The following is a 72,089-nucleotide window of genomic DNA, read 5'->3' as shown; positions in this document are numbered from 1 at the left end:
CAGTTGAATGCACATATCATCAGTAGATTACAACATTTCAACTAAAAGCAATGGAAAAACTCTGTAAATCATGCTTAATTTACCATCCTTGATTCACGAGGTCTTGAGCTACAAACTCCCCAACGAAACCCATGCCGAGTATAAACATCCGATTCTGAGTTCCCTGATTATCTCCATTCCCGAAGAGACGCAGTTCTGCAGATGCTGAAGAACAAAATCGCAAATTTGAAGGTCTTCCGATTGACCATTTTTCAGAGACAGGATCGAATGGGAACCGGAGAGGACCCGCGGCCGGAAAACGACACGCCTCCATGTCCAATGTCCGATCTCCGGTTAGTTTTTTAGATCTAAAATTCATATGATCAGATGTGATATTGGGCCGGCCCATCTATAATTTCTTCATAACGTATTTTTCAAAATTAAATGATTTGCAAGATAAATATATGATTAGTTCAGATATAAATAAGTTTATTCGATTATATTTAAAGTTGATTTTGTCTTTTTGAAATTAAAAACAAATGAAATATATTTCTTTTACGTGTAGTTTATTCCCGTATGTTATAAGTAAATATTTGCGGTTGACACTTAATACACAACTATTTAGATTGTCATTTATGTTAATGATACTAATATAATAAATTACAAAAATGGTTTGTAAGGTACATAGAAAATTATATTATAGGTTCATTTGAAGTTTATTTCAGTTCCAGAGAAGAATTAAAAGAAGAAGTATTTATTTATTGGATGTATATTTTCGAAGACTATTGTATTTAATCGGAAATATCTTTCATAGTTTGAGTACTTACACTAGAAATAATATAATTTTTATTTTATGATATAAATACTTATATGTAAAATACTTGGTTATGCAGAGACCTAGATATTATATTATGCAGTAGGCCTGTCGAAAAAACCTGAAACCCGTTCTACCCACCCGACCCGTTCCGAATTCGGGTAGAACGGGTAATGGGTATGAACATTCGGGTAATATATTAACCCGATAATAATATAGGTCGGATTTTAGGTATGAATATTTATTTTCGGGTATACCCGAATTCGTTTTTTAAGTAATACTAAATATACAATACAGTCACGTACGCACATTTCAAATAAAACAAAACCATTCATTTCTTTCTTATGAAAGACGACTCGACAGTCGACGCAAACTTGCAAAGGGAATATGACGTTGAAGTTGAAGTCCTGAACCGTCATCACAATTCTCAGTTTCTCACTATCGCATGGAATGAAATTAAAAAAGTACATAACATATTATAATGATTTGTATTGTTATTATATATGTACTTGTTAATTGTATGGAATATTTTCCTACACGATTCTTTATTAAACCAACCAACATATAAAATAAAAAATTATCAATAAGTGTCATTTAATAAATTTTCGGGTATACCTGATAATTACCCGACCCGACCTCAAACCCGAATACCTGAAACCCGAAAACCCGAATTACAATATAGATCGGGTATCGGGTATTATTTTATTAAGAAAATACCCGTTCTACCCGAAACCCAAAAATTTTACCCGTTCGACACCCCTAATATGCAGGGACATGAATAATAAACTTTTTATATTTTGGGCGTGTTCGGTAAAATTAGTTGTTGGCGGGTATCTTGTAACTTATAGCGTTTTGTTAAACGCTACATGAAGTAACATTTCGATTTGGAACATTTTGTTTAAACTAAACGCTAGAAGCTTACAATGTCAAACACGACTTTTTTTTCAAAATGAAACGTTTTGTCAAATGTTAGAAGTTAGAAGCTCTCAAACGCTCCATGTCGAACACGCCCTATATAGGTGGGTATAAATTCTTATTATATTTTATTTTTTGTCTGCAACATCATCATGTAACACCCTATTCCGAATCGTTTCCTAATTCGAGGTTGTGACCCGAAGATAGGTTATCATAAGGCTTAGGGCCTTTGGGAAAGAGATATTTAGACCCATTTGGGTATGAGTAATTTAAGTTAGTTGATCTAGGAGTCTAGTTTGTGATTTGGAGCCCAAGAGTGCAACCGTAAATTGGCAGTTCGGACCTTTTAGGAATTTAGGATTTTTGTTCGGGAAGTTTTAAGGAAATGATGAGTTGATAGAAATTTAGAGCTTCTCGTTACCTTTTTGTGGATATTAGGATCGTCGGAATCGGACTTAAAACGAAGAAAATATGGCATTCGGAAGTTTGAAGGTTTAAGGGTTAAGCCTAGTACGTTGGGCGTACTAGGCTCAGAAGTCGTGGGGTGCTCTTTGGAGCACGCTGGGCATACCAGAATTACACATGGAGTACTCCAGTCAGACTCAAACCCTAATTTAGGGTCTTGGACCATATTTAAGGCCCGTAACTCAACATCAATGGCTATTATCTTCAACCTCCATCCCTTTAAGACCTAGAAACGAAACCCAAGTCTCCATTGGTGTGGCTTTGAGCTTTTGGAGTGTTTTCATGCATTTTGGTGCTTATTGAAGAAGAATGAGTTTCTTGGAGAAGTGTGGGATTGCTTGAAGCATTTGGATCCACGCTTTATGCATCTTGATCTACCTTCTAAAGGTATAAAGTTTCTAACTTGATGACTTTAGGTGTTAGATCTAGTCTAAGGAATTTTTTTGGGTTCATTTTGGTCCTTAGGGTCATCCTTGTGAGGATGAGCTACTCCAAGAGCTTAGAATGTTGGATCTTGGCATTCGAGAGGTCCCTTGTTCATAAAAATGTCATCTTGATGAGTTATTTTGGACCATGCATGTGTTTTGGGTGTTTATTATGGATCTTATTGAGGATTTGGTCCCATTAAGCCATGCAAAGGAGTAAAGTTGCCAACTTTACGTGTTAAGACGTCTCATTATGGTCATATCTGAGTTTGGAAGGCATTATCTTAACCATTAAGAGATTTTATGGGATTTTTAGCCTTCTGCTAATTACGTTGGGCGTATATAGGTGCACGCTCAGTGTAATTCGTGGTTTGTGTATTAGTAGCTTGTACTTTATGCTTCGGGGGTGTGTACGCAGGGCGTACCCTTCTGGTATGCGAGGTGTACTTCCCAGTATGTCAATTTTGGGCCTTCTTGAGCCATTGGACTTCTGACTTTGGGCCAAGGTTAGACTAAGGGTTTTCTTGGAATTAGGTCCATGGTGGTTTTTGGGCCCAATTAGGAAGATGGGTCATATTGGACTTTGGGATGCCATTTAGGGATTTAGGCTTTTTGTCCAAATGGGTTGGGCCTTGGTTTTGGACCAAGTAAGAAAAGGGTAAAATTGTCTTTCACCCTTTAGGAATTTGGATTATAGAGTGAGCCTCAGATTTTGGGTTATCGGGTTAATTATTAATTACGGTTGTATTTATTGTTAGTTCGGTTCAGCGACCCGAGCAGTTATTTGATTATCAGTGGATTAAGGTAAGTCTCCTCACTGTACTTGTGGGTCTAAGGCACCAATGCCGACCCACTAAGTTATGTTATATTAGATGTCTTTGTAACTCTTGCATGGTATGTCAGACTATGCCCATTTGTATGTTGGGCTAGGCCTATTTGTATGTTGAGCTAGGCCCATGGATCAGGAATGGCTAGGCCCATTGAATGTTATGTAGGTGCTAACTGTCTTTGTGACTTTTGAATTTGTATGATCAGGTTGGTCCCATTGGTTTGGCAGGGCTAGGACCATTATGGTGGGTTGGGCCCAATATGCGAGTTGGGCCCAATATGAGGGCTAGGCCCAATGATATGTATGATATAAGGTATTTTTGGGAACTTGCTAAGCTTTTTGCTTACGGTTCTTCTGGTTATGGTTTCAGGTACTTCCGGTTCGAAAGGGAAGGACTCGACATGATCGCAACACATCCACCCATGTTTCCGCATTGTGATGATTTTAGGATTGTACTCCGATGACTGTTTTACTATGAAATACTTTCGGATGTTTGAATAAGAGATAATTAGTGTTTTGATTAAATTAAAAATGAAATTCTTACCTCATAATTTTTTGGACGTTATAAGTTGGTATCAAAGCCTTGGTTTGAGGGATTCAGGCACACTCTCGGGTATGTCTGAACTCAAACTGAGGAATTGATAATCTTTTGAAAGAAAATGAGTTTCTAATAAGATTTTGTAAAGGGAATAAATTTCTAAAAGAATTTTATAAAGACAAAAAGGTGTAATGCGTACAATCGGCCAAGCTCAAGTAAGTGATTCTCAGAATACCTATACATGTTGATATTTTATATGATATGAATGTTTGCATGCTAGGATAAGGCTAGGGTTATTTTCAGGAAATGCATGATATATTGGCCTGATATGCGATGCCTTGTAGCCTAGGAATCATTGGATGCTAGATTGGGAATATGCAATGGTATCAGTAATTGCTAAGTGTATGCTTTAAAAATTATATGCGATCAGGATCATATAGCCCTATAATGAATGATCTGGCTTTATTTCTTGTTCCTTGTCTGGTTGTGTTCCTAGGGTAGAGTCTTTTATTCGATAGTCTATTTGATCATGTATTGTGTATAATTTGCATGCATAAGGCAACCATTAGTAAGAGTTGGAGTTCCTAGCATGAGTTGTGGTATGTGAGCTTGGATGTTCTTCGGTTATTCTATGGCTTAGAGTGTCATTGCTCGAATGTTGCTTGCTTTGTGCTTTGTGGAAGTCTTAGTAATACGAGTTAACTAATAAGTGAATATGTCAAGTCACATGTTGCAAAGGTTAAATAATCTTACAGTGATGGATTTGACTCTATTGCGCAACTCTTGTTTGAGTCTCACGGTTGTAGGGTTGAGTCTGTTACTCGAAGGATTATCTAAGCTCTGTAGCATGTGATTATATTCATGAGATAGTTAACTGGTGTTAGTGGGAGTTCTTCAGCAGCTGATGGAAGGGTGAGGTCAGAAACCTAGGAAAGCCTAGGAAGTGCTTCAGTAGGTTTAGTTGCGTTGTTTAGCGAGTACTTGGAGTATCAGTTTGAGAAGGTGATTTAGAGGATTCTGGATGATTCTTGAGAAAAGTATGGATAGGTGTGGAAGGTAGTATTGGACACATACTACTAAAAGCACATGATGCATACTCGAATTGAGGAGAGTCACGGAGAGTCTAGGAAGCATGTTGGATAAGGATTCATGGTTATGTTCTGATCATTTTCATGGTTGTTATTTTTCAAAATGGTAATGAGCACTCAGAAAGGGGGTTTGGGTTCTGGTTCCAGATTAGGTGTAGGTACTGAGACGATTGATGAGCAGATGCGGGAGTTCGTCTCGTTGGAGATTACCCGCGGTATTGTGGAGAAGACTTTAGTGATCTTTGGTACGGTCAAGGAGGGGATTATGGAGATTTTGGATGAGCGTCTAGGCGCGTTCTGTATTGAGATTATCGCTATTGTTGAAGATCGCACTCTTTCCTTCCGTGAGTTACGTGCTTGTGGAGCTCCCGAGTTATTTGGGGAAAAGGACCCCATTGCCAGTAGAAGATGGTTAGTGGATAAGGATAATGCTTTTCAGACGAGTTTCTGTCCCGAGGGGTTAAAGGTCATATTTGCCTCCTGTCTTCTGAAAGACAGAGCCCGAGATTGGTGGGAGGAGGTAGACTTCGCTTTGGGAGGCGAAGCCCTGGAGACGATGACTTGGGATGAGTTTGTGACCCGGTTTAGGGTCGAGTTTGCACCACCTATTTAGGTGTGACAGTTAGCAATGGAGTTCCAAGACCTTCGCCAAACGACATGAGACTGTGTCAGAGATCACTGTCAAGTTCCGAGAGAGAGCTTTGTTGGTTCCGCAGTATGCAACGAACGAGGAGATGAAGAAGGTAAGGTATCATGACATGCTGAGGGATGACATCAGGGAGTTTGTGAGTTTGTTAGGGTGTAAGACCCTGAATTATACGACTGTGAGAGCCTGGGAGCATGAGATCGATTTGGAGCACCTCGGGAAGAAGAAGTCATATTACGGTGGGCCATGTGAAGAGGCCCAAAACTCAGTACTCACGTTTGGGAGGCCATCAGGGTCGGGGTCGTTGTGCCAAGTGTGGGAGGAACCATGAGGGAGGATGTCAAGAGACAGGTCGAGGATGTTTTAGTTGTGGTCAGATGAGTCATTTTAGTAGGGATTGTCCCTGTGGGTCGGTTCCGATGTGTTTTCACTACAACCGGATGGGCCACAAGAAGGCCGACTATCCGATGTTGAGGGGTGGAGCAGTGAGGGCACCTGCTCCAGTTACTTTGAGGATCACTGACGGTCATGAGGGTAGGATAGGAACCCCAATAACGAGGAGTCGAACATTGCAATGTCAGTCAAGGGAGGCCAGAGTTTCATCAGATGTTGTCGCGGGTATGTTATCTCTTATATCTTTTCCATGCTTTATTCTCGGTATTTATATTTGCTTTGGAATCTTGTGTCGGTATGCGTAAGCGTCGTCTTTGGTTTAATTCTCAGTATTACCTAGGATATATCATCGAGAATTGTTATATGCCATTTTTGCATTCCAAGAGTTATTAGTGGGTCATATCTTGTTGAGCGAGATTCATTTTATTCGGTTGTTGCTCATGTTCTTTGATGGGGGTCAATTCAGGGGTATCGTTTGGACGGATAGGATCTGATTGGATTGAATTATGATGAACCTTAGAAACACACACACACACATAGAGAGAGAGAGAGAGAAAGATGATTTAATTTTTTTTAATTAACTAAAAGCCACATGAAATATGAAACTGACTACTAAAGGTAGAAGGCCTAAAAAGATAGGTCACTAATAATTTTGTTCCCTTAAAAAGACATGAAAATAATTTAAGGAGCTGAATGGACAAATGTGCAAAACATTGTATAATGGTGATTTGTTATCATCAATGTTATTTAAGTGTAATGAGATTACTTTGTTGACCAAAAGTGTTCTTGATAAATATTAAACAAGTAAGAAAGATGCAGAGTACACACTTGTTTGAGTTTCAACAAGTATCAAAGTACACCGTCATTTAGGGGCGAAGCCCCTGAACGAACGGGGGTCCGGGGGAGGGGGGGGGGTCCAAGGGGCAGAGCCCCTGGCTGGGATCGTGCTGCCAAGTCAGCGCAAAATTTTTTTATATATAGGTTATGTTACTATATAAAAAATGCATTAGAAATCCGGTTTTTTTAAATAATTGACCCAATTTTGACTTTTATTCAGTTGACCCGTTTTATGACCGTTTTGGTGGTTTTGTGACATTTTTAAACTGTCATATGACAATTTTCAGACAAAGATCTAAATTCAGTTTTTGGTCTCATTTCTGGTACTCACAAAATCATATCCTCTCATTCTGTTTATTTCTCTCTGATTTAATCTAAGTCTTATCCAATTGAGGATTTGGGAGTACCACTCAAATACTTCGATTAGAAAGTGATTATCATGATTCTCAGATTTTCAAGTGCCACTAAACCATATTTCAACATTGTATGACTACTTTGTCATTGTCCCTAAATTTTATTATCAACTAAAACCAAAATCAAGTTTTTTTTTTTTTTTTTTTTTTTTTTTTTTTTTTTTTTTTGGTTAAATTAGAACCAAGTTGAGATCAAATTGTGCTTAACTCTGGTCGACGCATAGATCGAAATACTTGAAGTCAAATTGTCAATAACTCTAAAGTCTTTGTCTGTTTTCAAAGTCAATTATTCGTACGTCTATATTCCAATTAGTCCAATCAAAATCTACCACATAATCAATTTTAACTTTGTTGTCTACATCATTCATTCTATAACTATATAAAATATTAAAAAAAAAACTAATAAAGAAACTGTGTTTATGTACAAATACAAATGTTACTATTATATATATATATATATATATATATATATATATATATATATATATATATATATATATATATATATATAGGGTTAGGTTATTTTGTTTTCACTAATCTATTGTGTGCATGTATGATTGATTCTTGACCAATCATTTTAGTTATTTTAAGAAAGTAATTAATGCATATTAGATGTTGAAGATATAATGAATATTAATTACATCTTCAACATTTAATATGCATCAATTACTTTCTTAAAATAACTAAAATGATTGGTCCAGAATCAATCATACATGCACACAATAGATAGTGAAAACATTTGAACCTAACTCTCTCTCTCTCTCTCTCTCTCTCTCTATATATATATATATATATATATATATATATATATATATATATATATATATATATATATATATAGGTTCAGGTTCATTTGAGACAATTCTAATTTTGTGAGATCGTGAGACCAAATCTAAAAATAATTTTAAAATGCAAAATAAATGGAAAAATCCAAAACTTCTTTTTTTAAATATTATTTTCGGAACTTGAATTAACTAAAAGAATAAAAAAAATCCGTTTTTTTTTTTTAAATACGTGAAATATTCTAAATAGAATATTACACCGACATATTTTAAAAAATAATTTTAAAATGCAAAATAAATGGAAAAATCTAAAAAAAAAAATTTAAATATTATTTTCGGAACTTGAATTAACTAAAAAAAATAAAAAAAAAATTCTATTTTTTTTGAAAAATACGTGAAATATTTTAAATAGAATATTACACTATACATATTCTAAAAATAATTTTAAAATGCAAAATAAATGGAAAAATCAAAAAATTCTTTTTTTTAATATTATTTTCGGAACTTGAATTAACTAAAAAAAATAAAAAAAATAAAAAAATGCGTCTCACGGTCTCACAAAAAGTAGGTGGTCTTAAATGAACCTAACTCTCTCTCTCTCTCTCTCTCTCTCTCTCTCTCTCTTTATATATATATATATATATATATATATATATATATATATATATATATATATATATATATATATATATATATACTCTGTAGACAAAATACTTAGGGTACAACCTTGTCTGTTAAAGAACTAGGATTTGGAACTTTGTCTATAGAAATTAAAATAACGTCTATCAAAAGTCTAGGATTTAATCCACTACAGAAGGGCGTTGAATTGTCAATAGAAATTAAAATAGTGTAAAAAAATTTCTGTGAAATAACGAAGTAGGGTTAGAAAAATGCAATAACACTTATCTGCTGCTTCTTGATTAGGTGGTGGTGATCGTTGGTCTTAGTCGCAGACTAGAGGACGAAAAACGGCCTTCTCATCGACATGGAAGGTCTCGATTCTTGTTGAAATTTAAGGCGGCTTAACTTTTAGGTATAATTTAGAAATGGAGGGCCTCGACTTTTGACTCTCTTTTTTGCACCATATAGTTACAAGTGATCAATTTAAAATAGTATTTCATAATCATTTTCTCATAAAACATATAATATTACATAAAGTTTATATTTTTATTTTTATTTTTGTTACTTGCTAGTTGCTAGCAGTGATAGTAATTACTAAATATTGTATAGAAGTTGTTTACAAAAAATTATATATTTTTTGGTACAAAAATATTTGACGTGATAAAAAACTGGCCTTAAACTGGATTAACTGTCTCGAGAAAACTTAAAAGCTTACAAAAAATGAAAAAACAAAAAAACAAAAAACAAAAAATGGATTGTTTAAAATTGGAATCAAATTCATTTGTGTACATCTCTACACCCCAAGTTAGCGATTAGCGAACCCATCACCTCTATTTGCCGAGCATCTACTAGGCTATATATATTGTACTTGAAAATGAAAATTATGTAAGAGGAAGATAAATGTGTAATTTATAAAAATCATGAAAGTAAATCAAGTTAGAAGTTAAATTATAAGAACATTGGACAATTAGAATATATTATATGATACAAAATGACGTAGTATAATGAGTATGAGTACCTAAGCTTATATACCCTTAAGGGTATATTCACTTTTCTCATATATATATATATATATATATATATATATATATATATATATATATATATATATATTAAAACATAAACAAATTAAAGCTCTATTTGCATGCATGTTTCTCTCAAACTTTTTTTTTACGGTGGAAATATATTAAATGAGCTAACAAGATACTAGAAAATTACATAGTACAAATACATATAGGAGAGATACACCAATCGAATCAACATAATGAATCTAAACTAGCTCTATATTAATCGAGTTATAAGAAGAGATCTGAATATCATCCGCGGTTATCATAGGGTTGTCCTTCCCCTTCTTGAAAATTCTATCGATTCTAGCTTTTCAGAGAGACCACAACAACGTGTGTGAAAGGGCAGCAATCAACTTAAATTTCTTTTTATCAACATCTGTAGACTTAAAAGCCGAATCAAGGAGGAGAAATTTTGAGGAGACATATTGCTTATACCTGACCAAACACCAAACCAGTTCCACACCACAGTAGCATAACCACATCTAAAAAAACGTGATCGGTATCTTCATCTTCCTTTAGACATAGTCGACATAAGAAAAAATCCATATTCACACCCCTCCTAGTAAGATTACAAGAAACAGGTAACATGTTAATCATTTCTTCATCTTTCTAAGTAACGCATGTCTTTCCAAGTAGAGTTTTTGTAACACTGTAATTTTCAAACAAAATTTTCATTTAAAATCACATAATTCTCATAAAACATTTCACAAAAATCTCATTTATTTACTATAATCTAGGATCCTCAAAACATAACTCTTGCTCTGGTGTGTACAATCAAGTTGGTGCCTTCCCGTGATCCTGAGAAAAACCTGAAACACAAATCACATAACACGGTAAACACGAAACTTAGTGAGTTCCCCAAAATACCACATGCACATATAATAAGTCTCTCATGGCTATGACTCGGCATGGACCCTCCAGTCTCATGCATCTCCGTGAGGACCCTCCGGTCTCACAGCTCGGATTGGACCCTCCGGTCCTGTGTCTCAGTGAGGACGCTCCGGTCTCACAGCTTGGTTTGGACCCTCCGGTCCTGTCTCAGTGGAACCCTCCAGTCCCACAACTCGGTTTGGACCCTCCGGTCCTATCTCAATAAAACATAGAATATAGCATATATATCATGATGGGTTTTGGGCATAAGACATCCTATGTGCTCATACAAACCCTAAAGCTTGGATCTAGGTTTCTCTATTGTACATACTTTGAATCCAAGACTATAAACCCTAATTCTAGCATATGGAAATCAGAATTCACATGTAAATAGGTTTAAGAACATACCTTGATTGTTATATAGCAATAACAATCCAATTCCTCCTTGAATTGACCTTGGAAAGCAGAGAGTCACAAGTGTCACTCCTCTAATGGCTTACAAACACCATAAGCAAGTGGAGAAGGTATAAGGAGAGAGGAGGGAGGTTAGAATTCGTATTTGGGACCTCTTGGGAAGGGATACCCGAATTCATGACCCTAGGGGTGTTTATATAGGTGTAGAGATAGGGTTTCAGTCATTATCCTTATCTAGTTGCTTATCCACCAAGCAACCAATAAGATAATCCTTGAATCCTTATCATACTCGAATTCTAAGGCTCTTTATCCTTAAATTCGTCCAACCTATCAATAAGATAACCCTTACCTTATTTTGTAACTATCACATAATTACAAATCAGCCCCTCTAGTTTAATTAATTACATTTGATCACAAAACTAATACCTAATTAATTATTGACCAATATTAATTAAACAAATATGATTTCTCCTTTAATATATTATTCTTATAACATATTAATAAATCATATTATCCTCTCTCTCTATATATTTCTCCAATCAAGTTGCTTTGGTGAAGGCAACCCAAAAGGACCATGCACCATCGGGTCAAGTACATACCAAAATAGTTATGGACTTAGACACTAATCCAACATATCACACATACAAAATGCATAATATGATGTAACTCAAATAAGCACAAAAAGACCCTCCGGTCACTCATGGTAAGTATAGTGAGAAGACTCACATAGGATAATGAACAACCCTTAAAAGCGTTGCAGCTGCGCACCAGCCTCTATCTTTGAGCCAAACCCACAATTAAATATATTAGGAACTAAGTCCAAACTCTCACTCATTAGGTCTAAAGGTAGTCCACTAAACAACCCATCAATAACCTAAAACCCATTGGGCCCACCAAGGCCCAACTCTCAAATCTAAATGGCAAGCCCAACTCAAGGGCCCAAAGCACACACACACACACACATATATATATATATATATATATATATATATATATATATATATATATATATATTCCTTTGGTCCAAAACTTTATTGCAACAAGCCCAAATTCCAGGCCTAACACTCAAGGCCCAAAATGAAACTTAGCCCAAAAGTCGACAGTGAGGTTACGCGGGACGTACCTCCCTTGGTACGCTCAACGTACTCACGAATCCAGATTGGTCATCGGGGACACTGGGTTAGTACGCGGGCAGTGTTCTAAAAGGTGCGCCATGGCGGGCGGCAAGGCACGCCATGGTGTGAGGCGCAACGTCGCCGTTACGAAAAGCTTCATAACGTTGCTGTTAGGCGTGGCGCGTGGCAAGGCGTGATATGGCGTGCCATGGCGCGTTATGGCGTGTTATGGCGCGTGTTTTTTCATTTGAGACACGTTTTTTTTGCTCTTTTTTATACCTTTTCTAATCGGACATACAAGTATTGTGTTTTTATTAACTTTCTGTTATTAGTTGTTGATATAACACTTCTAAAAACTAGGTATATTTGATATAAATTTATATTTATGCGGTAATATAATTATAAATGAATACAAAATCGTCGCCTTACATCACGCCTTGAAAAACGTCATGGCTCACCATAACTCGTTAAGCTTGAGGCTTGGCCTTGCCGCAACGACACGCCTCACGCCTTTTAGAACCTTGTACGCGGGGCGTACTGGAATTACGCTCAACGTACTTCCCAGATTCACTCTTTCTACTTATTTGGTCTTAATCAGTTAAGACCCTTGCTCGTATCACAGATCTAGACTCCATAATAGCTCTTACTCCATAAAGTAAGTGATTTTAAGCCTTTGCATGGCCTATAAGGCCACAAACACACAAAACTCTCACTTTCTTAGCTCAAAATGTGATGGGATGTCAAGTCCACCAAGCAAATTACACCATTTGTTTGCAAATAAAACGTAATATAATGGTAAAAAGGGATATCGATCCTCAGGGAAATGGTTGTATTCAATCACCAATGCAATCCAAAAGAGCTAGTACTGTAAATAAGCTAATTATCTACAATTAAACTAAAAGGGGGGGTGTTATGATTGCTTGAAAACTAAAAGACTCGAATAACTAGAAAACTTGCAATTAAGCAAGGTGATGAGATGCTCAAATATTTGAGATAATTGGTTAACCAAGGCAATTCAACACAATGAACATTTGTGTGTTTATCATTAGGATTCAATATGAAGCTTATCATTCATCCCAAATTGGTTATAACAATCATGAAGCATGATATGCCAAGATTCCTCATAAGTTGTATGAAGGCTGGGGAAGCCTACAACACATCTTCTTAATCAAAATCAAGGATCCAATTAAAGCAATTGAACCCAAAAAGTTGATTAGCCTTAAGAATGAAGGAATCCCCAATTCCTAGAGGATGTCAATGCTTACACATCCATAAAGGAGTTATGATTCATAAGCTAGAGATGATTTCTACCATCATAAAACCCTTGTTCTAAGTAAATTTAATGATTCAATGCTAAACCAAAGAAATAAACCAACAATTGCTTATTCAAGTACCAAGCTCATGATCAAAGTATTAAACAAGCATAGGAAATATGAACTAGAATCATAGACATAAGATAAATCATAAATAAGCATAAATCCTTCAAAAACCAACAAACATTCAAAGGTTTTAGCCAAGGTTGACCAAAATAGAGAAATTAGCCACCCATGGCAATAGAATAACAATCACAAAAGTCTAATTGCATCAACAAACTAACAATTACTTTGGAAGATAAGAAGAATGTGTATCCAAGCTCCCAAAATCGCCTCCTCTGGTCTCTAATGGTGGAAAATCTAAGTGATAGTTAAAAGATCCAACCTCAAGGTAAATGGTAAGCCAAATGACCAAAATGCCCAAAACTGGTGATAGTTTCGTTTTTATTACTTCTTTTCATAGTTTATTTTTAGTTAAAACCATCTCATTTTAGTTAATCTTCATGCATATTTTCTCTTTTTGTTATTTTTCTCCTTTACCGGGTACTTTCTAGTCTTTTGAGCTTATTTGCAGGATTTACCGAAAACTATTTGTTATTGGAGGTTTGGAAGGAGTGTGGGACTATTGGAGGCTTGCAATTTGTTCATGGACTTGAAGTGGTGCAATTGGGCTTGGTGTCAATATAAGCAAGAAGCGCGTCATACTTAAATTTCGGGCGGGACGACGAGAATTCGAGCTATAGAAGATTAAAGGAGCATTGGAGCATCTTGGAAGAGTTTGGAAGACATAATTGGGCTATCAAGAACTTGCACAAACGGGCTGGACCATAGATGAGAAGAGTAATCTAGAAGTGCCAATTAAATGGGCCAAAAAGCCCATTCAACAGAATCCACGCGGTCCGCGTGGATTTACAAATGGTCCGCGTGGATCGCACTGTGAAGAACCCGAATTTTAGCCTTTTGTCTCTATATGGGGAAAGTTGGTGGAATACTTTTGGGCAACTTTTGGATCCGATTTTTGACCACTTTTACTGAAGTTTTGAGAGGATTTTTCATTATGAAGACTTGAAGAAACAAACACTTTCTCTCTAGAAGATTAGAAGATTTGTGGATTTCTTTCATCTTTCATCTTGAACAATGTTTGGTATCTCTAATCTCTCTTGTTTTTGTTTAATTTTGGTCATGCTTGGCTAGATTTTCATTTGGTTGACTTGGATATAATTGCTTGAATGTTTTGGTTATTTTGAAGAATTCCATGAACTTGTGTTGAATATCTATGATTATATTTTTTATGAAAACTTCCTTCATGTTTATATATCTCTAGTCATGAATATTGATATGTGAATGTTATTTTTGTTGGTTAAATTCTTGGCTAAGTATTGGGTCTTCAATTTAACAAGCAACAATTAGTTTAAATCTTTGTTTTCATTTCATTTAGACTAAGAAAATGTTTTCTCCATAGTGGTAATGAAAGCAATAAATTACTCTTTGGATTTGGTGACTCTTAAAACCTAATGCTAATTGATTTTCACAAAATTACATGTTTCATTAGTTTTGTGACTTTGATTTAGGAAATGTGCTATGAGCTTCTCTAGTCATTTTAATACAAAAGAAGAGTTGAGGCAAGTTATGCTTATAAATTTCTATAGCCAAGTTAGATTTTAAACACAAATATTGCACCTTGGTATTCTCATGATTATTTAACCAAATGTTCAAGTGATGAAAGTCCAAAGTCAACCATCTTTCTTTTATTGATTTTACATCAAACTTTTCTTTTGTTGATTTGTGTTTTTAAATCTTAGTGCAATTCTAGTTTTCTTTTAAACATCTCAAAAGATCAAAATCCCCTATTTTACTTTTACTTTTGTTTTACGAGTACTTAAACAAGTGATTTACATTGAGATTTAAATTGAACCAATCTCCGTGGATACGATCCCTTTACCACTATACACTATTTTAGTGTGTAATATTTAGGGTATTTATTTTGTTGGCCTCGACAACCACCAAATTTTGGCGCCGTTGCCGGGGATTGGTTTATATTTAATCAATTTGTTTCTCTATGCCTAGATCTCATTGTGCAGGTACTCTAGTTTAAAACTCAAAAATTGAAAAAAAATATGGTTTGGAAATGAACAATCCTTGCATTAAAGACCAACTTTCCGAGCTAGCTCAGTTAGTTATGATGATTGGAAGTGACCAAAGTGTGCAGCCCACAACTCTTCCTCGCGATAATTGCGCCCAAAATGGACATCATTCTGATATGTTTCCATATTTACAAGGAGAGTTGGAAGAAGTACAAGAAAAAGGAAGCTACTTTTGGTCAAACCAATGGAACTATGATCAACCTCAACATGATCAATGGTAGGACAACAACCAAGCTTGGGGATACAACCAATACGAAAGCCCGTACGAAGCTTGGAGAAATGACCAATACCAACCAACTCCACAATTCCAACATCTATATCCTCCACCTCCTCAACAACCTGAACCGCCAAGCATGTCCTTAGAGGAGATTGTAAAGAGCATTGCCACTTCTACCCAAAATTTTCAAGAAACAACGCAAGCTAGCCTCAAGAGCTTGGAGAGACAAATAACACAACTTGCTCAAAAAATATGTATAATGGAAGCTCAAGAAAAAACTACCATCTGAAGAGATCCAATCGCATAGCACATGTACCATTCCTTTGAAAGATGAGAAAAGTTTTGATGGCGCAAGAGTTTCATATGAAGAAGTGGAAGAAGAAGTAGAAGTGGAAGAGGTTGTCAAGGAGAAAGAAGAAACTGAGAAAGAAACCAATGGAACTATAGAGGAAGTGTTGGGTGTTAAGGAAATAGAGGTTGAGCCACCCACTACGATTGAGAAACTAAATCCAGGGGTAGAACAACCACAAGAGCCAGAAATGATAAATTTGTCGGACTCTTCAAATTATGCGTATCCCAAGAAAGAAGGCGCCCAACCGGTCACCTACTCAACCACCTGTCAAAGAGGGAAGAGTTGGTCACCTTAATAAACAAGTACAAGAAAGAATACGGTTGGATGATTTCTATTATCAAAGGTCTAAGTCCGATATGGTTCTCCCGTAAAAAGAAAGTCAAATACAAGAAACGAGTCATAATGGAGGTGTGGGAATTAAAAAATGACGACACGGGGAAAATATTCAAAGTCAATGGGCATCGTTTGAAACCTTTCTATGAAGGTTTTAATGCAAATGTCCTAGATGTCATCCATTTGGATGCCCCGGTATACTGAAATTGAGAGGGAAGTACGTCTCGCCAAAGACATTAAAGAAGGGCATTTTTGGAAAACATTATGTTTTCATCTTTTCTAATTATGAATAAATGTTTTTAGATATATCCTTTTTGCATTTCACATTTCTTCTTCTTCCTTCTTGCAGTAAAAGAGTGTTGGATTTTAAGCCTCGGTATTCGTTTTGGTTAAAGGGTGAAATCAAGAAGTTGCAGCAGGACACACACGGTCCGCGTGTAATCGGGGATAAGTCCGCGTTAATAAACAAATGGTCCGCGTGTGGTCCCCAAAAATGTCCGCGTCCAACTTCAAATTTCGGGGTTTACAGAACATTTTACGCGGTCCGAGTGTACTCGAGGGGTCGTCCGCGTGTTTATACAAATGGTCCGCGTGTACCCGATGCCTTGTCCGCGTGTACTACAAATGGTCCGCGTGTACTCCAGAAACTGTCCGCGTGAATTCGTTAACCAACTTTGACTTCCATTAACTTTTGACCAAATAACTTAAGTGACATGCAACCCTTCTCCTTCATTAGCATGCCGGTTGTTTCCTTCTTTCTATGCATTCTTTCTCCCTCAAGATACCATTAACCCATACCCATATCCTCCTCCCGATCCCCCGGTTTAGGTACTTTCGCCTCGCTCCAAGCATTGAGGACAATGCTTATTTCTAAGCTTGGGGTGGGGTATTCCTTTTTCTTTTTAATTTATCATGCATTTTAATTAGGTTGCATAGCATTTTAGTATAAATTGCATTCATTTTTTTTATACAAAACCCCAAAAAGATTTTATTTTCTTCTTTTTCATCTTTTATTTTTGCATAGCATTTAGCTTAGGGCATTCATGCATTTTTGTTTTCTGTTTATTCTCACCTCTCTTGGATGCCATGGAACTGGTTCATAGTTATCGTATCATTATTGGTCCAGGATCTTGTTGCTATCTCACCCATCGAACCGGGACCACTAGCTGCAGCTTGGGATTTCATACTTGGGATCAGATGCTGGTAGCTTAAAGGGGTAAGTGATCATGGCCAGGTAGTTTTCATGAAGAATTATGCATACAATACTAACGACTGTAGGATATACTATAGCACTGGATGTCTTACCCTTGCGGTCACTACCGCCGAGAGGATCACACTTGATCATGTTAGAACCGTTAGGATGAAGCACTGGTGCTTGTCCCTGAGTAGAATCCATATCCGGCCTCTTTACATCACCATATCTTTTTGCGATTTCCTTAGGATTTTAGAGAGTCTTTTAGTCCACATTTGGACATTTTCATCATTTTTGAAAAAAAAAAAAACTTAATTACAAGTTTACAAAGGAGCTTACATTACATCTTTATGCACCACACATGGTCATTTTCACACTTAGACCATTCGGATTATATTACTACCCTTTCGGTTCCACTTACACACTTTTGGGAACCAAATTTTGAGTAAAAGGGTTTTCTTGATTTCGATTGTTAATACATTACCTTCAACTATGGTGTTTTCTAGTTTAAAAAAAAAAATCAGCTGCAACTATCTTAGACAGGTGGCCGGTTCAATTATTGAACAAATTTTCCAACATCTCGGTCATCCGGCGTTGATATTCATTTATTTATGGTTGTATATTTGTATATAGATTGAGTTGTTTCTTTTCGCAAATTGGTGATGTTAGAGAGGCTGTTGAGTCGGATACTACGGGAGGTTCGGGTCAACGCTAAGTGAGTCGAATCCTACAACGGTGTTCGAGCGATTAAACCTAGTTACACATGAGACAAGCCGGCAGACGTGAGATCAAAGTGTGCACTTAAAGAAGAGCTCCACCCAAGCCCATCCAGTCGCTTTCTCCTTACTACAGATGTTATTCATTGCATGCATGTTCCATTGAGGCTGCGACTGACCATCCCTCCTTACTCACCTAGAGGAGTTGTTAGGCTATGGTTTATGGTCCCATTTTCATCGGATGAAAAAGTTGTGAGATAGCAGCGAGATCAATTCTGACCATGTTGACTAACATTGAACAGGTTCCATGGTTCTGTCCATTCTTTTTATTTTTATGGTAGTACGTCCCAAGTTCATTTTAGTCTTGTCTTACTTGAGGACAAGTAAGGTTTAAGCTTGGGGTGATTTGATAGTTTCGTTTTTATTACTTCTTTTCATAGTTTATTTTTAGTTAAAATCAACTCATTTTAGTTAATCTTTCACGCATATTTTCTCTTTTTGTTATTTTTCTCCTTTACCGGGTGTTTTCTAGTCTTTTGAGATTATTTGCAGGATTTACCGAAAACTATTTGTTATTGGAGGTTTGGAAGGAGTGTGGGACTATTGGAGGCTTGCAATTTGTTCATGGACTTGAAGTGGTGCAATTGGGCTTGGTGTCAATATAAGCAAGAAGCGCGTCATACTTAAATTTCGGGCGGGACGACGAGAATTCGAGCTATAGAAGATTAAAGGAGCATTGGAGCATCTTGGAAGAGTTTGGAAAACATAATTGGGCTATCAAGAACTTGCACAAACAGGCTGGACCATAGATGAGAAGAGTAATCTAGAAGTGTCAATTAAATGGGCCAAAAAGCCCATTCAACAGAATCCACGCGGTCCGCGTGGATTTACAAATGGTCCGCGTGGATCGCATTGTGAAGAACCCGAATTTTAGCCTTTTGTCTCTATATGGGGAAAGTTGGTGGAATACTTTTGGGCAACTTTTGGATCCAATTTTTGATATTTTTTCTTATAAATTTTTCTAATACAATGTTTTAAACTTTGTTTATAACTTTTTTTATACTTTCATATAATTTTAATACAAATGATTTCAATCAAATATTTTATAAATGTTTTAAATTTTTCTTACAAGTTTTTAACTTCTTTTTTTTTTTTTTTTTTTTTTTTTTACCTTTTCATACAGTTTTTTTAATAACTTTCATAAATTTATTTCTAAACTTTCTTTTATGACATTTTTAAAGTGTTTCACATATTTTGTATGACAATTTAATATTTTTTATAACATTTTAAAATAATTTCATTAAATACTAATTTAAAACGTTATATTAAAAAAATTAAAAGTTTATAAACTTCTAATTCAAAAGTTAGAATAATTTACATTATATAGATTTTTTTTGTTTTTTATTTGCTAAGTAATATATTATTTTTATTTTTTTAAAAGACCCTCCATACTTTTTGTTACATATTTAATTTATTTAATTTTATTTTTAGATATTTGCTTTAAAAATATTGTATATGCTTAAAAACAAATGAAAAAAAAATTATGAGTGGCTATATAAAATATTTCATAAAACAAAAACATATTTATTAATTAAAAAATAAAGTTTTAAATTGATCAGTATTTAATTAATATTTAGAAAATTATAGATATTTTAAAAATAACGTTTGGAAAAAGATAATACAAACAAATATGAAAAATAAAATCACTATTAAAAGTAAGGAATACGACTTATCAGAATAATTAATTTTTTGTTTTGTTCACATTTAGAAAACTTTTTTTACATATTTAACAATTTAACTTGTTAATTTGTTCATATATTATCATTGTGACCTGCTATAGACGGTGACAATGACAATACGTGAACACATATAATAAGTTAAATGATCAAATGTGTACAAATTAAAGAAGTTATCTGAATGTGAACAAAACGACAAAGATGATTACCGTGGTAAATCATTTTCCCTAATAAAAATGAGGTTTAGCGGGGTGCGAACCCATACTTTTCATTATAAAGTGCAAGCCTCTTACCCAGTTGATCTGTTCAAACCAAGGGTGAGCGCGGTGGGGTTCGGTGCGGTTATTGGTCAAAACCTCACCACTAACCGCAAATGAGGTTAATCAATTTTAAAAACTGCTTGGTGTGGTTATTTTGCGGTGCGGTTATCGTTTTTTTTATGTTTCGGTTATTTACCACATGTATTTTGTATGGTTATTTTATATGGTTTTTAACCACAGTTTAGAGTTCAAACGGTTTTAAGATTTCAAACATATTACTTGTAATAATAGTAAAAATCATAAAGTATAAGACAATTAACTTAAATTATAAGCAACTAATATCTTTAAAATTTCAAAAGTTAAACATAACAAAAAAAAAACAAATATTTTTGATTTTTTTTTTCTAGAATTTTATCATTCTTTTATCCATGAAACATGTCTTGTTTTTAATATTTAATATATTAATAATTAATAAAAAAAATTGTATATAATATACATGGTGCGGTGCGGTCTTTTTGCAGCTTTTGAAAACTAATAACCGCACCACACCGCAAATTTATAGTTTTTGAAAAACAGAATACCTCACTGTTGGTTTTTATTGCAGTTGCGGTTTATCGATTTTTACGGTTAATTTTAGTTGCGGCGCGATTTTTACGCACCCTTAGTTCAAACAAAATATAGCTTTTACGAATATTAATAAATTCACGGTATATTGTATAGGAAAAAGTAAAAAGAAAAAAAAAAAAGTTAACTGCGGGCTACATCTTTTCACAATTTATTGAGCCTAGTTAAATTATCTATATAAGTTATCTCTTTTTTTATTTGAAAAATATTTATTTGTCTTCGTGAAATATGAGTTTTAAATGAGATCTTTTAGTGAATATTAAACATGAATCATGATTGTTCATAAATAATCTATGCAAATAAGGGATATTAAATAAATAAAATTGGTTATACCTTAATCCATTCAATCAATAGTTGACAATTTCAAGTCAAATATATACCTAATTCTAGGTCTCCGTATAAATTAAAATATATAGTGTCAATAATTTTGATTTTCAAGCAATCTTTGTCTTATTTTAAAGGATAATGAACCCTCTTCCTCATGTTGTTGATATCGAAATTTTATATGGGTTCGTTATTTGCTTTGTAAGATCATTGATCGTGACATCCTACAAAAAACAATTTAAAACTTAAAAAAATAAATTTTCATCAACCAATTAACTATTCAAATAAGAATAACTAGTTTAAAATATGAAAATGCATTTTCAATGCATCATTTAACAATAAATAATTCAAAAAAAGTTTTATAGAGTTTACATGCGATTTACTTAGTTGACTGATAATATATATATATATATATATATATATATATATATATATAATAGAGCTTTTACGGACGATCATACCTCATTCTTATCCTAAAACATTCCAAATACGATTAAAATCGATTTACCTATTTAGATTGTAGAACCGCACAATCAATATTATAATTGTAACAACTTTACCTTATTTTCAACACCCCTTCAATAGGGGGTGAGCGCGGTGCGGTTCGGTGCGGTTATTAACCAAAACCTTACCACTAACCGCAAATGTGGTTAATCCATTTTCAAAAACCGCTTGGTCCGGTTATTTTTGCGGTGCAGTTTTTTTTTCCTGTATTGCGATTTTTAACCGCAAGGATTTGGTGCGGTTATTTTATGTGGTTTTTAACCATAGTTTAGAGATAAAACGGTTTTAAGAGTTCAAACATATATTACTTGTAATAATAATAATAATAATAATAAAAAACCTTAATGTATTAGACAATTAACTTAAATCACAAAAAATTAATATCTTAAAAACGTTAAATCAATAGTAATTAACAATAAATTTCATAAAATTATCTAATTTCAACATTTTTCAAAGTTTAACATAACAAAAATGTAACACCCAAGATTTTGAAAGCCAATAAAGTAAAGGAAACCCTAAATTTAGGAGGGACTCGGCGAGTCCGAGCGGGATCCGAGTCGAGGAATAAGTGACCAACTCGGCGACTCGGCCAAGGCAACTCGGCGAGTAGGGTCTGTGCGAGGAAAACCCTAAATTCGGGGCTTGGAGCCTATTTAATCGCCTCATTCTTCTTCCTAGTGCTCCTTTACTGTCTCTCACACCCAGAACGCCGCACCCTAAGCCTCCATTGTGCTCATTCATGCTTTTGGCCATTTTTGAGTGATTTAAAGGAAGAAGAAGAAGTGGGAATCTTTGAAGCATCAAGGAGTGGCATTGGATCCGAAGTTTGGGGATCATTTCAGAGCATTTGAAGGTATTAAGTCGTTTATCTCCTCCAGATTTTCCTTGGTTATGAGTTTTGGGGCTTTTAAGCCATGTTTAAGATCAATCTCGAGCTTGAGGTCCAGATCTGAGGTTGCTACCTCAGATCCATGCTTGTTTTGGTTTAGAATCCCGTAAAGTATCAATCATGGAGTGGATTATGGAGCCTCTTGGTCTTAAGCCTTAGTTTATGGTGCATTTTGCCTAGATCTCCTTCTCTACACGTAAAGTTTGCAACTTTACGTGAGGAGTAGGCTTGGGAAGGGTAGATCTACGGTTTGGAGTCCCTGCATGACTCGAAAGTCCTCTGCATGTATGTGGAACCGAATAGACTCGGCGAGTCCTTCGAGTGGACTCGGCGAGTAGCTTGAAGATGAGGAGGAACTCGACGAGTGGGATGAACAGCTCGTCGAGTCGGATGAAGATGGGCATGAACTCGGCGAGTTGGATGAACAACTCGGCGAGTTGGTTGGAGATTTCCTTGTGCTCGGCGAGTCTGTTCTTGGACTCGACGAGTCAGGTCGCGTGGTCCCAAACCCTTCGAGTTAAGACTCGAGTCAGCGAGTCGAGCCAGGACTCCGTGAGTTGATCAGGTCGGATTCGAGAGTCAGTAGACTCGGCGAGTCAGGGGCTGACTCGGTGAGTCAAGTCGCGATTAGAAGGACTTTGAGCATAAGAACTCGGCGAGTCAGTAGGTGGACTCGGCGAGTAGGGTTGACCTGGAAGGTTGACTTTGACCAGGATTTTGACCTGGACTAGGGTTGACTTGGTTGACTGTCATGGGTCAATTATACTAAGTGAGTGGTCAGGCAGCAGCTAGTGGGATCATCAGCAAGTTCAGCCAGTGCAGGTGAGTTTCCCTTTGTATGAATGGGTCTACGGCCACAATGCCGGCCCATGTAGTTATGAATAGAAGACCTGGGGGTTAGCCCTAGGCACAGTATGCTAGTATGATATTCGGACGAGGTCCAATGATAGAGGGTGGGTGCCCAAGAGATGGTTTATGTGATAATTTATACTTGTTGTCTGTGTGATACTTGTATGTGCCTGGTAGGGAGGTGAGTGTGGGCGATGTCCCGTATCTCACCAATAGTAGAGTGTGGATGGTGTTCCACATCTCAGTAGCAGCAGCCCAGGGGCGAGGCCCAAGTTAGGAAAGGAGTGAGAGTGGGCTGGGCCCGTATCTCACTATCAGCAGGAGTATGGACGAGGTTTCATGACTCATCAGTAGCAGGACATGGGCGGGGCCCAGAGATAGGCGAGGCCTTAGAGCAAGAGTTGTTAGCATACGTTTAGCTTATGTGATGTTATGTGATATGTGTAATTGCTGTTATATGTTAGTGGGCGGGGCCCTGTGACAGGCGAGGCCTAAGTGAAACAGATGTGTATCCGAGCGGGGCTCGAAGCCAGGCGGGGCCTGGAGCGGCGGGGCCGTTGTAGCGGGTGAGGCCCGAAGTAGGGGGCGAGGCCCCGGATAACGGGCGTGGCCCAATATGTGCAGTATGTGGTTATGTATGGTATGTGGTAAAGTGGGGAACTCACTAAGCTTCGTGCTTACGGTTTTCAGTTTTGTTTTCAGGTACTTCCGGTAGCGGAGGGAGAAGCTCGGGGTGATCGCATGGCACACACCATAGATTAGTCAGCCTGGGAATGTTTACTCTGATAATGAGCATGTGTTTTGAAAACTTATACTCAGATTATGTTTTGGAATGATGTCTTTGCTTAAAGTAATGTTTTATTAAAAGAAATTTTTGGTCTTGAATTTTGGGACGTTACAAAAAAACCATACTTTTGTCTTCTAGTATTTTATTCATCTTTCATTCATGAAACTTGTCTTCAACTGTTTACATAAAAAATAGAAACGATATAAAACCTATTTAATAATTATAAATAATAACAAAATTTGTTAAAAAAGTATAAAATAGACTAAACTACACAAATGGTCCCTGTGGTTTGTCGAAAATTGCTACTTTGGTCCAAAAATGTTTCGACTAGTACCAGTGGTCCAAAAGTTTGATTTTGTTGCGAGTTTGGTCCAAATTACTTTGAATTTTTTTTAAATGACAGATTTGCCCTTTTTTAATTTCATTTTCTATTTTTTTAATTTTGTTATATTTTTTATTTAAATTAAACAAAAAAGAAAAAAAAAAGAAATTTGTTTTCAATCCTCCCTCCTGTAAACACCACCACCACCACCGATCACCATTCCCCCCCCCCCTCTCTCTCTCTCTCTCGTTGGAACACTCCGATCTCAACCCTCACCGACATGCTCTTTGTTTCTTCTCCGACAATGGAAATAGATTTGTAAATAAGGGTTTGCTTCGAGCTAGGTTTTGCTAAGGAACAATCAAGTCAGAGGAGAAGATGAAAGGCGGCGAGAGGCAATATGTTTGCTTCTGACGTTGGTATCCCACAAACTGGCTTCCAGATCTGGACGGAGGAGGATCTGAATCGTCGCCACCAGATCTATCGATTCAAGCTTTGTAAGGATGCATTTCAGATTCTTGGAGGTGGCTTCGTCTAGAAACCCTCAAGATCGACGACGTTCCTGATCTGTAAACGTCGTTGTCTTCACAAATCGATGACGTCCTTCTTCTTCGTTCAAAACCCTAATCCATATGAGATAAGGTGGCGGTGCTAGGGTTTCAGAAGTTGGTGATGGTTTTTGTCAAAAATCGGGGTTATGGATATGGTTTCCGGTGGAGAAGACGAACAAAGAAAGTGACAAAAGGGTCTCCGATGGTGGGAATCGATTAGGATTTGTTACAGGTGATGATGACTTTCAGATTTGTTGGAGGTTGCTAGTGATAGATACGATGGGAGCTGAAGGCGGTGGCGCCAATGATGAAGATGGTGGTGGCGTCGACAATGATTTTGGATGACGGTGGCTTTCGTCGGTGACACCAGTTTCCGGCGATGGCACCGGTTTCTGGGCTTTATGAAGTGTTCTTTAGAGCCATAAAGAACAAACAAAGAGGAAATGAGAAATATTGGGGAAGAAGAACGAGAGAGAGAGAGAGAGAGAGAGAGAGAGAGAGAGAGAGAGAGAGAGAGAGAGAGAGAGAGAGAGTGTTAAAGAGAGAGATTTATTTTTATTTTCTTGTTTTTTTAGAGAGAGATAGAGAGATTTTATTTTATTGTTTTTTTAATCTGAAAATAAAGAAAACAAATAAGAAAAAAGATAAAATATATTAGCAGGGGCAGATCCATCATTTTGAAAAAAAATAGAACAGATTTGACTAAAGACGCAACAAAATGAATGTTTTAGACCATTGATGCTAGTCCAAACCTTTTTGGACCAAAATGAGTCTTTGACATACCTCAGGGACCATTTGTGCAGTTTTGTCTATAAAATACCACAGTGTCACCATCTTTGAAATTGATATTGAGATGAAATGATATAGAAATTATTATACAAGTAGGACAATAGTTTGGTGTGGATGGTTCCGCTCTCGTTGACTCAACCAACATCCAATCATGGATCACCACGACCATTTCATATCCATTTTTTTACGCACTCCAGTCACTTTACCCATTCATTCTATAATCTATCTCCTTTCCTTCCATATGACTCTTTCAATTCAACACTTTGCCTCGAACAAAAACCCTCCAGACAATATCTTTTAAAATCTTTACTATCATGCCTACGCGTTCTTCATCCAGCTTCGTCAACTACATATATATGCGACTCAAATCCACCTTTTTTCTTCCCATTTAATCAACTTCTTCTGTTTTCTGAGCTTAATTCTGCTTAATTTGAGCTGAAGCATGGCGTCCGTGCGTCTTTTCTTAATTTTCTCCCTCCTTTTAATTTTTCCACTGATTTCAATTAAAGCCCAGCAGCCATACATCAAGAAGCTGAACACAAACTGCAGGGTCAGAAATGCCTCAACTTCTGTTCTTGGTTATGCCTGTAATGGCGTTAATCGTACCTGCGAAGCTTATCTCACCTTTCGATCCCGACCCCCGTATAACACTGTTACTTCCATCTCCAATCTATTAAACGCAAACGCCACTCAGCTTTCTCAACTCAATTCCGTTTCTGAAACCGCTACTTTTGGAACCGGTGAGACAGTTCTCGTGCCCACCAGGTGTTCGTGTCTTGGTCAGTTCTATCAAGCCAATGCAACGTATGTTATCCAAGCCGGAGACACCCCTTTCACAATCGCAAACAATACTTTTGAAGGGCTATCGACTTGTCATGCTGTTCAGGTTGAAAGGAGCAATCTTACCATTGATATATATCCTGGTTCAAGACTCACAGTGCCTTTAAGATGTGCTTGTCCAACCGAAAAGCAAGCTGCTGATGGTATCAGGTATTTATTATCTTACTTGATCACTTGGGGACAAAGTGTTTCATCCATAAGTGCGATCTTTGGGGTTGATACTGGGGTGACTCTTGCAGCCAATCAATTATCAGAACAAGATTTTACCATTTACCCCTTCACCACCCTTTTAGTTCCCCTCTCCGACCAACCTTCAAGATCTCAAACCATAGCACCACCACCCCCACCAACAACATCGCCGCCACCATCATCACCACCACCACCCACTTCCTCCGTTGATAATAAATGGATATACATGCTCATAGGAGTCCTTGGAGGGGTTGCTCTCACATCTTCAATTGGGTTCGCTGTTTTTTGGTTTTGCTTTCTTCAGAAGAGAAAGCAGATTCCTCCGCCTATGGTTTCTTCTGCTTCTCAGAGCTTTGAAGCAATCGTGAAACCAGGGGATAAGAAGTTGGATGTTGATGAAGACTCGGACTTCATGGAAAGTTTGAACAGCATAGCTCAATCCCTCAAAGTATACAAATTTGAAGAACTTAAATCAGCTACACAAGATTTTAGCCCCAATTGTTTAATCAAAGGATCTGTTTACAAAGGCACCATCAATGGAGACCTTGCTGCAATCAAGAAAATGCATGGAGACGTCTCGAAGGAGATTCAATTGCTTAACACTATTCACCATCATAATCTCATTCGCCTATCAGGTGTTTGTTTTAATGACAGCCATTGGTACCTTGTTTTTGAGTTTGCTGTCAACGGACCCTTAAGTGACTGGATCTATCAGGATGAACATGAACAAACCACCAACAAATCCTTGAATTGGATTCAGAGAATACAAATCGCTTTGGATGTAGCAAACGCGCTTGATTATCTTCATAGCTATACCACTCCTCCATACGTCTACAAGAATCTAGAGAGCAGCAACATCCTTCTCGATGATGAATTCAGAGCCAAGATAATAAATTTTGATCTCGCAAGATCAGCCGAAGGGCAAGCAGGTCAATTCGCACTGACTAGACACATAGTTGGTACTCGAGGTTACATGTCTCCAGAGTATTTAGAGAACGGTTTGGTTTCCACAAAGCTTGATGTTTATGGATTAGGCGTTCTAATGCTTGAAATAGTGACAGGGAAACATGTGTATGAGCTTTATGAGAAAGTGAAGAAGAATTTATCTGAGGTTTTGGATGATGTTCTTGAGGAAGAAGATACAGACGAAAATCAAAAGTTGACCGATTTCGTTGACCCTTTTCTCCAAGGGGATTATCCTCCGCATCTCGCCATGTCAGTAATCCGATTGATCGATGGTTGCCTGGATAAAGATCCATCCGCTCGACCTGATATGAATGAAGTTTCACAATCTCTTTCCAGGGTTTTGACCACCTCACAGGCTGTAGATGTTTCGGTAACGATTTCGGTTCAAGGGAGATGATTTTGTAATAGTTAGTTATGTATTTTATATTATCTCAATAGAATGTTATGAATCAATATTCATGGTGTAAAGCTTCGAGATTTATTGTATCAAAACCTTCTTCTATGTTATATGTAAATAGACGAAAAGTATATTCAAGAAACACGATGAGAATGGAGTTTTACAGATATATTACATATATCACACAGTGAGATATACTTTTTTTTTTGGCATGTTTCAACGAGCTACAACTGGACTAATGAGGTGAGGATCTTCTGTTTCAGGAGAAGTCCAACATCTTTCATACATATCAGAAGAAGATTGAGCAAGAACAGATAGATTGAAGACGATCTCTGACATTCCTGGTCTATTTGCAGACTTTTCCGATGTACAAGCTCTAGCTAATACTGCCATGTTTAAAGCACCTTCAATAGGGTAAAAGCTTCCAAGATTTGGATCCATCCACAACCTTAGATTCTCCTCTCTTCTCTCTTCTTCAACTTCTAGAATCTTCTTTATTTCCTTCCATGACATACAAATCTCTCCATCTTCTCTAGTTTCCATGGCTTTCTTTCCTGAAAGCAACTCCATGAGAATAACCCCGAAAGCAAAAACATCAACTTTTAACATGATGGAGCTTATGGCAGGTCTAGCTGCAGAAAAGTTTCCAATTTTGGCCTTGAAAGTGGAATCAAGAAGTATATTACTTGTCCTGAGGTCTCTATGAGCAATACTAGGTTGACTATGTTCATGCATGTATTGCAAAGCATTAGCAATATCTAATGCTAGATTCAACCTCTGAGACCATGAAAGAAAAACAACAGAACCCGAAGAAGAAGATGAAGATAAAGGAAACAACCACTTGTCAAGTGATCCATTTTCAGCATACTCATACACTAAATAGCAATTCCCATCAAAATCAGATGAAATCCCCATCAACTTCACAAGATTTGTATGGTTTACTCTCTGTAGTATCTTCAATTCCTCTGTTGCATCTCTAAATTTCTTCACAGCCACAATCTGACCTTGAATTACAGCCTTGTAAACAGACCCTCCAATTCTATACCTTTCACTGAAGTTCATAGTTGCTTCCATGATCTCCTTTCTATCATACATAATCGGTTTGCTTAAGTACCCTGAAACCCCTGGAAGCAACTTATCTTGATTGTTCTTCGTGGGTTCAAAACCTTCAAGTTTTGAACCTTTCTTCATATGTAAAAGATCAGTAAACTCAAAAGAAGACTCGTTACGTGCTATGATTCTTTTAATCTTACGCAAACGATATTTATAAACCAAAAACCACAACAGAATGAAAAGAAAGAAAGTTCCGATAGTTCCCAAAGCTATAAACACTATCCGAAGCTTCTTTGACTTTTGACTTTTTACATCAGAGAGGTGATTATCAAGGTGAGGTGGAGGAGGAAAGATTGGCAATTCAGAGACTGGTATAAGAACTGGAAGACAAACAGCAGCAGTGAAGTTACGAAAATTGTTCTCTTTATCAATATCATAAGAACTTGTGTTAAAAATAGAGCTCACAGGTGATAGTTTATCTTCTGGTTGCCATATGTAAGTGATAAGATATTTATCTTGAGTTTTTTGTAACTTTGTAGGACACTTACATAGCAAAGGGAACACCACTTGATCACCAACTGTCAAATTGGTTGGATTTAGAGAAGGGTTCATGTCTTGAACATAATGATAATCAGTCAGATTCTGGAACACTGAAGTTGCAGCAACATAAAAGCTATCACCTTTCTTGATTGAATACGTGACTTTAGAGAAATAAATACTCCCATTGCATGAACAGGTGATGGGTATTAACAAAAGCTGATTAAAAACTATTTCTTGATTTTCTGATGTGAGATTGCTAGCTTCTGCAATACTTAGGCGACTGACATCAAAGAGATCAGATATGTTACCAAGATCCATGTATGGTGACCTGGCACGATACGTGAGGTAGGTTTGACAGGTAGGAGGTGAGTCAGCAGAACACGAGAAGTTTGTGTCTGCAGATGTTGCAGAGACAATGTATGGATTAAAAATGAAGAAGACAGAAAAAGCTAGGAATGGAAGAAATGAGAATGCCATGGTAATGAGCTTCATTGGCAGGTGAATTTTGATCTTACTAAATCTCTGTTATTATGTGCCAAGAATAGGGAAGTTGCTATCCTGTTGTTTTCAATCCTTAATATTATAGTGGAGTTGTATAGAATACGTCATACCTTTATGAGTTTCTTGATTTTATTAACCAAGATGACTCCAATAATTGTGTAACATATTCATGTAATTAAATAAAGAATCCAAGTTGGGACGGCAGATTATGATGTTAGCTGTGGCATAGTCTAAAGTTTGTCTTGTTAGAAACTTTCAAAATCCATGGAATTCTAACATCTTTGATGATGATAACAAGAAAAGGACAACTTAGGAATATTAATAGATTTCAAAACAACTTTAAAAAAGAATCTCAAGTGGCAAAGGAATTGGTGTATGTCTTCAATTTTTTGTTGGTGATCCAAATTTCTTTTTCCTACTCTGTTTCCTTGACATTAACTTCTATTCCTTACATAATGGTTTGGAAATCAACTAACGATATTGAGATTTTAACTTTTTAAGTAACACAATTGTCTATCACTTTAGGTGGGACAAAAGATTACCAACTTTTTGTCCCTTTTAACATCAGTTGAGTCTCATTTCAATGCAAACCAAATGCAATACAACCTCTTCCACATAACATTTCGATCATTTAGTAAAGCAGTAAAACATTAGAAAATAGAAAGGGCTAAACTGAGGTCTTGTATAAATAGAAACACATGTCATTCTATATCATCACATTTCATTTTTTTACCCTATATATCAACAGTTGTAGAAAGTAAAAACCAAAAATCCTGTAATGCCACTTTCCAAATAGGGTTTGGAAGTTGGAACCATTCATGGGAACAGTTCTTTATTCATCTTTTCTTCTTTTAATACTCAAAAGCCATTGACTAGCAAGGAAATCTTCCAGTAAGTCTAATATGTTCCAGAGTGCTTCTAAGCCCATACTTGAGCACAGCCTTGTTACCTTCTCTGAATCCATCTCCATAAGCTGCAGATGTATCTGACTCAATCTGGTGTTTAAAAAACTCACCAAGTTGCTTCTCAAACTGTGACCTTTTGCCTTTCTTTGATGAAACAGGAACAGATGATGATGATGATGAAGCAGCTGCAGCATTAGTGCCACTAGATCCAGCCATGATCTCAGAATCCAACCACATATGAGCAAGAACTTGGCAAATCCCTTCTTCAACATCAGGAGGAAGATTAGAGTATCCTGTTTATTGATTGACACAAGAGAAATGAAAGAATCAAGAAAGATGATTGAAGGCAAAATGGTCCACTCAAAAAAACAGAAAAAGCACGAACCTTTAAGCCGGAGCCATGCATGCATCATCTCATGAGCCAGAATTGAACCCGTCAATAACCTGAATTGATGAACTTTTTTAACTATATATGATCACATATTGAAGAATGATTTATGAATTTATAGCAAAAAATATATAAAAACTTACCTAGGGAGACTATACAAAATGAGAATAGCTGTCACTTCACATTTACGAACAAGTTTATAAGGCTCTGTAAACATGTCTATTATTCTACCTGCCCCTACCCTTGGCCTCCTTATTATCTGCCATTTTCAGTAAAATAAAAACACTAACACATATTTACTATTTACTTTAAAAAAGATTAAGAATCATACAGTGCTGATGGTTTGCTCTTCTGAAAGACAAAGTCCTCTAGTTTCAGGCATATGATGATGACCCTGCCACCAATGCAAGATTGAACTCAAAAAAAAAGTTTCACTAGTATTAAAAAAAAAAATGAAAAACATTTAAGTTATTTAAGACTTACGTGTTTTTCTCCTTCCATGGCTTCATTTAGAGCTTGTCTTTCAACCAAAAGCAATGGAACTTGTTGCTCAATTTTCATATTTAACCCTTCATAAAAATCTTGGATTTCAAGATAAAGGGGTTGACATTCATGAGTATCCATTATTGAAGAGTCAAGACACTCCAAACATAGCTTTCTTCCATCATCTAGCAACAGATATTTTGTGTCTCTTGGTTCCATTCTTTCACAGCTACAACATCGAGGGGTCCCATCATGTTCATGGCTAGGACAATACTTTTGTAGCCAGAAAGGATGTGCCCTGTACTCGATCAAACCAGCCCCATTTGTAGGTATCTGCCCATAAATTTAAACAACAAAAAAAAAACAATCTTTATCAGTTTATCTACATACATGATACAACCATAGTTTCAAGATTCAAAAGGGGATAACAAACAAGAAACTTACAAAGTTCTTGCAAACATCACATTTTGGGTGATGATGTTCTTTATAGCATGATTTGTGGAACGGACGGTTGTCAGACATGGAAAACTACATAGATGATAAACGGTAAAAAGGTAAAATTTTGAAATGAAAACTTTCAAGAAACAAGAAATGTTGTGATTTTCATGGACTTGTGAATCCAAATCTGACATCTTTTTTTTTCTTTAAATTATGTAAACCTTATGGTGTCAATTTAGAAGGAATATAGGAACACCTTGTTAAAGAATTGGAGTAGAGTTGGACCTCATAATCAGATATTGGAATATTGCAAGCATGACAACGGAAGCATTCTGGATGCCAAACGCCTCCCATGCAGCTTAAAAATCTCCCATGACCAATTTCACCATTGCAACCTGCACATATCCTACATTCCACATGTTTCAGATGGCTTTGGTTTGCAAAGGTTAATATTGGAAGAACAAAAAGAAAGTGTTTAAAAAGAACTACCTGTATACACCTGGAAAGAAACTTGGCAAACGAGGAAACAGGCTTCCATGGTTATTTCGTGGTGGTGAGTTCAAGTTCATGTTTAAGCTTTCTTGAATAGCCTTGGCGAGTTGCTCATCTTCTTCCTCCAAATGAGAATCTTCATCTAATAATATAGTAGTATCACTTAAATAAGTATATGATAATATGACACATGAGATGATGGAGAATTTGTCAATTCATAGCAAATTCAACCTACCAATTACTTTTTTTCCTTTATGATCTTCTTCAGAAGGATAATTTGATCCTCTGTTATGTTGTTCTGGTTCTGGAGATGAAACTGCATCATTATGATCTTCTTCTAGAGAAGAAACAGAACCTTCTTCTTCTACTTCTTCTTCTTCATGTTCATGTACACTTGAACGTGCACTTTTTTTGTCATCTTCTACAAGGGAAAGTGCACTTCTCTCATCTTCTTCAACAAGGGAAAATGCAATAGCTCTGTCAATTTCTTCCTGATCAAAGTCTGACAATGCATCCTAAATTTAGGACAAAAAAGTACAGGAATTCAGTGCAATTTTAGATAAATACCTCATAGTCACATACATTAATATAGGTATATAGAGATAGATGTTATTAAACATGTAAAGAAAATGTTAACTACCTCTGTAGAAGGAGGCTCCTCCCAAACTTCTTCATTTTCGTATCTGTCATGATATCGACCTTCTGAGATTCTATGGCTTGAGCTGGACCCTTTTAAAATTTTAGTTAGCCAACCCATACCCCTAATCATATCAATCGATTAACGCTTTTTGTTAGAACAATTGCGAACCTATATGTTGAGAAAAAAGGGCGATCTTTAGGATTGGTAATTTTATAATTGATCTCAACTTCCAACAACCCAATCAAATACTGAAAGGGTTCAACCACTAAAGTATCTAAAAAGTGAAATAAATAAGGAATCTTCCAGATAGACTTTGTTAATTTTGACGTCAGAGTGTAATAGACTAACAGATAATGTTTCTGGGAGTGGAAGTCTGACCTTACGCAATTCAAAGAATCCGCAGAAACCAATGAAGCTGATGAATCCACGGAGAACCAAAGGAACCCAGTTCACTAGTGGGCATAATCATCAAAAGAGAATCGAAGTCCATGGTGAAGATGAATTATGTTCCCACATTTTCATGATACTCAGTTACTCACCACCTGCCGACAACAGTATGAAGAGAATCCGACTTTAAACAAGATTCTTACGAAAAAGGAGAAAATTCAGATAAAGAACAAGAGAGTTATTGAGGCAACTTAAAACCTAGACCAAGTACAAGCAATCTTGGAGAACAGTATAAAGTTGGATTTTTTGTAACATTAAAAGTAAAAGGATCATCAAATTCAAACCATATGTTGGGTGAGGTGCGAGTAGAAAGCAGATAGGCAACCCAAAGGATGTTGGTTGAAATTTAGCATTTGGTTATCATTTTGATTTGGGAATTGGGGCCTTTTGCTCCAATTTTTCCACAATAAAGTACGCTACATGTCAAAACTGTGAAAACAACTGCTTACCTCCTCCATTCGTCGATGAAAGAGAGGCGCAACAAAATTAAAGGGGTGTTTCGGACTGAGTTTTTACAATTATTAGGACTATTTGTTTGACTCATTGTACTCTACAAGTTTAGTTAATCAATTTTTTGATATTTGACAATTTAATAAAAAAAGAACGATAAATCATCATTAAGTTTTATAAAACTAAATAATCATATTTTTATAATTAGTTTTGAACATGTTACAACAAAATTTGTATTGAATCCAATTGTGAACTACTAAAATATCATTTTATCTTTAATAGAATTTTCAAAAAAGATCTTTTTTTTTTGTAATTTGGGTTATTGTCACTGTAGCTCAATAAAGTAACATATAATGGTTTAAATAGTTATTCGTGACTATTTGTTGCATTTTAAGGGCATATACTTGTGTTTTACCGATTTGAAAAGCCATTTTACCCATTTTAGCAGGTTAACTTGTCTCGTCAATTGCAAAGTAAGCATGTGAGTTAACCCTTTATAGAGTTTGTTTTGACATTTTGAGCCCTAGATGTCATGCATTGTAACATCCCCCTCTGGCACGTACCACAATATTGTCCGCTTTGGGCCACTCGGCACGAGGACTTCCCAGGGGGTCACCCATCCTGGTACTACTCCCGCCCGAGCACGCTTAACTGCAGAGTTCTTATGGGATTTGCTGCCCTTACGGCTTTAAAACGCGTTGTGATAGGGAAGGTATCCACACCCCTTATAAGGAATGTTTAGTTCTCCTTCCCAGCCGATGTGGGATCGGATCTAACCCACTTTCACCCCCCCCCCCCCCATTATAGGGTTCGACGTCCCCGTCGAACACATCGACCCCGTGCCCTAGCTCTGATACCATTTGTAACTACCCCCCTCTGGCACGTACCACAATATTGTCCGCTTTGGGCCACTCGGCACGAGGACCTCTGATACCATTTGTAACATCCCCCTCTGGCACGTATCATAATATTGTCCGCTTTGGGCCACTCGGCACGAGGACTTCCCAGGGGGTCACCCATCCCGGTACTACTCCCGCCCGAGCACGCTTAACTGCAGAGTTCTTATGGGATCTGCTGCCCTCACGGCTTTAAAACGCGTTGTGATAGGGAAGGTATCCACACCCCTTATAAGGAATGCTTAGTTCTCATTCCCAGCCGATGTGCCAGAGGGGGATGTTACATGCATGGACGTAAAGCTTGCAGTTTTACGTGATACTTCATCCTTAGAAGGCTAGATCTAGAGTATGGGGCCTTAGTTCTGCTTAAAAAACGTTTGAATGAGAGAATGGACTAAAGGGACTCTACGAGTAGGCTAGAGTTTTTCCCCGATAGTATGAACGCGTTACAACTCAACGAGTTGTTGAGACAACTCGACAAGTTGAGTTGGATTTTTTCTGATACTTTAGAGAAAACGAAGGAACTCGACGAGTTGCATAGATGCACTCGACAAATTGGGTCAACACGGACTGTTGACTCGAGTGTTGACTTCCGTTGACTTTTAGAGTTTGGTCAAGACATGGATTATGGAGACCATGGAGGGGTAAAATGGTCTTTCACCCTTTCCGAGAGTTAGAAAAGGGGTAGTCTAACAATTTAGAGTTGTTATAAAGAGTTAATTAGAGATGATTATGATATGTAGGCGGAGTCTAGACCGATCATTAAATATGAGACATACTTGCTTACTTACGAGGTGAGTATTCTCACTATACTTACCAGAGTGGTACAACTGTGTGACCTAGAGGGTCTTATTTGAGTTATTGACCGGAGGATCTTATGTGCTTATACTGAATTATGTGATATTATGCATTTTGTCTTTGTGATTTATGTTATATATATTATTTTGTGCCTTACTGAGATAGGACCGGAGGGTCCAAACTGATTTGTGAGACCGGAGGGTCTTCACTGAGATACAGGACCGGAGGGTCCAACCTGAGTTGTGAGACCGAAGGGTCTTCACTGAGACACATGACCGGAGGGTCCATACCGAGCCATGAGACCGGAGGGTCCTCACCGAGACGCATGACCGGAGGGTTCATGTCGAGCTATAGCCATGAGAGGTTTTTTATTTGTGTATGTGGTATTTTGGGGAACTCACTAAGCTTGTTGCTTACAGTGTTGTGTGAAATGTGTTTCAGGTACCTCTCAGGATCGTAGGAAGTCGTCGGCTTGATTGTACACACCAGTTTGAGATTATGTTTTTGAGGATTCTGAGATATTATTAAACATTTTGTGGTCTTGTGTTTTGAATAGATCTATTCACAAATCTCACGCTCTCCCTCCAGGAGACTCTGGTTATACTATGATAGGATTTAGCCTGTACCCTGAAGGGTACAATTGAAGAGATGTCTCACAATCCTATATTAACTAGTTTACGTAAAAGTTTGTATGGTTCTCTTGTATCCGAAACTATTTGTATACTTTATAGAGTAATAATAATTATGCTTAAATAATCATTTAATGGTGTACTCTTGAAACCCAATTTGTAGTAATTTACATTATAAACTAAAATTTTCATATTTTATATGTTTTACAGTGTTTAACTCTGAATTCATAAAACTGTGTATTGAAATCTCAGACTATACATATTATAATTTGCATGTATATTGTGTACTTGGTTCGTGTATTAATCTGAAAACTATGCAATTATGGATGTACATTGAAAATGTCCCTTACGCTCAACATGTTACAAAAGAGATAAAATATCTAAATATTTTATAAAACATGGAAATCTTTTGGTTGTATAAATTGCATAAGTTTTAAAACTGTTGAAATTCTTTTGTATAAGTTCACAAAATCATTTATGTTTGGCTTGTATTTCCCCTCCCCCCCCCCCCCTCTGAAAACGTGAAAATAGTAAAAACGTAGAGGTATGAACTCACTGTTAGTTGCGTGAATAGTCGGACAACACAACTGGAAGTGAAGACCCTTTGTTGGATGCACGTGGTACTTAACAGGATCCTAATCAACAATTAAATACATAATTGTATTTTATTAGTGAAACTATTATTTATAGTTTTAGAAAAACACTTGTTTTCGGTTTAGGAATGTTACCGGGACTCGATTGAATCGGGGAAAGTGGGTTTTCAGCCAAGTTCACCACTTAAGAAGGGTTTGCGGCCGTGAAGGGATTACGGCCGTAAACGGTTCTCGGCTGTGAACAGCTCTTGAAGGGTTTACGGTCGTGAACGGTAAAGAAACTTTGAAGATTTGAAGGGTGTACGGTCGTAAACGGTTTGCGGCCCTTAAATATTTGAAGATTTGAAGCGTGTACGGTCGTAAACTCAAGAACAGTGATGTTGGAATCGATGAAAAACACGTTTTAGATGCTTCAAAACAACCTCCAAAGGTGATTCTTGATTATTTTCGGAAGAAAAGAGGGTGTTTTGGTGTTTACGGTCTAGAGGTTAGACAGAGAGTGGGAAAGTTTTCGGCCAAAAAAGTTCAAATGAAGGTGGGAGTCCCGTATTTATAGGTTGAGTGTATGGTCAGTAGTGGGGTCCACCTATCTCTGACCGTAAACGGGTTTACGGCCGTAAATGGGTTTACGCCCGTGAACATCACTCAGGCCGAAAACTTTTGATTTTTCAAAGGAAACTCGGGTTTTTCGTGTGATTTTGGTTCCGACTCATATATAAAATTCAATTATATAACTAAATGATTTTCCAAACCAAAGGAATTTGACTAAACTCAATAAAATTCAAATTTTATTAACGGAATCGGGCTAACATTGACGAAAAAAGATTCAGGTTGTCACACCATCCCCCCGATAGAGGGAATTTCGTCCCGAAATTCAAACATAGAATATAAATCATGGGCTCGGAAAGAGATGATGATACTTTTGTTGCATTGAATCTCCGTGCTCCCAAGTGAATTCAGGCCCCTGCTTGGCATTCCAGCGGACCTTTACTATCGGTATGCGACTTTGTTTTGTTCTTTTGACTTCTCGATCCATGATTTCAACTAGTTCTTCCACGAAATTAAGGTTCTCATTGATCTCGATCTCATCAAGAGGAATCACAAGTGTTTCATCGGATAAACACTTTTTAAGGTTCGAGACGTGGAAGATGGGATGGATATTGCTAAGTTCTTGGGGTAAATGAAGTTTGTATGCTACGGGACCGATCCTAACAAGGATCTCGAATGGTCCTATGTATCTTGGATTCAGCTTTCCACACTTTCCAAAGCGTACCATGCCTTTCTAGGGTGAGACCTTCAAAAGGACACGGTCACAAACCTGGAACTCCAAAGGTTTTCGTCACTTATCGGCATAGCTCTTTTGTCTATCTCTTGAAGCTTTTAGTCGTTCCTGTATTTGTACAATCTTTTCTGTGGTTTCACGGATGATTTCTTGGCTAGTGAGAAAGTTATCTGGGACTTGACCTCTAGCTAACTGCGTGTCACCCACCTCAGCCCAACACAGAGGGGATCTGCACTTACGGTCATAGAGGGCTTCAAACGGCACAACTTTGATGCTAGTGTGATAGTTGTTGTTGTAGGAGAACTCGACCAAGGGAAAATGGGTGTCCCATGACTTGCCAAAGTCTATAACACATGCCCTCAACATGTCTTCCAATGTCTGAATGGTTCTCTCACTCTTCCCATCGGTTTGTGGATGGTAAGTTGTGCTCATATCCAACTTAGTTCCAAGAGCCTTTTTAGTGACTGCCAAAATCTCGACGTGAATCTGCTATCCCAATCGGAGATAATGGACACAGGCACGCCATGCAGGCGAACTATCTTTTGGATGTAGATTCGTGTAAGTCTCTCCATCTTAAATGTTTCTTTGATTGGCGGGAAGTGGGCGGATTTAGTCAGTCGATCGACAATTACCCAGATGGCATCGCACCCACTCGGAGACTTGGGTAACTTAGTGATGAAATCCATTGTAATCCTTTCCCACTTCCACTCAGGTATTACTGGTTGCTGAAGTAGACCTGAGGGCTTTTGATATTCCACCTTCACCTTGGCGCAAGTTAGGCACTTGCCCACGAAGGTAGCAATTTCTACTTTCATGTTCGGCCACCAATGGAGCTTTTTGAGATCCAGGTACATCTTATCCGAACCTGGGTGAACGGAGTATCTAATCTTGTGAGCTTCGTTCATGACAACCTCCTGTAACCGCTGAACTTTGGGGTCCAGATCCGGTTCAGGAAATAGTAAACTCCGTCTCCTCTGATCTCCAAGTTCTTTTCTATTCCTATCAAGGCTTCATACGACATGTTCTTTGGTTTTTTGGCTTCCAGCTGAGCCTCTCTGATTTGAGCGGACAGATGGGAATGGATGGTCATTGTTAGTGCCTTCACTCTACGACCTGAATACTCTTTCCGTCCGAGGGCATCTGCTACCACATTGGCCTTGCCGGGATGGTAGCGTATTTCGCACTCATAATCACTGAGTAGCTCTACCCACCGTCGTTGCCTCATGTTTAACTCTTTCTGATCGAAGATATGATGTAGGCTTTTATGGTCGGTGAAGACAGTACACTTGGTTCCGTAGAGATAATGTCTCCAAATATTTAACGCAAAGACCACTGCTCCCAACTCTAGATCGTGAGTTGTGTAATTGACTTCGTGTGCTTTCAGCTGTCTCGAGGCGTAGGCAATAACCTTTCCTCGCTGCATAAGGATACAGCCTAGGCCCTGATTGGATGCATCACAGTAGACCACGAAGTCCTCCGTCCCTTCAGGCAGAGACAAGATAGGTGTGCTGCATATAGCCTACTTCAATGTTTGAAATGTAGTGTCTTGTTTTTCTCCCCAAAAAAAGGGTACACCTTTCTGAGTCAGGGTGGTTAAAGGCTTAGCAATCCTGGAGAAATTCTGGATAAATCTGCGATAGTAGCCAGCGAGACCCAAGAATTGACGGATTTATGTGGGCGTCTTCGGTGCTGACCAATTCTCAATCACTTTGATTTTGGAAGGTTCCACGTGTATGCCTTCCTCGCTAACCACATGACCAAGAAAAGTTACTTTTCTGATCTAGAATTCACACTTAGAGAATTTTGCATAAAGTTTCTCCGCCCTTAGAGTTTCTAGCACCAGCCTTAAGTGCTGTCTATGATCTTCCTCACTCCTAGAGTAGACAAGTATATCATTAATAAACACAATTACGAACTTGTCTAGGAAATGGTGGCACACCCGATTCATCAGATCCATTAATAACGCCGGTACGTTGGTTAGACCAAAGGTCATGACTACAAACTCGTAGTGACCATAGCAAGTTCGAAATGTTGTCTTGGGAACATCACTCTCATGGACTCGCAACTGATGGTACCCTGATCTCAGGTCTATCTTTGAGAAATAGCCGGCTCCTTGGACTTGATCGCAGAGGTCATCGATTATAGGTAGGGGATAACGGTTCTTGATAGTGAACTTGTTCAATTCACGATAATCTATGCACATCCAAAAGGATCCATCTTTCTTTTTTACAAACAAGACCAGGGCTCCCCAAGGCGAGGAACTTGGTATGATGAGTCACTTGCTGAGAAGTTCATTGAGCTGGCTGGATAACTCTTGTATTTCTGTCGGTGCTAGACGGTATGGGGATTTAGCTACGAGAGTGGCTCTGGGGATTAAGTCGATACGGAACTTGACTTGGCGCTCGGGAGAGATTCTGGGAAGATCTTTGGGGAAGACTATTGGATTAGTGTCTAAGCCCGTAACCATATTTGGTAAGTACTTGACCCGGTTGTGCATGGTCCTTTTGGGTTGCCTTCACCAAAGCAACTTGACTGGAGAAATAATAGAGAAAGAGGTTATTATGATTTATTAATATATTATAAGAATAATATATTAAAGGAGAAATCATATTTGTTTAATTAATATTGGTCAATAATTAATTAAGAATTAATTTTGTGATCAAATGTAATTAATTAAACTATAGGGGCTGAATTGTAATTATGTGATAGTTGCAAATTAGGGCAATGGATGCGCTAAGGAAAGGGGTGGAAGAATTCAAGGGGATAAGGCCCTAGAATTCGTCCAAGGATAAGGGTTCTAGACTTATCTTATAGATTGTTTGGTGGGCAAGCAATTAGATAAGGATAAGGACTGAAACCTTAATCTCTACTCTATATAAAGACCCCTTGGCTAAGGGAAATCAACCACTTGATCCTAAGAAGGCTTAGATCCGATTTCCTGCCTCTCCCCTCTCTCTCTCTTGCCTCTCCATTTGTTTGTGATGTTTGTGAGCCATTAGAGGTACTACACTTGTGGTACTTGCTTTCCAAGATAAGAGATTGAAGATTTGTGTTGTTATTACAATATAACAACAAGAGGTATGTAAACCCTTCTAGTATATAAATTTCGAAATATATAGATGCATGCTAGGGTTCTTCTTATGTTCATAAAGTTGTGTATCTAATAGAGAAAACATAGATCCAAATCTAGGGTTGCATGCACACATAGAATTGTTCGTATAAAACCCATCAGTGGTATCAGAGCTTATGGTTAAATTGTTTTCAATTAGAATTATACAATTGTATGAATTTGACACTTTAGGTTTTATGGCCAATAAACCCTAGGAGGCAAGGATTTCGATTTTAGGGTTCTTGAACCCTAGTGTTCAAAATTTTGAGAAGGGTTTTCAAACCCTTTTCCTTGTTGCCCAAGATTTCGAGATCTAGGGTTTGCAAACCCTAGATTTTCGAGATATGCCTCCTCCCCAAGATAAGATCTTAAATTTTAGGGATTTGGATAATCCCATATCTTGTAATTATCCTTTAATGGTTAAATATTGTAATTAAAGATTTTGAATTATCCCATCCCATATTATCGAAATCTAGAGGGATCTAAGCGATTAGGATAAAATTAATTGGTCAATTTAAGATAATCCTTTATGATTTAGTGATTCAAATTAATTGTTTAATTTAGATAATTATTAAATCAAGAGTTTTAATATTTAAAATTTTAATTTAAGAGTTATAAATTTCGAAAATTTTAAATTGAAATTAAAACCCTAGTATTTTTAAAATGTTTAAAATACACCCTATACTATTATATTATTACAAGATTAATATATATATATATATATATATATATATATATATATATATATATATATATATATATATGTATAACTAAAATGCTAGTCTTACCGTTAGTAGGCCTCATTCACGAAGCCGATCTATAAGGGGGGTATAAGGTTATGGCCTATAAAATGGTCGTTTAATGGGTATCCACTCTTACCCACCGCTTCCTTGATTGGTGGAGGGTCGTTAGCCGAACGGGTAGGATAGGGCAATCCTCTCTTCATTAATAAGTATAATGAAACTATATAAAGTAACTAAACGCTTTTACAAAATTCCCAATCCTAGTTACTTTAGGCAAAAGTGAATTGATGCAATCCCATGAAATTACACTTTGCACCCTTGCTAAGAAGTTAGTGGAGCGCGTGTGGTTAACCGGCACACTAATTGGTTCTAAGCAAAGGTGGCAAAGGGTGACTCATTGTTTGTCATAGTTCGATGGAGCGTGTGTGGTTAACCGGCACATCGAATAGGTGACTGTAACAATAAGGGCACCATGTACATTTGCATGGTTATTCACACCCGCTTTGTGATCCTCGGCATCCCAGTCACAAACGAGAGGGGCATATCGAGATTTAAACATGCCATTGAAAAGTTCAATGAATCTCAAAAAGAAATCTAGGAATTCTCAATACATTTAAAACCTAAGCCTTTATGTTTTTCATGGTGAAGAATTAGTGAATCGTCATTCACTTACCTCCAAATTATTTTCATGTTGGATTACGACATCCCTTTTCTAATATGTAAATAATGTTGTTGGATCCTATCCCTAATTTCTCATTTTGGGTGTTTAATTAGGGATTCAATTCTAATCAAACTTTTTTCCTTTCTATTTGCAGATGTCTAACGCAAACGCCAACAACGCTACTGCTGGTTCATTCTCGCTAATGAGCCTATGTCAAAAGGTGACATTCGACGGATCGAATTTCAATGAATGGATAAGATACATTCGCATGATTGCTCGCTACGAGGACAAAGAATATGTCCTCGACGAGAAGCTTGAAAAGATCAATCCGGAAATTGCTACTCCCGAAGAAATGGCCGTCTTTGAGACCCATGAGCGTGATGCAACGAAAGTCCATTGCATTATGCTGGCCACTATGAACCTTGAACTCCAAAAGTCCTATGAGGACATGTATCCCTATGAAATGCACCAAGATTTGCTGGAGAGGTACCACCAAAGCGCAAGGAAAGAGCGCTACGAGATCATCACCAACATAATCACTGCTAAGATGGGGAGTGGAGAGTCCCTAACCTTGCATTTTCAAAAGATGGAAAGGTATGTTGATCGTCTTCTCAAGTTAAATGTTAACTATGGGGAAGACTTGGCTATCGACATCATTCTCCACTCCTTGCCCTCGTGCTACAACCAAATTAGGATGACCTACCACATGAACAAAGAAGAAGTCACCCTAAGCAAACTCTAAGGACTCCTAAGGACTGCTGAGAGCAACCTCAAGGACAAATCTATTACACCAACTCCCACTCCACCCGTTGCTCCTGTTTTGGCCATTGGGCAATGGAAGGGAAAGAAGAGGAAGGCTCCTTCAAAGAGCCACCACAAGGGAAAGCCCTAAGATGGTACCTCTTCTAGTGGAACCAAAGTTGGTCCTGCTAAGCCCAACTCAAACCCTAAGGAGGCAGAGTGTCACCACTTGTTGGATTAGTGTCTAAGTCCATAACTATTTTGGTATGTACTTGACCCGATGGTGCATGGTCCTTTTGGGTTGCCTTCACCAAAGCAACTTGATTGGAGAAATAAATAAAGAGAGAGGTTATTATGATTTATTAATATGTTATAAGAATAATATATTAACGGAGAAATCATATTTGTTTAATTAATATTGGTCAATAATTAATTGAGAATTAATTTTGTGATCAAGTGTAATTAATTAAACTAGAGGGGCTGAATTGTAATTATGTGATAGTTACAAAATAGGGCAATGGTTATCCTTGTTAAAGGATGGACGAATTCAAGGATAAGGATATCCTTAAAATCGTCCAAGGTCCAAAAGATAGGGATTTTCAAGGTTTATCTTATGGTTGCTTGATGGACAAGTAACTAGATAAGGATAAGGACTGAAACCCTAATCCTAACCCTATATAAAGACCCCAAGGCTCATGAATTCGTCTAAGCCTTCCCAAGAGGTCCTAGAAACGAATTCAATACCTCCCCTCTCTCCTTATACCTTCTCCACTTGCTTATGGTGTTTGTAAGCCATTAGAGGAGTGACACTTGTGACTCTAAGCCTTCTAAAGCCAATTCAAGGAGGAATTGGGATTGTTGTTGCTACATAACAATCAAGGTAATATCATAAACCTAATTATATGTTAATATTGATTTCCATATGCTAGAACTAGGGTTTATAGTCTTGGATTCAAAGCATGTACAATAGAGAAACCTAGATCCAAGCATTAGGGTTTGTATGAGCACATAGGATGTCTTATTGCCAAAACCCATCAGTGGTATCAGAGCCTAGCTTGGTTTCAATTGTATTGATGCATTACATGTTCAAAAAAATTCGATTTTTGGGTTTCTGGAGGCTGGACTCGCCGAGTCCATAGCTGAACTCGCCGAGTCCAAGGTGACTTGACGAGTCCAGGCTTGACTCGACGAGTCAACTCGTCAGATGGAGGTTATCTCGGGATTTCTTGCTGTTTTTGCATTAGGATAGTTACCTTATCATGTTAGATCAATATTAATCCGATTATATGATATATTTGACTATAATTTTGATCTAATTGAAGATATTTATCAAGTAATAAGATAATTGTTTCCTTATAAGATAATTGATTAATTATTTTGACTAAATTGATAAATTGTTTTGCAAGAAATCATTGAACAAATCAAATATAGATAATTATGTGATTAAATGTTAATTTAAATTATTTGTTATTTGACCCTTGTTGTTATGAAAAGTTTCATATTTTTCCCTTTAGGTTTTATAGTTTAAATTTGAACCCAAAAGTTTTGTTGTTTTGAAATTTAAATAGTTAAAACCCTAATGTTTTGAAAAAGGTTTCAAAACTTGCCCTCAAGTTTTGGAATTTAAATTTTGATTAAATGGTTTAATTTTGATGTATATTTAAATTCTAAACCCTAATGTGTTGAAATGTTTCAAAACTTGCCCTCAAGTTTTGGAATTTAAAAGTTGATTACAAGTTTAATTAGGAATGTTAAATTCTAAAACTCTAGTATAGTTTTGAAAAAGTTCAAATCACACCCTTATGGTTTTATTAATTAATTAAGGTGTATAATTAAAAGAGGTTTAATAAATCCATAAAAGTTTAGGTTTACAATTTAATTGAATTAAAAGTATAATTCTTAAATTAGACCACCTAGTATTTTAAAAAGTGTAAAATACACCCTATACTATATAACATTAAAAGTCTAACATTATATATATATATATATATATATATATATATATATATATATATGTATGTATGAGTAAAAGTCAGTCTTACCGTTAGTAGGCCTCATTCACGAAGCTGGTCTATAAGGGGTGTTTAAGGAAATTGCCTATAAAATGGCGATTGAATGGGTATCCACTCTTACCCACCACACTCTTGACTAGTGGAGGGTCATTAGCCGAATGGGTAGGATAGGACGAAACCTTCCATTATAAGTATAATGAATTATTAAAGTAACTAAATGTTTTATAAAATTCCCAATCTTAGTTACTTAGGCAAAAGTGAATTGATGCAATTCCATGAAATTACACTTTGTGCCCTTGTGAAGACGTTAGTGGAGCGTGTGTGGTTTACCGGCACACTAAATGGTTCTAAGCAAAGGTAGCAAAGGGTGACTCAATGTTTGTCATAGTTCGGTGGAGCGTGTGTGGTTTACCGACACATCGAATAGGTGACTGTAACATGTGAGGGCACCATGTAAGTTTGCATGGTTATTCACACCCGCTTTGTGATCCTCGGCATCCCAGTCACAAACAAGAGGGGCATATCGAGATTTAAACATGCCATTGAAAGTTCAATGAATCTCAAAGGATCTAGGAGTTTTCGTGGTGGAAATTAGTGAATCGTCATTCACTTACCTTCAAATATTCTGCAATTAGGGTTACGGCATCCCTCTCCCGAGTTGTAGAATATTGTGTCGGGTCCTAGCCTTAGTATCTCATTTGGGTGATTTACTAAGGACTCAATCTATCAACTAACTTGAATTTGTTTTTCTCCCGTTTTGTAGATGTCAAAGTTCGACAACTATGGTTTTCCCAAATCCCGTGGAACAAGCTTTCCACATGAAGATGGTATTCCACGATTCAATCGAGGAACAAGAAATCATGCTTCACTTCCTCCTCCTCCTCCTCCTATTGTTCTCCCCAACCCACAAGATCGAAGAATTGAAAGGTTCAATATCACTAAATCCCTATTGGAAATGAAACATGAAGATGGTAAACCTGTGTGTGCCCACGTTCTAGGAATGAAATCACACATTGATAGGTTGATAATGTTGGGTGTGTCATTCCCAGATGAGTTGGTTGTGAATTGGGTTTTGCAGTCACTTCCTAAATCATATAATGAGCTCAAAAGAAAGTATTATATGATGGATCATGACGACAACCTCATTGACCTAACTTACATGCTCATTGCTGCTGAATCAGAAATGATTTGGCGAAGCAATGGAGCGTATTTGTTGGGAAAGTCAACCGACCATGCTTCCGAGGACGTTCTAGGAGAACCGACCTGCGTTTGCTGCCAAAAGAAAGGGCGTTGGATACAAGTCTGCCCAAAGAGCCTGAAGAGTCCAGAAGATGGGAGAGTCAAAGAGTATGGTTGCGCTTCAGGTAAAATCCACTAACTCCATTAAGTTCCTATTCATTAATTCTTAATACATAATGTAATAAGATTGCATTTGAATGTTTTACAAGATCGGTGAAAAGAAAGGAAGCTTTGTGAAAGAGCAAGATGAATCTAATCACAAGGAATGGATCTTGATCGCATGGACTTGAAGATTAGATTTTGAGCTTAGATAGTTATGATAGAGTTGTTAGAAAATTTTCTTTTGAAATACATAGTTTTCAATGGATTTTGCATTGTAAGGACAAATGTTTTCCGCTGCTTTTATAAATAAAATAAATTTTCGTTTGACTTATTTATTTGTTTGTTTATTTCCTTGCAATGAAATCGTTATGAAAATTGGTGTTTGCATATTTCTACAACAAATGGATATGATACTTATTTATGGTGTTTATGGAAAAGTCGAGAATTTACCAAATAGGGAGAGTTTCTCATCGCCCAAGTTTCAATTGGACAGAAATTTGGAATCATGCAACTTGGTTGCATGATGAATGAGAAATTTCATATTTGGAAATTAGACTAATTCATTGACAAAGTGTCAAGTGAAGGACTTGGAGATCGAATACACAAAGTTGCGTGTTGATCAAGTCCACCATAAGAGTAACAAAGATATTCGTCATGATTTACTAAAGGTTTAGTAAATATGAGATTAAGTGTAATTCTGAATTGATTAAAGGGTTTAGATCAATAGCAGAACGAATAAGAAGAATCAAGTAGGCAGAAAGATAAAAGTTTCTCCATTCTAAGAAGAAGGGAGAGTACCTTTTATGTTTTATGATAGGTCTTAATGATTAAGAACCATATCTCAATTGATCCTCTAAGTGAGTCTTAGTACAATTGTATGTCTAAGAAGAGGAATCAAGAATTGATGAAATGGTTAAATCAAGAAGTCAATCATACTTCGTTCCAAAACAAGTCTTAGAGTTAAGATTGTGACAATGAGTGACAAGTATTAAAAGGTTTATAACATTCATCAAATATGGAAAGTTGTGATGTCTTGGATAAGACAAAGACCAACTAGGACCAATTTATGAAGAGTTTGATAAAAACTACACTAACTCTTGAATCTTTGTTTGTCAAAAAATGTTTATTGACAAGAGAATCTTATATGACAAGGAGTAAGTGGGAGTCTTAATGGTCTTGAAAGGTTTCAATAACAAATCAAATAAACCTTACCGATCATCACTAGCACACGAGTTGAGGTTTACAACCTATCGTGTTGACATTATTTTGTTTCTGTGCTGTTCCAATTGAGTTAATTATGCATTTGAGTTCTATGAGTTCTCATTTTGAACGCATAAAAGGCAAAGCACCTTAATTAATGAAAGGTACATTGATAGGAAAGGGTGAGTTGCTTAACTGCTTGGAAGACATGGTGGGCAGCTGTGCTACCATAAAGCAAGAAATCAAGATTAAGAAAAGATCGGTCCATATGAGTTTGAATTTGTCGTAAACCTTAGTTTCAAAAAATTCACATGGATAGGAACACATACACCGCTCAAATCTAAGTGTCATAAGATTTCCTCCTTCATGAAAATGATTGTGAGGAAATGCTTTCACTAAGAAAGATTTAAGAAGATAGTGATTGTAAAATTGCATTCTCGAATTCGATTATGGTTACGGTATCCCTTTCCATAATTTGAATTGTGAGGTTTGGCAAGTAGTATTAATTGTTTAGACACACATATGAACTATCGAAGGCAAAGGTGTATAAGTTCAAGAAACCTCTATAAAAGATTATCAAAGCACTAAGTATTAGAAACATGAACTTAAGAAATTCAATAAGCATTGTTTTTCTGAAAGTTAAGATGTTTATGAATACATGTCGAAGCTAGTGGGAGCATAAGTGTTATGTTTTATAATAATCATCATGATAGTGGGAGCATAAATGTTATGATTGTATGATTATTAAGGCACATATTGCAAGATGGCAATATTAATTATAGAAAACAAGAGTTATACCTTGCAAAGTAGTAAGGGTTATAAAGTTGTTTTGCTATAATTAAGGGAGAGAATATTATGCTTCATTTCAAATCTAAAGGTTTAGGTTGAGAAATGTTAATAAATTTAGTCAAAGGTACATAGTGTGTTCTTAAAATTTCGATTATGATTACGGCATTCCTCTTCACATGTAACGCCCCGTTTCTGGTATGTTGCTTCCGTGGCATTTATTTAGAAGTTTTATTGGGGGACTCGGCAAGTCTATGGCCTGAATCGTCGAGTAGAGTCGAGTTTTCGAGCACGTGTTAGTCGGCGACTCGGCGAGTCCATATTCGGGACTCGGCGAGTCTGCCTGCCAGGAAGAAACCCTAAATCGCCGGGTTGCTCACTATTTAAGCAATGTTATGTGCCCCAAACTCGCCTCCTTCACCCTCAGAGAGCTGTGAGAAAACCCTAATCCATCCCTTGATTGTTTTAAGTGTTTTTGTGTGGATTTTGAAGGCTTGAAGAACAAGAAGAAGAAAGGAACAAAGAGAAGAGGTGTAGAGCAAAGATCCAAGGGCAAAAACAGAGTTCATTGAGGTATTTCTCGGATTCCTTCTGTTTTATGCTTTAGACCTCCATTATAACACTTCTAGGGCTAGTTTGATGTATTTTCCAAACCTTATAGTTGTATGGATGCCTTAATAGGTCGAGATATCCCTAGATCTGTTCATTTAGGAGTTGTAGAGCCCGGATCTATTGCCTTTTTGAAGATGCTTTGCATAAGAACCCTAGATCTAGCCTTTATTATGCTTTTTGAGCCTTATTATCTTCTTGGTCGCTTATGGGCACGTAAAGATAGAATCTTTACGTGCTAATCGAACTAAGGAAGCCCAGATCTATAAGTTTTAGACGCTGGATTCAAGCAGAATCGAGTTTAGAGTAGCTGCATGGATGTGACTCGGCGAGTCGGAAGAACGACTCGGCGAGTCAAGTCGCGAGTCCCATTTTTCCCCTTTTGAGTGATGTCGAGTGGGAGCCTGTGAGTAGTAGAGTGGACTCAGTGAGTTGGAGGGCAGACTCAGTAATAGAGGGACTCGACGAGTTGTTCATACAACTCGGCGAGTCCAAGGCAATCTTCTTAGCTCAAGAACAACTCGTCGAGTTGTTCATATGACTCGGCGAGTCGGATGCAGATTGTCTGAGTTCTTGGATCGAGAGGGTACTCGTTGAGTCGATGCCATACTCGACGAGTAGCCACGAGTAGGGCTGAGAAGTGAGACTAGAGACTCGGCAAGTTGGCGGCCCAACTCGGTGAGTCAGGTCAACTGTGGGTTGACTTTGACCGGGAGGGTTGACTTTGACCAAGGGTAAAAGAGTCATTTTACCCCAGTGCAGTGATTAGCATTTGATTGAGTGTGTTTATGGATTTGTAGCCGGGGAGATACCGGAGCAGCAACAGTTAGCTTCCAGAGCCATTCACACAACAGCCAGTTCACGAGGTGAGTTTCCTTCCAGTAGGAACGGGTCTACGGCCACAATGCCGGCCCGTTTAGTTAGCAGTAGTCCCGGACTTTAGTCCGATGCAATAGTTAGAGTGCTTGATGTCTTTGTGATTCAAGCATGTTTGTGTTATGTGTTCCGGACTCTGTTCCGATGCAGTATGCAATATATGTGTTTATATTAGTTGATATGTGTTATGTTATGCCATGATCAGCCAGTTCCGGACTTTGGTCCGATGCAGTCAGTTCCGAACTTCGGTCCGGTGCAGTCAGTTCCGGACTTCGGTCTGATGCAGTCAGTTCCGGACTTCGGTCCGATGCAGTTAGTTCCGGACTTCGGTCCGATGCAACTAGTTCCGGACTTCGGTCCGATGCAGTGGGCAAGGCCCAATATGTGCTTTATATGTATTGTATGGTATGTGGTAGTTTGGGGGAGCTCACTAAGCTTCGTGCTTACAGTTTCAGTTTAGGTTTCAGGTACTTCCGCAAGCAAATGGAAGAGCTCGGGATGATGGCATCGCACACACCACAACTTCAGTTTTTGTCCTGGGATTTGATTCCGTTAGTTGATATGTTTAGATACAGTTGTGATACAGTTTTCTTTCTCTCAGTATTTTATCATAGTTTTTGAAACACGCAACGTATGACTTTGTTATGTGATACTTGGTTTCATGTTTTTGATATGATAAAAATTGAAACTTTTGGGTCGTATTTTTGGGTTGTTTCAAGTTGGTATCAGAGCCCTGGTTTGAGGGATTCGGATACACCTCCGGGTGCATCTGAACTCAAACTAAGGGAAAGATAAAAAGATTTTCAAAAAGAAAAAGTTTTCGAATGAAATTTTGAAAAGCACTTAGAAAGAAAAGAATTTTTAAACAAGATAAGGGTGTGGTGCATGCGATCAACCGAGCTCAAGTAAGTACTCCCAAATTACCCATACAAGTTTTATTATTATGATTAATTGTTCCAGTTTCCGTAGAACAGCATGCTTGTATAGGACTAAGGATCTAGGAGGATGCCTTATGTGCCTGCTATATGTGTTACAACTTTATGAGAATTGCATGCTAGTATTGAGTAGACAGCAGTAGGATAGCCTGTTTAGGTTATGCCTGGTAGCGCGAGCTTAGCATTGTATGCTAGTGTAGTTTCTCGTTGTGGGAGTAGATTTGCTTGAGTAGTTTCCGGTGTCCGAATGCTGCTTGCTTCGTGCTTTGTAGAACTCTTGGTGATGAGAGTTAGCCGTTAGATGAATACGCCACATCACATGTGATCAGTGTTGAATAATCTCAGAGTATTGGATTTGGCCCTATTGCGCAGCTCTTGTCTGAGTCTAACCGTTGTAGGGACGAGCCTTTTACTCGAAGGATTATCCGAGCCTCATCATATGTGATGGTATTCAGGTGACGGCTAAGTAGCATTACAAGGAGGCCTTCAGCAGCTGAGGACTGGTTTGAGTGGAGTCAGAGATTTCCCTAGGGCAAGCCTAGGATGAGAGTAGCAGAGATCAGTAGTAGTAGAAGTGACTTGGGGGAGTCAAGGCAGTTCTTGAGGAAAGTACGGATATATGTGGAAGGTAGTATGGGCCCGTACTACTGAAACCAGAGGATCCGTACTCGAATAAAGGAAGGCCGAGACAAGACCAGGAAGCTAGTAGTAGTATCAACGATCCCTTGAGATATTTCAGTTTTCTGATGTTGCTATGATGTGTTTCAGAATGGTGGTTTTGCGTTCGAGGCCAGCAGCCGGCAGTGGAGGTGCCGGGGAGGGATCAGGATCAGGCTCGGGGAACGAGCGCATGGATGAGCAGACTAGAGAGTTTCTTTCTTCAGAGATTACTCGTATCATTTTAGATCAGACTCCTGTGATATTCGGTTCGATCAAGGAGGGTATCCTAGAGCTGATGGATGAGAGATTGGGCACCTTCCGTGTCGAGGTAGCGGCCATGATGAGGTCGCGTACACTTACATTCAGGGAGTTCAGGGCATGTGGAGCTCCAGACTATCACGGGGCGCGGGACCCCATAGCGAGTACTAGATGGTTGGCGGATGTGGCTAACGCGTTCCGCACTAGCAGGTGTCCCGAGGGGGACAAGGTCAGATTGGCGTCCTGTCTTCTGAAGGACAGGGCACGACCTGGGCTGATTTCTCTACCAGGTTCAGGGCGGAGTTTGCACCAGTTATTGAGGTGCAGCAGTTAGCCAGAGAGTTTCAGGACCTTACCCAGACTACAAAGACCCTGGCGGAGATCACCGCCAAGTTCAGGGAGAGGGCTCTTCTTGTTCCTCAGTATGCAGCCGATGAGGAGATGAAGAAGGCCCGTTATCATGAGATGTTGCGGAGCGATATCCGCCAGTTTGTGAGCAGGTCCAACTGTAAAACGCTGGATGACATGATTGCTAGGGCTCGGGAGAGGGAGATTGATCTCGAGATGAAGAAGAAGAGGAAACCGGAGGCGGTTTCGGGTTCAGGCAGTTCGGGCAAAAAGCCCAAGGTTTCTAATCACAGATCCAGGAGTCAGCAGAGCCACGGTCGATGTGGCAAGTGTGGGAGATTGCACGAAGGGGTGTGCAAGGTAGGGAGTTCTGGTTGCTACAAGTGCGGTCGGACTGGGCATTTGAGCAGGGATTGTACGGCCCCTGCTACTGCCGTTGCAGCATCAGATCTGATTTTCTTTCAGTGCAATCAGAGGGGACATAAAAAGTCCCAGTGTCCGAGTTTAGCTGCAGTAGGGAAGGTGGCTGCACCTGCCCCTGCTACTTTGAGGATTACAGATGGCCGGCAGGGCCGAGCCGAGGCGCCAGTGGCGAAGAGTAGGGCGTTTCAGATGACAGCAGAGGAGGCACGAGCGACTCCTGATGTGGTGACGGGTATGTATTTTCCCTTCATCTCTATATTATTATTGATTGATTATTGCTTATTATTGTATGTTTTATATAGGGTCGTTCTCTGTGAATGGCATTTCTGCTATGGTATTATTCGATTCGGGGGCTACCTGATCATTCGTATCGCTTGCGCTTAGCAAGAGATTTAGCAGAGCTCCAGGGGAGCTGGATTGTCCACTAGAGGTTGAGATAGCAGATGACAGGACTGTGAGGGTCACCAGAGTGCATAGAGGGTGTTCTCTTCAGTTGTTTGACGAGCAGTTTTCGGTGGACCTGGTTCCTATTCCCATGCGAGGGAATAAGGTTATTGTAGGCATGGATTGGCTAAGCCCCAATGGGGCGGTGATTGATTGTGAGCTTCAGCTAGTGAGGGTTCGCACTCCCAGTGGGGGAGAGTTAGTGATTCAGGGCGAGAGGCCACAGCGCGGACCGACCTTTTGTTCCGCCGCAAGGGCGAGGCGCTATTTTCAGCAGGGTTGCGCTGGTTATGTAGCTTATGTCTTGGATGCTCGGGAGAAGGGCAAGACGACAGTTGATGATGTTCCGATAGTGCGAGACTTCCCGGATGTATTTCCCGAGGATTTACCGGGAATACCTCCTAAGAGGCAGGTTGAGTTTAGGATCGACCTGATTCCTGGTGCGGCTCCGATAGCCAAGGCACCGTATTGCCTAGCTCCCCCTGAGATGCAGGAGTTGTCTACGCAGCTGCAGGAGCTGCTAGACAAGGGTTTCATTCGGCCGAGCAGTTCGCCTTGGGGAGCGTTGATCCTGTTTGTGAGGAAGAAGGATGGGTCGCACCGTATGTGTATAGATTACCGGGAGTTGAATAAGGTAACGGTGAAGAACCGTTACCCACTTCAGAGGATAGATGATTTGTTTGACCAGCTTCAGGGAGCGTCTTGGTTCTCCAAGATCGATCTACGCTCCGGGTATCATCAGATGCGGGTTAGGGATGAGGATGTGTAGAAGACTGCTTTCAGGACCAGGTATGGTCATTATGAGTTTGTGGTGATGCCATTTGGGCTCACCAATGCCCCAGCCACGTTCATGGATCTCATGAATCGCGTGTGCAGGCCGATGCTGGATCGGTCAGTGATAGTATTCATAGATGATATCTTGGTATATTCCAAGACGCAGGAGCAGCACGAGGAGCACCTGAGGCAGGTGCTAGAAGTTTTGAGGAGGGAGAAAGTTTTCGCAAAGTTCTCCAAGTGTGAGTTCTGGTTGCGCGAGGTGCAGTTCCTTGGTCACCTCGTCAACCAGAAGGGTATTTTGGTGGATCCGGCCAAGATAGAGGCCGTGATGCAGTGGGAGGTCCCGAAGTCTCCATCCGAGATTCGGATCTTCCTAGGGTTGAAAGGGTATTACCGGAGGTTCATTCAGGATTTCTCCATGATAGCAGTGCCGCTCACCCGACTGACCAAGAAGTCGGTGGTATTTCGTTGGGGGCCTGAGCAGCAGGCAGCGTTCGAGACCCTCAGGCAGAGATTGTGCGAAGCTCCGATCCTTACCTTGCCAGAGGGAGTAGAGGACTTCGTAGTCTACTGTGATGCCTCAATCACAGGTATGGGAGCAGGGTTGATGCAACGAGGCCATGTGATAGCTTACGCCTCGAGACAGTTGAAGCCTCACGAGGCTAACTATCCTACCCATGATTTAGAGCTGGGGGCGGTTGTGTTTGCCCTCAAGATTTGGAGGCATTATCTTTATGGGGTCCGTTGTACTATCTACACGGATCACAAGAGTTTGAGGTACCTTATGGATCAGCCGAGTCTGAACATGAGGCAGAGGAGGTGGTTGGATGTGCTGAAGGATTATGATTGTGAGATCCTTTACCATCCAGGGAAGGCCAACATGGTGGCCGACGCCCTAAGCCGCAAAGTGTCGGCAGCCCCTATCAGAGATTTGTGTTTGAGGATGACAGTGATTACTCCGTTGTTGGAGCGGATCAAGGAGGCTCAGGGTGAGGGCCTCAAGGAGGAGAGGCAAAAGTGTGAAAGGATAGAGAGCCGAGTAGCTTCGTTTGATTATGACAGTCGGGGATTGCTGACACTTCATGGGAGAGTGTGGGTACCGTACTGGGGTGGGCTACGACAGGTGTTGATGGATGAGGCTCATAAGTCTCGATTTTCTATCCACCCAGGGGCGACGAAGATGTATAGAGATCTTCGACCCGATTATTGGTGGCCCTGCATGAAGCGGGATGTCGCTTGGTATGTTGAGAGATGCCTGACCTGCAGGAAGGTCAAGGCGGAGCACCAGAGGCCTCACGGCAAGATGCAGCCGTTAGACATTCCCGTATGGAAATAGGAGGACATCACCATGGATTTTGTCACCAAGCTTCCCAGGACCGCACGAGGAGTAGATTCGATATGGGTAGTAGTGGATCGGTTGACGAAGAGTGCTCATTTTATCCCGATCCAGGAGAGTATATCGGCAGAAAAGTTAGTCGATATCTATATGCGTGAGATCGTGGCACGTCATGGAGTGCCGGTGTCGGTGGTGTCAGACCGAGATGTCCGTTTTACATCCTGATTCTGGAAGCGGTTTCACGACGAGATGGGTACTCGTCTCCATTTCAGCACTGCTTTCCACCCTCAGACGGACGGGAAGAGCGAGAGGACAATTCAGACTCTCGAAGACATGTTCAGGGCATGTGTTCTAGACTTCGGTGGCAGTTGGGATACGTATCTTCCGTTAGCGGAATTTTCGTATAACAACAGTTATCATGCGAGCATTGATCGACCTCCCTTTGAGATGCTTTATGGGAGGAAGTGTAGGACCCCGATTTGTTGGGGCGAGGTCGGTCAGCGAGTCGTTGGGAGCACAGAGGTGGCGATCAAGACGACCGAGTTGATTCAGCAGGTCCGTAGTAGACTGCAGACTGCGCAGAGTCGGCAGAAGAGCTACGCGGACAGGAGGCGTTCAGACTTGGAGTTCGGGGTGGACGATATGGTCCTTCTGAAGGTCTCACCCTGGAAGGGTGTCATCAGGTTTCGGAAGAGGGGCAAGCTGGGCCCCAGGTTCATTGGCCCTTTCAGGGTTTTGGCCCGAGTGGGTCGGGTTGCTTATCGGTTGGATCTTCCTGTAGAGCTTAGCCAGATCCACAACACTTTCCATGTGTCTCAGTTGAGGAAGTGTTTGGTGGATGAGTCAGCAGTTTTTCCCTTAGAGGATATTCAGGTTGATAGCAGCCTGAATTATATTGAGAGGCCGGTCGCGATTCTGGACCGGAAGACAAAGACCTTGAGGAACAAGGCAATTCAGTTAGTGAAGGTGCAGTGGCAGCACCAGAAGGGGTCTGAGTGGACGTGGGAGGCTGAGGAAGAAATGAGAGAGCACTACCCAGAGTTATTTGCAGATTCAGCCGTAGCAGACTTCGAGGACGAAGTCTGAGACAAGTGGGGGAGAATTGTAACGCCCCATCTCTGGTATGTTGCTTCCGTGGCATTTATTTAGAAGTTTTATTGGGGGACTCGGCGAGTCTATGGCCTGACTCGTCGAGTAGGGTCGAGTTTTCAAGCACGTGTTAGTCGGCGACTCGGCGAGTCCATATTCGGGACTCGGCGAGTCTGCCTGCCAGGAAGAAACCCTAAATCCCTGGGTTGCTCACTATTTAAGCAATGTTATGTGCCCCAAACTCGTCTCCTTCACCCTCAGAGAGCTGTGAGAAAACCCTAATCCATCCCTTGATTGTTTTAAGTGTTTTTGTGTGGATTTTGAAGGCTTGAAGAAGAAGAAGAAGAAAGGAACAAAGAGAAGAGGTGTAGAGCAAAGATCCAAGGGAAAATCAGAGTTCATTGAGGTATTTCTCGGATTCCTTCTGTTTTATGCTTTAGACCTCCATTAGAACACTTCTAGGGCTAGTTTGATGTATTTTCCAAACCTTATAGTTGTATGGATGCCTTAATAGGTCGAGATATCCCTAGATCTGTTCATTTAGGAGTTGTAGAGCCCGGATCTATTGCCTTTTTGAAGATGCTTTGCATAAGAACCCTAGATCTAGCCTTTATTATGCTTTTTGAGCCTTATTATCTTCTTGGTCGCTTATGGGCACGTAAAGATAGAATCTTTACGTGCTAATCGAACTAAGGAAGCCCAGATCTATAAGTTTTAGACGCTGGATTCAAGCAGAATCGAGTTTAGAGTAGCTGCATGGATGTGACTCGGCGAGTCGGAAGAACGACTCGGCGAGTCAAGTCGCGAGTCTTGTTTTTCCCCTTTTGAGTGATGTCGAGTGGGAGCCTGTGAGTAGTAGAGTGGACTCAGTGAGTTGGAGGGTAGACTCAATAATAGAGGGACTCAACGAGTTGTTCATACAACTCAGCGAGTCCAAGGCAATCTTCTTAGCTCACGAACAACTCGTCGAGTTGTTCATATGACTCGGCGAGTCGGATGCAGATTGTCTGAGTTCTTGGATCGAGAGGGTACTCGTCGAGTCGATGCCATACTCGACGAGTAGCCACGAGTAGGGCTGAGAAGTGAGACTAGAGACTCGGCGAGTTGGCGGCCCAACTCGGCGAGTCAGGTCGACTGTGGGTTGACTTTGACCGGGAGGGTTGACTTTGACCAAGGGTAAAATAGTCATTTTACCCCAGTGCAGTGATTAGCATTTGATTGAGTATGTTTATGGATTTCTAGCCGGGGAGATACCGGAGCAGCAGCAGTTAGCTTCCAGAGCCATTCACACAGCAGCCAGTTCACGAGGTGAGTTTCCTTCTAGTAGGAACGGGTCTACGGCCACAGCTTCAGTTTTTGTCCTGGGAGTTGATTCCGTTAGTTGATATGTTTAGATACAGTTGTGATACAATTTTCTTTCTCTCAGTATTTTATCATAGTTTTTGAAACACGCAACGTATGACTTTGTTATGTGATACTTGGTTTCATGTTTTTGATATGATAAAAATTGAAATTTTTGGGTCGTATTTTTGGGTTGTTTCATCACAATTCGAATTTTGAGAACATAGCAAATAAAACATTATGCGTCGTGTCTCATACGCTTCGGGTATAGGATCGATTGCAAATGCTTTAATGTTTGACCATTCTAAAATTTTCCAAATGTCTAGCGCATTTAGAAGGAAAAAGGACAAGAATTGGTTTTGGCGAAAATAATTAAACAACTATCAAAGGACAATCCAAAGTTCGACGAGGATTGGTCGCTTGTGAGTAGTTGGAAGCATGGTATTGGATGGACCATATCGACATTATTTTGAATAGAAAAGATTCTATTAAGGATGAGTTGTCATGTGGAAATTATGGAAATGTTTCCATATCGGATGGACCATATTGACATCATTACGAATAGATAAGATTCTATTAAGAATGAGTTGTCATATGGAAAATATGGAAGCGTGTCCATATTAGGGAATTGAATATTGAAAATCTATGTCTAGATTAGAAACTCTTATGCAAAAGGATGTTCAAAGGAATTGTCTTGTAACAATCTCCGATAGAATACTTCGTAATATCATTGGCAATAGTCTTTGTGATTTTGGTGCAGTGACATTACAAAAGAGATCATTGCATAAAATGTTAGAATCTAGCATATTCTATAAGTAGCAAGAATTTGATATTCTTTCACGTATGAAAATGATTTGGAGTTGTGAAATGAGAATGATTGGAAATGTGTTCAATTTGATCTATTTCACAAAAGTAAGAACCATAGGTAAACATTGTGTACATGCTAAGAGCATGGGACAAGTGTAGTAATTCAAGTAAGAAGTTGATTACCCGAAACGACAAATAATGAGTAATCAATATGGTGATAAATAAAAGGAGTTTTATTTATACTCAAAGGGTTGAGGCCATATGAGATTAGTATTATTCTTGTGTTTCACATTTGCATGTTTTGACTTCCAGAATAATTGAATTTATTAAGAATAATCGAATTATTCGAATGGGCCACAGTCGTTCATATGTTGGAAGTAGATATGAATGAAGACTGTTGTGAATTGGTGTGTGGATCATCTAAAAGAGTATTAGACATAAGCAAATGGTTGTTGCAATGTTCATGAGTGCTTATGAATGTGATTTGAGCATTGGATTAAACCCACGCTCACTTGGATCACTCTATGAATTGTATCACGAGTGATTGGTGAGACGATAACATCTTATATTCTTGAAACCGAGATGTGTGAGTTGTATCTTGCGAATCGGTTGCACATTGATAATATGTAAACGCACTAGTAACTTGGTGTTATAAAACATATTGTTGTGTGTGATTCGGTGAGTGAGTGCAAGCAAGCATTGTATCAAAGTTTATCCGTTCCTTTTATCCAAAGTAGGATAAAAGCGATATCTTTGGGCCCCTCGATGATTTAGTGATGACAAACGTAAATGCTCGGCCGGGCTAGGGCTAATTTGATTTGTTCAATTAGTCAGTCGTCATAAATCGGGAATCGAGATATAGTACAAAGAGAATGATTTGAAATCATATCTCATATGATATCTAGAATGGAGGAATATATGATCCATTATCTAAGGACACGCGTATCTGATATGATCAGAGTTGACAGCGACTTTGGAAAGCTACGATTGCCGATCAGGATCTGAAGTCATACGCGGAATAGTTATTAGACTTATCCAAGTGGGAGACTGTTGGATTAGTGTCTAAGTCCATAACTATTTTGGTATGTACTTGACCCGATGGTGCATGGTCCTTTTGGGTTGCCTTCACCAAAGCAACTTGATTGGAGAAATAAATAAAGAGAGAGGTTATTATGATCTATTAATATGTTATAAGAATAATATATTAAAGGAGAAATCATATTTGTTTAATTAATATTGGTCAATAATTAATTGAGAATTAATTTTGTGATCAAGTGTAATTAATTAAACTAAAGGGGCTGAATTGTAATTATGTGATAGTTACAAAATAGGGCAATGGTTATCCTTGTTAAAGGATGGACGAATTCAAGGATAAGGATATCCTTAAAATCGTCCAAGGTCCAAAAGATAGGGATTTTCAAGGCTTATCTTATGGTTGCTAAATGGACAAGTAACTAGATAAGGATAAGGACTGAAACCCTAATCCTAACCCTATATAAAGACCCCAAGGCTCATGAATTCGTCTAAGCCTTCCCAAGAGGTCCTAAAAACGAATTCAATACCTCCCCTCTCTCCTTATACCTTCTCCACTTGCTTATGGTGTTTGTAAGCCATTAGAGGAGTGACACTTGTGACTCTAAGCCTTCCAAAGCCAATTCAAGGAGGAATTGGGATTGTTGTTGCTACATAACAATCAAGGTAATATCATAAACCTAATTATATGTTAATATTGATTTCCATATGCTAGAATTAGGGTTTATAGTCTTGGATTCAAAGCATGTACAATAGAGAAACCTAGATCCAAGCATTAGGGTTTGTATGAGCACATAGGATGTCTTATGACCAAAACCCATCACCACTGCCACAAAATAAGACACTAGAAGAGAAGCTGCCCGGAATATCTGCAAGCCATCAAGGATGGGAAGATCAAGTCATCTTTCGTAGGTATTTACACAATTAAATCTAATGATTCATCACGTACTATTTCTAGGATTCTTGATACAGGATGTGGTTTTCACATATGTTCTGATTTGCAGGGACTAAGAAGAAATAGAGATGTGGAGCGTGGAAGAATAAATCTAGTCATGGGGAACAGAAGATCGCCGCCTGTCACCAAGATTGGAGTGTATTCTTTAGCTCTTAGTAATGGATTAGGTTTAGATTTAAATAATTGTTGCTATTCTCCAGATGTGGCAAGAAACATCATTTCATTTCATGGTTTGTTTAGACAAGGATTTAGATATTCATTTGATAATGAGAAAGGTTCAATTTATGCTTATCTAAATGGTGTTTTATATTTTGAAGCATTACCTTGTAATGGAATTTATGAAACTGTTATGGTTGTAGATAACTTAGGAAATGATGTGTTGTGTATGGATTCTTCCAATGGTTTGGATAAAGCATGCTTGTGGCATTGTCGTCTTGGACATGTTAACAAGAAACGCATAACCCAACTCCAAAAGGATGGAGTGTTGGAGTCATTCGACCTTAGGGACGATGACGTGTGTGAGTCTTGTTTACTTGGAACGATGACCAAGTCACCCTTCACTGGCACTTTTGCGAGGGGTGAGGGTTTATTGGATCTCACACACACCAATGTGTATGGGCCCCTTTAGATCCACCACAAGGGACGCGAACCGCTTCTATGTGAATTTCACCGATGATTATAGTAGATATGGGTATATTTACTTAATCAAGCACAAGTCAGAAACCTTTGAAAAGTTCAAAGAGTTTAAAAAAGAAGTGGAGAATCAATTGGGCAGGAAGATCAAGATGCTTTGATCCGATCGAGGAGGAGAGTACCTAAGTCTTGAATTCCACGACTATCTCAAGAAATGTGGAATAGTTTCGCAATTGACGCCGCCTAGGACACCATAGTTGAATGGTGTGGATGAGAGGCGTAATCGAACCTTGTTGGACATGGTTCGTTCCATGATGAGTCGTGCTTCACTACCTATCTCATTCTGAGGGTATGCCTTAGAGACTACCACCCATATCCTTAACTTAGTCCCTGAAAAGAATGTTACCAAAACACCTCACGAGATGTGGACAGGGAAAGCTCCCTCGTTGGCACATATCAAGGTTTGGGGTTGCGAGGATTTCGTAAGACGAGAGACTCACGACAAGCTCGAACCTCGTAGTGAGCGATGTATTTTCATCGGCTACCCGCAAAAATCCTTTGGATATCTCTTCTATAGACCGAGTGACAATGTTGTCTTCGTTGTGAGGATAGGGGTTTTCCGAGAGCGAGAACTCATAAACCAAGGAGACAATGGGAGGAAAATCGATCTTGAAGAGATTCAAGAGTCGAGCGATGAAGGAACCTCTAACGCTGGCGCTCAACCCGAGGAGGAAACTCTGGTTGAACCGATTGATGAATCCTTACCTCTTAAACATTCCGAAAGAGTTAGAGTTCAACCCCAGTTGTATGGTTTTCATATTACTACCAAAGGGGACACGTATATTAGTGATAGTACACTAGTAAATCTAGATGAACCTAACAGCTATAAGGAAGCCATGGCAGGCCCGGAGTCTGCAAAATGGAAAGAGGCGATGGACAGCGAGATTCAGTCCATGTATGACAACCAAGTTTGGAATTTGGTTGACAATGTGTTTGGACATAATACGGTTGGGTGCAAGTGGATCTTCAAGAAGAAGACGGACATGGCTGTGAATGTGCACATGTATAAGGCGCGATTGGTTGCGAATGGCTTTACTCAAACTCCCAAAGTTGACTATGATGAGACCTTCTCACCAGTTGCTAAAATTAAGTCTATTAGGGTGATGCTAGCCATTGCTGCATTTCATGATTATGAAATATGGAAAATGGATGTCAAAACAACTTTCCTTAATGGGAAGTTGGCTGAGGATGTTTACATGGCTCAACCAGAGGGTTTTGTCGATACGAAGCATCCCAATAGAGTGTGCAAGCTTAAGAAGTCCATTTATGGACTTAAACAAGCATCTCGCAATTGGAATCTTTGCTTTGATGAGAAAGTCAAAGAGTTTGGATTTGTACGAAGCGAAGATGAATCATGTGTATATGTCAAAGCCAGTGGGAGTATAGTTAGCTTTCTCGTATTGTATGTCGATGACATATTACTCATAGGAAACGACATCCCGACTCTGCAGGAAGTTAAGTCCTGGCTCGGAAAGTGTTTCGCTATGAAGGACCTCGGAGAGGCTTCCTATATTTTGGGAATAAGGATAATGAGAGACCGAAGTAAGAGACTAATAGGACTTAGTCAGAATACTTACTTGGAAAAGGTGCTAAAACGTTTTAGTATGGAAAACTCGAAGAAGGGAGAATTACCGATCCAAAGTAATGCCAAGTTGAGTAAGACTCAAAGTCCGAGTACCGAAGTCGAGATAGTTGAGATGAGCCGAGTACCTTATGCTTCCGCAGTAGGCTCAATCATGTATGATATAACTTGTACTCGCCCTGATGTGGCCTTTGCTTTGAGCATGGTCAGTAGATATCAAGGGAACCCTGGCAGAGCACATTGCACCACAGTCAAGAATATCCTTAAGTACCTTCGGAGGACCAAGGAATGGTGTCTAGTCCTCGGAGGGAGTGATGACTTAAAGGTGCGAGAGTATAGTGACGCCAGTTTCCAGAACGACAGGGAGAACTATCGTTCACAGTCGGGCTGGGTCTTTACCCTTAATGGAGGAGCAATAACTTGGAAAGGCTCCAAGCAAGAAACCGTATCTGATTCAACGTGCGAATCAGAGTACATTGTAGCGAGCGAAGCATCAAAGGAGGCAATATGGTTGAAGAACTTCATTGGAGACCTTGGAGTTGTACCTGCCATAAAGGAGCCTATGGAAATTTTCTGTGATAATGAAGGAGCGGTTGCCTTGACCAAGGAACCGAGGGATCATGGTAGATCTCGACATATCGACAGAAAATATCACTTTATTAAACACCGGGTAGAAGAAGGACTCCTCGTAGTTAAGAGGATATCGTTAGAAGATAACCCAACAGATCCGCTTACGAAGGGACTGAGTACGGTTAAGCATTTGCAGCACGCTAGGAGCATTGGCCTGAAGGACGATGTTAGTTTGGATTAGATAGTTTTGAAATGTGTAATAGATAATTATAATTGACATTTGATGATTAAATAAAGGAGTGTTATTTATTAGTACAATTACTGTCTTATGTTAATTGGTTGACTATTATTTTGCTTTGCATGTTTTGACTTCCTGAATAATTGAGTTAATTAAGAATAATAGGATTATTCAAATAATCCACAGTCGTTCATATGTTGGAAGTAGGTATGAATGAAGACTGTCATGAATTGGTGTGTAGATTGTCTGAAAGGTGTTAGCCATAATAAAGATTTGTTACAACATTCATGAGTGCTTATAAATAAGTTTTGAGCATTGGAATAAACCCGCACTTGCTGGAATCACTTCATGGATTCTATCACGAGTGATCGCAAGGCGATAATATCATATGGTCTTAAAACCAAGATATATGGTTTATTGTTTGCTAATTGATTGTACATTGATAATGCGAAACTGCATCAGTAAATTGATGTCATAAAACGCATTGTTGTGTATAATTTGATTAGTGAGTAGTAAATGCATATGATTCAAAGTTTATCTATTTCTTTTATCCTAAGAAGGTAAAAGCGATATCAGGGCCCCTCGATGATTTGATTTGACTTATGTGTCGGGCCCGGTCAGGCCTGAATTGATGTGTTCAATTAAGTTCTATTTCAAATGAATCCGAGATCGAGAAAAAAACTACTGGACAATAAGTATGACTATGTTCCATGAGATTGTCCGCACGATATCTAAAACGGAGGACTGTACGATCCCTTATCTAAAGGATAGGTTGCTGATAAGATCAGAGCTCGACAACGTCTTTGAGAGCTATGATTGCTAATCGAGTTATACTTGCATTTGTGGTTACTAGACTTATCCAGGTGGGAGACTGTTGGATTAGTGTCTAAGCCCGTAACCATATTTGGTAAGTACGTGACCTGGTTATGCATGGTCCTTTTGGGTTGCCTTCACCAAAGCAACTTGACTGGAGAGATAATAGAGAAAAAGGTTATTATGATTTATTAATATATTATAAGAATAATATATTAAAGGAGAAATCATATTTGTTTAATTAATATTGGTCAATAACTAATTAAGAATTAATTTTGTGATCAAATGTAATTAATTAAACTACAAGGGCTGAATTGTAATTATGTGATAGTTGCAAATTAGGGCAATGGATGCCCTAAGGAAAGGGGTGGACGAATTCAAGGGGATAAGGCCCTAGAATTCGTCCAAGGATAAGGGTTCTAGACTTATCTTATGGATTGCTTGGTGGGCAAGCAATTAGATAAGGATAAGGACTAAAACCCTAATCTCTACCCTATATAAAGACCTCTTGGCTATGGGAAATCAACCACTTGATCCTAAGAAGGCTTAGAGCTGATTTCCTGCCTCTCCCCTCTCTCTCTCTTGCCTCTCCATTTGCTTGTGGTGTTTGTGAGCCATTAGAGGTACCACACTTGTGGTACTTGCTTTCCAAGACAAGAGATTGAATATTTGTGTTGTTATTACAATATAACAACAAGAGGTATGTAAACCCTTCTAGTATATAAATTTCGATACAAAACTCGACTTGGCACTCGGGAGGGATTCCGGGAAGATCTTCGGGGAAGACTTCCGGAAAGTTAAAGACTTTGGGGATGCTCTCGAGGTATTTAACTTATTGCTTATCATTAATGACATGGGCTAGGAATGCATGACACTCCTTTTGTAGATAATCCTGGGCTTTGATGCATGAAATGATTCGAAGGTTTGAGCTTATCACCATAGATAATAAGAGTTTCGCCAGAGGACAGATTGAGGCGAATGGCTTTTTCATAACAAAGGATATTAGCATGATTGTGGCTCAACCAATCCATGCCGATGATGACGTCGAAGCTTTTTATGGAAACTGGCATAAGGTCGATTGGGAAGGAATGGTCGTTTAGGGTAAGGGTACAACCTATGAATATGTCATTAGTGCTCTCTCTCTTTCCGTTAGCCATCTCAACGGTAAATGTTTCGGTTAAAGATTGGGGCTTTTGCTGGAGTAGATGCTTAAATGCATGACTAACAAAACTTCTCTCTGCACCAGAATTGAAAAGAATGCATGCATAAGAGTTGTCGAGGAGGAACATACCTGTAACAACGGTGGGATTAGCAACTGCTTCCTCCTGGACCATCACTAGCACTCTCCCTGTGTTGCCAGCTGTTGTTGCCTTGGGACAATTCCTCTTGAAGTGCCTGATCTCCCCACAGCCATAACAGGCTTGACCAATGCCCGTTCCAGGAGCCTAATTGGTTGGTTGGGCTGGTGTCTTGCAAAATCGAGTTGTGTGCCCCTTCTTTCCACAGCTGTTGCACGACATCTCACGACACTGCCCATGATGATGAAAGTTGCACTTGTCGCACCTTGGAAGAGTACCAACATATCTACTGGCAGGTGCTTGAGCTATAGGAACAGCGGCAGGAGTGGTAGCAGCATGAACTGCCACTACTTGTTGTTTCTTGGAGGACTCCTACGAAGACTGGCGTTTTCGCTTGTTCAAAAACTTCTTCTTCCCACCACTCGCCTTTGGTGGTTCGGGAGCAGCTGCTACTTCATTGAGATCAACCTCGTGATCTATCAGGGTCTGCGCTAGGCACTTGGCGTTGTCGAATGTGAGAGGTTTAGCAGCCAAAACATTTCCTTGAGTTGGGGGTGTCAATCCCCAAATGTACCTCTCTATCTTTTTGCTTTCCGGGGTGACCATCCCTGGACAGAGAAGAGCCAAATTGCAGAATCTAGTTGTATAAGTAGCAATGTCATAACCCTTCATCTTCAGGTTCCTGAGCTCGTGCTCCAACTTCTGCATCTCGCCCCTTGGGCAGTACTCAGTAAGCATGAGTTCCTTTAAACTCTCCCAACCCATGACATTAGCTACCGGTAGAGTTAGGAATTTGACCTGGCTATTCCACTAAGTCAATGCTCTATCGGTGAAGGTGCAGGCTACAAACTTGTCACACCCCCGAACCAGACGGCGGAAACGTCTGAGGGCTATTGTGACTTAATTGAATACCATCACAATGATTATACATGAATCATAACTGTTGGATTAGTGTCTAAGTCCATAACTATGTTGGTATGTACTTGACCCGATGGTGCATGGTCCTTTTGGGTTGCCTTCACCAAAGCAACTTGATTGGAGAAATAAATAGAGAGAGAGGTTATTATGATTTATTAATATGTTATAAGAATAATATATTAAAGGATAAATCATATTTGTTTAATTAATATTGGTCAATAATTAATTAAGAATTAATTTTGTGATCAAATGTAATTAATTAAACTAGAGGGGCTGAATTGTAATTATGTGATAGTTACAAAATAGGGTAAGGATTATCCTAAGGATAGGTTGGACGAATTTGAGGAGATAAGGCCTTGGAATTCGACCATGATAAGGATTCAAGGCTTATCTTATGGGTTGCTTGGTGGGCAAGCAACTAGATAAGGATAAGGACTGAAACCCTATCTCTACACCTATATATAAACACCCCTTTGGCTCATAATCCGTCTAGACCTTCCAAGGCTTCTTAGGGACGAATTCTTATACCTCCCCTATCTCTTTATATCTTCTCCATTTGCTCATGGTGTTTGTAAGCCATTAGAGGAGTGACACTTGTGACTCTCAGCTTTCTAAAGTCAATACAAGGAGATTTGGGATTGTTATTGTAACATAACAATATGTTAATATCGATTCCCATATGCTATAATTAGGGTTTATAGTATTGGATAACTTGCATGTACAATAGAGAAACCTAGATCCAAGCATTAGGGTTTGTATGAGCACATAGGATGTTATTAGGACCAAAACCCATCAGTGGTATCAAAGCCTAGACTGGTTCTATTGTATTGATGCTTAATATGGTTGATAAATTCGAATTTTTTGGTTTCTGGAGGCTGGACTCGCCGAGTCCATAGTTGAACTCGCCGAGTCCATGCAGACTCGACGAGTCCATGCTTGACTCGACGAGTCAACTCGTCAGATGGGGATATCTTCGCGATTTCTTGCTGTTTTTGCTTATAGAAAGTTGCCTTATCACATTAGATCAATATAAATCCGTTTTTTGATATATATGAGTATATTCTTGATCTAATTAAAGATATTTATCAATTAATAAAATATTTGTTTCCTTATGTGATAATTGATTAATTATTTTGATTAAATTGGTAAATTGTTTTGCAAGAAATCATTAAATAAATCAAATATGGATAATTATGTGATTAATTGTTAATTTAGATTATTTGTTATTTGATCCTTATGTTATGAAATGTTTCATATTTTCCCCTTAGGTTTTATAGTTTAAATTTGAACCCAAAGGTTTTGTTGTTTTGAAATTTAAATAGTTAAAACCCTAATGTTTTGAAAAAGGTTTCAAAACTTGCCCTCAAGTTTTGGAATTTAAATTTTTGATTAATAGTTTAATTTTGATGTATATTTAAATTCTAAACCCTAATGTTTTGAAATGTTTCAAAACTTGCCCTCAAGTTTTGGAATTTAAAAGTTGATTAAAAGTTTAATTAGGAATGTTAAATTCTAAAACTTTAGTATTGTTTTGAAAAAGTTCAAATCACACCCTATGGTTTTATTAATTAATTAAGGTGTATAATTAAAAGAGGTTTAATAAATCCATAAAAGTTTAGGTTTACAATTTAATTGAATTAAAAGTATAATTGTTAAATTAGACCACCTAGTATTTTGAAAGTATAAAATACACCCTATACTATATATAACATTAAAAGTCTAACATTATATATATATATATATATATATATATATATATATATATATATGTATATATATATATATATATGTATATATATATATATATATATATATATATATATATATATATATATATATATATGTATAAGTAAAAGTAAGTCTTACCGTTAGTAGGCCTCATTCACGAAGCTGGTCTGTAAGGGGTGTTTAAGGAAATTGCCTATAAAATGGCGATTGAATGGGTATCCACTCTTACCCACCGCACTCTTGACTAGTGGAGGGTCGTTAGCCGAATGGGTAGGATAGGACGAAACCTTCCATTATAAGTATAATAAAGTGTAAAAGTAACTAAATGTTTTCATAAAATTCCCAATCTTAGTTACTTAGGCAAAAGTGAATTGATGCAATTCCATGAAATTACACTTTGTGCCCTTGCAAAGACGTTAGTGGAGCATTTGTGGTTTACTGACACACTAAATGGTTCTAAGCAAAGGTAGCAAAGGGTGACTCAATGTTTGTCATAGTTCGGTGGAGCGTGTGTGGTTTACCGGCACATCGAATAGGTGACTGTAACATGTGAGGGCACCATGTAAGTTTGCTTGGTTATTCACACCCGCTTTGTGATCCTCGACATCCCAGTCACAAACAAGAGGGGCATATCGAGATTTAAACATGCCATTGAAAGTTCAATGAATCTCAAAGGATCTAGGAGTTTTCATAGATTTAAAACTTAAACTCCTTTTCATTTTTCGTGGTGGAAATTAGTGAATCGTCATTCACTTACCTTCAAATATTCTGCAATTAGGGTTACGGCATCCCTCTCCCGAGTTGTAGAATATTGTGTAGGGTCCTATCCTTAGTATCTCATTTGGGTGATTTGCTAAGGACTCATTCAATCGACTAACTTGAATTCGTTTTCTCCCGTTTTGTAGATGTCAAAGTTCGACAACTATGGTCTTCCCAAATCCCGTGGAACAAGCATTCCACATGAAGATGGTATTCCACGATTCAATCAAGGAACGAGAAATCATGCTTCACTTCCTCCTCCTCCTCCTATTGTTCTCCCAAACCCACAAGATCGAAGAATTGAAAGGTTCAATATGACTAAAGCCCTATTGGAAATGAAACATGAAGATGGTAAACCCGTGTGTGCCCACGTTCTAGGAATGAAATCACACATTGATAGGTTGATAATGTTGGGTGTGTCATTCCCAGATGAGTTGGTTGTGAATTGGGTTTTGCAGTCACTTCCTGAATCATATAATGAGTTCAAAAGAAAGTATTATATGATGGATCATAACGACAACCTCATTGACCTAACTTACATGCTCATTGCTGCTGAATCAGAAATGATTTGGCGAAGCAATGGAGCGTATTTGTTGGGAAAGTCAACCGACCATGCTTCCGAGGACGTTCTAGGAGAACCGACCTGCGTTTGCTGCCAAAAGAAAGGGCGTTGGATATAAGTCTACCCAAAGAGCCTGAAGAGTCCAGAAGATGGGAGAGTCAAGGAGTATGGCTACGCTTCAAGTAAAATCCACTATCTAACTCCGTTAAGTTCCTATTCATTGATTCTTAATACATGATGTGATAAGATTGCATTTGAATGTTTTGCGGGATTGGTGAAAAGAAAGGAAGCTTGGTGAAAGATCAAGATGAATCTAATCACGAGGAATGGATCTTGGTCGCATGGACTTGAAGATTAGATTTTGAGCTTATATAGTTATGATAGAGTTGTTAGAAATTTTCCTTTTGAAATACATAGTTTTCAATGGATTTTGCATTGTAAGGACAAATGTTTTCCGCTGCTTTTATAAATAAAATAAATTTTCGTTTGACTTATTTATTTAATTGTTTATTTCCTTGCAATGAAATCGTTATGAAAATTGGTGTTTGCATATTTCTACAACAAATGGATATGATTCTTATTTATGGTGTTTATGGAAAAGTCGAGACTTTACCAAATAGGGAGAGTTTCTCATCGCCCAAGTTTCAATTGGACAGAAATTTGGAATCATGCAACTTGGTTGCACGAAGAATGAGAAATTTCATATTTGGAAATTAGACTAATTCATTGACAAAGTGTCATGTGAAGGACTAGTATATCGAGTACACAAAGTCGTGTGTTGGTCAAAGCCCACCATAAGAGTAACAAGATATTCGTCATGGTTTACTAAAAGTTCAGTAAATATTATTATACTTATAAGATTAAGTGTAATTCGGAATTGATTAAAAAGGTTTAAATCAATAGCAAAACGAATAAGAAGAATCATGTAGGCAGAAAGATAAAAGTTTCTCCATTCTAAGAAGAAGGGAGAGTAGCTTTTATGTTTTATGATAGGTCTTAATGATTAAGAACCATATCTCAATTGATCCTCTAAGTGAGTCTTAGTACAATTGTATGTCTAAGAAGAGGAATCAAGAATTGAAGAAATGGTTAAATCAAAAAGTCAATCATACTTCGTTCCAAAACAAGTCTCAGAGTTAAGATTGTGACATTGAGTGATAACTATAAAGAAGGTTTATAAAATTCATTAAATGTGGAAAGTTGTGATGTCTTGGATAAGACAAAGACCAACTAGGACCAATTTATGAAGTGTTTTGATAAAAACTACACTAACTCTTGAATATTTGTTTGTCAAGAAATGGTTATTGACAAGAGAATCTTATATGTCAAGGAGTCAGTGGGAGTCTTAATGGTCTTGAAAGGTTTCAAGAACAAATCAAATAAACCTTATCGATCATCACTAGCA

At 38.5% G+C, this 72,089-nt stretch overlaps 4 protein-coding genes across 12 annotated transcripts in view; 1 reads left to right on the top strand and 3 right to left on the bottom strand.

The window, feature by feature from the left end:
* The window catches only part of LOC145087577 (NAD(P)-binding Rossmann-fold superfamily protein), a 2,006-nt gene extending 1,654 nt beyond the window's left edge, over positions 1-352 (bottom strand). Inside the window, exon 1 of one of the 2 annotated variants that reach the window (XM_079025550.1) lies at positions 84-352. In XM_079025550.1, coding sequence (XP_078881676.1) covers positions 84-313 — 230 coding nt within the window. In that variant the 5' untranslated portion in view covers positions 314-352. The remainder of the gene's footprint in view (positions 1-83) is intronic. The other variant, XM_079025549.1, reaches the window with a different exon arrangement.
* Positions 353-26,223: 25,871 nt separating this feature from the next.
* On the top strand, positions 26,224-28,647 carry LYK4 (protein kinase family protein / peptidoglycan-binding LysM domain-containing protein). Its single transcript, XM_079025537.1, has one exon. The coding sequence runs from the start codon at positions 26,556-26,558 to the stop codon at positions 28,503-28,505; it is 1,950 nt and encodes a 649-aa protein (XP_078881663.1). The 5' UTR covers positions 26,224-26,555; the 3' UTR covers positions 28,506-28,647.
* Positions 28,648-28,658: 11 nt separating this feature from the next.
* LOC145087573 (serine/threonine receptor-like kinase NFP) lies at positions 28,659-30,600 on the bottom strand. The gene has a single exon (XM_079025538.1). It carries the CDS (start codon positions 30,588-30,590, stop codon positions 28,722-28,724), a length of 1,869 nt encoding a protein of 622 aa, XP_078881664.1. The 5' UTR covers positions 30,591-30,600; the 3' UTR covers positions 28,659-28,721.
* A 657-nt stretch (positions 30,601-31,257) lies between these two features.
* LOC145087574 (protein DA1-related 1-like) lies at positions 31,258-34,887 on the bottom strand. Of its 8 annotated transcripts, none has more exons than XM_079025542.1 (12): positions 34,842-34,887; positions 34,324-34,487; positions 33,946-34,113; positions 33,541-33,820; positions 33,303-33,447; positions 33,099-33,219; positions 32,820-32,903; positions 32,376-32,708; positions 32,224-32,286; positions 32,036-32,151; positions 31,890-31,948; positions 31,258-31,797 (listed from the first exon to the last, which is right to left on the bottom strand). In XM_079025542.1, the coding sequence occupies exons 3-12, from the start codon at positions 34,072-34,074 to the stop codon at positions 31,472-31,474; spliced, it is 1,656 nt and encodes a 551-aa protein (XP_078881668.1). In that variant the 5' UTR covers positions 34,075-34,113; positions 34,324-34,487; positions 34,842-34,887; the 3' UTR covers positions 31,258-31,471. The 8 variants fall into 8 exon arrangements, with proteins under 8 accessions (XP_078881668.1, XP_078881666.1, XP_078881667.1 ...); XM_079025540.1 differs by lacking the exon at positions 34,842-34,887 and adding an exon at positions 34,677-34,831; XM_079025541.1 differs by lacking the exon at positions 34,842-34,887 and adding an exon at positions 34,591-34,817.
* Between the last annotated feature and the right edge of the window lie 37,202 nt (positions 34,888-72,089).

Source organism: Lactuca serriola, chromosome 2, assembly GCF_051521515.1.
Source record: "Lactuca serriola cultivar US96UC23 chromosome 2, Lser_US96UC23_V15, whole genome shotgun sequence".
NCBI lineage: Eukaryota > Viridiplantae > Streptophyta > Magnoliopsida > Asterales > Asteraceae > Lactuca > Lactuca serriola.
Note: the sequence above shows the minus strand (reverse complement) of the source record. Positions and strands in the feature narration are given on the sequence as shown.

Excerpts from the sequence above, each read along its gene's own strand:
- LOC145087574 (XM_079025542.1), bottom strand. The coding sequence starts at position 34,074 with ATGATTAGGGGTATGGGTTGGCTAACTAAAATTTTAAAAGGGTCCAGC. Across the intron at positions 33,448-33,540 it reads TAAAGGAAAAAAAGTAATTG|ATGAAGATTCTCATTTGGAG; the intron begins GTAGGTTGAATT and ends CTATATTATTAG. Across the intron at positions 32,287-32,375 it reads CCATGGAAGGAGAAAAACAC|GGTCATCATCATATGCCTGA; the intron begins GTAAGTCTTAAA and ends CATTGGTGGCAG.
- LOC145087573 (XM_079025538.1), bottom strand. The coding sequence starts at position 30,590 with ATGAAGCTCATTACCATGGCATTCTCATTTCTTCCATTCCTAGCTTTT.
- LYK4 (XM_079025537.1), top strand. The coding sequence starts at position 26,556 with ATGGCGTCCGTGCGTCTTTTCTTAATTTTCTCCCTCCTTTTAATTTTT.